This window comes from Manacus vitellinus, unplaced genomic scaffold (genome assembly GCF_001715985.3).
Source record: "Manacus vitellinus isolate BGI_N305 unplaced genomic scaffold, ASM171598v3 scaffold_3_pilon, whole genome shotgun sequence".
Classification (NCBI taxonomy): domain Eukaryota; kingdom Metazoa; phylum Chordata; class Aves; order Passeriformes; family Pipridae; genus Manacus; species Manacus vitellinus.
This window is the reverse complement of record NW_021940535.1, coordinates 41,552,308-41,624,396: the sequence shown is the minus strand read 5'-3', so window position 1 is coordinate 41,624,396 and position 72,089 is coordinate 41,552,308. Positions and strand designations below refer to the sequence as shown.

The window sequence follows — 72,089 nt, the reverse complement described above, 5'->3', positions numbered from 1 at the left end:
GTGAAAACTCGATCTCAAGGAAAATGGAAACCCAGGAAGCTGTGGAATCCTTGAAAGATTCACCTTCAAGTCCCGATTCATCTTTCTCACCATCACTTCATAGTCTACCTGCCTGCTCCAGGCCTGTTATATCTCTTCAAATGAAATCCTGATGATGGACAAAGGCCACCAGCTGTCAGCTTGGCTGAGGTGCTCTCCTCACCAGATGGTTGTATATCCCTTCGCTATGTCCCAGCACAGCTTTTGCAGACCGTGAAGCAAGGTCTGTCATTTCATACTGGAGCTGCTATGATGGGGTCCTGCTCCAAGGTGGAGGCTGCTAAGCTCTACCATGAGCAAAATATGTAAATGAGACTCTGGGCAGTCTTTGTCTCACTTCACTTTACAGAGCTCAGAAGATCTTTATCATATGGTTTCTTAAACGTATGTTTGTCCAAGAGGAAGAGTTACTCATCACACAGATGTGACTGGCCACAATAACTAATCCTAAGAAGTGTAGTGTTCTTTTCCTTGGAAGTTCTACATTTTAATATGTTGCATTCTCTTCTGTGGAAGCATCTTCAGAGATGGACACAATAAAGTAGGAAATGAAGGATCATTGACATCAACCAATGTGGAAGGTCAGAGGAAAGAGTAAATAACCTCATAGACATTTACTCTTCCTGTCCTGTCCCAGGATGGAACAGTCCCTCTCTTCAGAGTGATGACAAAGCTCCTCCGCATAACAGTCTTGCCATTCCCCCTTCCACAGCTGCTAACTGTCCTATAGGCACTGCCTTAAAGAACGTGCTCATTTGAGCTAAACCCCTGTGTTTGTACTGGAACACAGAAGTAGCTCATTAAACTTTTCTTAGATAAATTGTTTAGACTAAGTAATTCTCTCCTTTCTTCCCCTTACATTTCCAGCCTATTGTTTATAGCCAGCATTCCAGGCTGCGTGTGATGAAAATGCTGATGTGTTTCCTGAGTAACAGACCCAAGCTTTATCTCATCTTTCATTTAGGAAACTGGCTGCTTTATCATTTTATGCTGCTGTGTGCAATGTTTATTTTTTCCCCATTATTAACATTGTATACGAGGAAGTGCCCTGCCCCATCAGCTGGTAGTTGCATTGTACATACCATGCACACAAACACTGACAAAAATTAAAAGGAATACATTGTGTAAAAGTTTGGATAAAGCTACATACACAGTTCACAAATTCCCTTTGATATTGGAGACAGCCTCTGGGTGACATTGTCAATGTATATTTATGTCCTTCACACACTATCTTGATGTGGAGTTTGCTGGTATCCTCTGCTGTCTTTAACTTCCATTTTTCAATCAAAGTCCACAGGATGTGACAAAAAACTCCTCCCTTTGCACAGACTTAATGATGATCACCTATACTGAGAAGTGACTCACCCGATGCATCTTGGAAGCAGCAAAGGGAATCTGGGTTGCACATAAATCTTTGACTAGATGTTCTGGTCAATAACAAACTAATTGGAAAAGTCAGAGACACCGTCCATGGTTTAGGGAAGCTATGTTTAAGAGAAAAATTTCCAATAGGATTTTGATTTAAATCCAAAGAATGCACAAGTGGTTAGTAAAAAGAGGTACATACTTATTCTTTTGTCTACAGGAGCTATCTCTTGGGCTACTTCAAATGCATTGATTTTTATTTTTTTTTAATCAGTTTTTGCAAAGCCTCTTTAACTTTTTACTTTAACTACTGAAAGTGGTAAGTACTGGGAGAAAGAAGGTATTTATTATGATATTAAAAAGAGGATAAGCAGAGGCTGTAGGGGCCAGAAGCAATTGAATTAAAAGATTTCATCACTGTGGAGGTGTAAAATTGCCTGTTTTGAGCTTTGTACTGCCTGTGAGGATAGTTTCTAAATCTGAAACAGTCTCATATGTGGTCATCACCACAAGTATTTTCAGTTACTGCTTTTATCAAGTGGATTCATTACATTCACACAGTGGATTGACATAGATTTCTGAAGGATCCCAAAACTAAGATTACCATACACTCTTAATGTCAGGCAGTTCAACTCTTCCTAGTGATTCTATCAATTGCTCTTCTTGAACCAGTTTTCTTCTCATAACAATAAGCATTTTAATAATAAACATTCTACTAATAAGCATTTTCCTTCTGAACTTTTCCTACAACCATAGAATACCCAGAAAATGAGTTACCAGTTCAGTCTTTCTTTTTTCATGGTTTATCTACATTTGCTTACGCTGACCTCCCTTTGGAAATTATCTCTCCAAAATAACTTAAATTTACCTAAACTGAAACAAAGGGGTCTGATAAAACTATGGCCAGTCAAAATCCAGCTTGAACTTAGACTTGCTGCTCAGGTCTGCTTCCTTCCCTCCCCACACCCAGTAGTATTTTTATTTCTCTAAGTCAAATGTTTTCAATTCCATTTAATGTTCCCTTTCTCAACACCTCGCTTCCTCATTAATGGACAGAACAATGTGTGGTTTCAAATGTTTGCCCTGTGGTCATCCACAAAACTCAAATAAACAATACCAGAGCTACATGACAAGCTCCAAGGCTTAGTTGTCAGAGCCTTGGGCCGTGTGGGTTCAATTTTCTGAATTTTCACAGACTTTTCTTTATAACCTTGGCAAAGTTCAAACCAACTTGATGTTGCTGCATTCCTTGCAAGTTTCTCAGCTCTCCAGCCATATTTTGTTTACACCATTTAAAATTAGTCTCTTACTATGACACCCATCCCAAGGTATTTGATTATTTTGGGATCAATAAAAACAGAAGTGCTGGAAGAGCAATAGACCAAACCAAAATAGTTCATAGAGATGAAGTGTGTAGACTGCTCTTCTCATGGTGAGGTTTGTATGTCCTGCAGGGACTCTGGACATGAGGCTGATACAGCACCAAAACAGGATCTGAGTCTATATTAGACTTACACTATATCCAGCTGCAGCACAGGGACATTCAGTTCATTTGCTTTAAGCCAAATTTCTGTTTCAGGGACTGTCACAGCATTGACGTGCTACATTCTAATGCATTCTGGCTGTGGTGTGATCTAGTGACTGTTATAATCTAGTGTGAACTGGAGGTGATATTTAAACTGTGGCATCTATCTATAGTCTGAAAGAGCTGTTTTAGTGCTCTCCCCTCCCACCGTTCCCTTTCTTCCTTCCCTTTTCCAGCCCTGGTGCCAGCAGCACGAAAGACACCGAGGCTTCCGACCGCCCGCCTCGCCAGCGCTGTGCACGGGAAGCAGGATTACAATGGTCCTACACGGGCAAGATGTGAGACATCCGTCCCGTGGAACCCAGGGAAGCCTGCTCGGGAAGACTGTTTCATATGGGGAACACTAGATGGCACACAACAACCGCTGTATTACTGCTTTCCTGGTTCAGAAGCCAAAAATTGGTTTCAAAGCATCAGCCTGGAATGTGACTAAAGGACCGAGCAAAAACACAAGCCTGAGTGCGCTATAAAACCCCACAGGGCAGATAACCTTTCCCATAAAACCTCACCCTGCTTCCTCCATCAGAATTATTTTTCTATTTATAACTCTGCCTAACTTGGCAGCTTCAAAAAGTAAACAGATATTTTATTTAGTGGCTTGTCAAGAAGCAAGGGAATACTGTCATTTTGGTGCAATGTGAAATAACAGAGTGGCACGCAAAGTAAAGCCCCCTTTGGCTCAGCAAAGACAATTGCTGGGACAAGGTTCAAGTGATACAACTACCTATCACAGGGATTCTGTTGAAGGACCTGTGCTTCACTTTGTAAGTAAAATCAAGTCCTCACTTTCACTGTTTATATAGATATAAATATTTTTTGCCTGTCCCAAGAGACCTAGAAGTCCAGAGAAACAGAAATTTTCCTACTACAACTTCTTATGCTGTATTGTATTTATGCTTACCATGCATCTGTTTTAATTTGGGGCTGGGGGAAAGGAACAAGGGAAAGCACTTACAGGAGAGCTCTTCAGACTTTATTTCTGAAATATTGAAGCAATCAGTTCCTGGTGCCACTTCACAGATTCATCACAACAGCATAAAGTGATGAAGAGTCTAGAGTATAAGTCATATGAGGAGCAGCTAAGGGAGCTGGGGTTGTTCAGTCTGGAGAAGAGGAGCCTCAGGATAGACCTTATCACCCTCTCCAACTACCCGAAAGGAGGTTGTAGCAAGATGGGGTTTGATCTCTTCTGCGAAGTAACAACCAATAGGAAAAGTCGCACCGGGGGGGTTCAAGCTGGATATTAGGAAAAATATTTTCACCAAAAGAATTGTCAAGCCTTGGAACAGGTTGCCTATGGAAGTGGCCGAGTCACCATCTCTGGAGGTATTTACAAAATGGTTAGGTGTGGCTTTTAGGGACATGATGTTGTGGTGGACTTGGCAGTGCTGGGTTAATGGTTGGTAGACTTGATGATCTTAGAGATATTTCCCAACCTAAATGATTCTATGGTACTATGACTCTAACTTCTATGCATGCATGAGGTTATGATTTAACTGAAAAGATGTTTCAATTTCCTGCCTCCTTCTAGTAACTGGCACACCTTCCTTGGAAAAGAGAATCATGTCCATGATTACCTAATGGAAGTTCAATCCCAAACCCGCCTAAGCAGGATGCCGTAAATGTCGGTTTACTGGCAGAAGGGTGAAAATCCTTCTTTGCCTGCATTACTAAAAACTAGCTGACATAGGGGTGTGAAAGGGAGGTTTGACTCTGAAGTGGGCTAGGAAGATACCTAGGGGTCCCCTAAGAGGTGACTTTTCTGAGAAAGCAACCTCAAGCTGTAGAATCGAGACCAGTGTAAAGCACCCACCAGGTCGAGAGATGACTCATCCAGGGAGAAAGGACATTCAGTGCTAACCAGACCCCTTGGCAGATATGAGTGTTGGGGTTTTTTTTTTTACTTTCATTTCCTTTCACATATTTTTACATGTTCTGCATTTCATGCTACCTTTTTCCAACTACATAAATAAGTAGTTTTATTTGTTTTTCATTTACTCCTGTTTGTATCAAGAATAGACTGAGTAATTGGCTGAATCTTATGGTATTCCAGTCCTCTGGGACGGCCATCCTAAAAAAACAGTCTTGGACATCTCTCCCGTTTCTCCTCTTTGCCTCGCTTAACAAGGTATGTTTCTACATAGTTGCAGGGGCCAGTCTGAGATGGAAAAGTAGATGCCTTGGGAGAAGAATTTATGCCTGCAATTATCATTAACCTAGAAAGTTCTTCAGCATTAAGTAAAAAATAGGGGAGGAAGCACAGATAAATTCACAGGCTTTTTAAGGGACATGTAATAGTAATTACTGATATCTTATTTTCAGTTTCAAATTAAATTCCTGTCCTACCAAACATTCCAGTCAATTTGAGTTATGTAATATCCGTTTCAAGGATGCCATGATAAGCAAACTGATGAAAAAATTTTAGCACTATGTAAATCCACAATTCTGGCTTACAGGATATACACTTCCAAAAACACTGCGACAAAGCTGTGTGTGTTTGTTTGCTGTAACAGCAAACAAATGTATATAATTAATGGAAGTACAGATAAACAATTCTCCCATCTTTTGTAAATAGTCATAATTTTTTATGTTCCTTGAAACTGTAGTTGCTAATTTTGTATTTGTTGCTTGAAATGGATTTTTAATGGCATCACAGGGGAACTTAACATCATCCAATTAATGAAGAGTGATAGTAAACTTCCCAACAGCATGGGAATGCTTGAACACACCTGTCTCATACACAAGGACAGACAGTGAGAATCAACTTCAGGTACCAGAATCCTTTGCTTGGGACCAGGTGAATGCTGATCCAGCTCTACCATTTATAGAGCTACACTTGTACCTCCACAGGATATTGACCTGCTCCAGTTGTACTGGACTGATGGGAAATGAGTGAAATGACAGACACATTTCTTTTCAAAGGCATTGAGGTCTCAAATTCCTACAAGTCCATCTGAAAATGCCGTTGGAGTTTACCTGTATTTGTAACCTGTATATGCACACCTAAATTCTCCTCACTAATATTCTGTGGTAAATCTTGAAAATTTATATTAAAAGCTTAGTAGCATGTATTTTCATAAAACTGTACAGAAATTAAATATTCATATTTTTACTAACATTTTCTCTAAACATATCATATTATTCTACTCTATATTTTGTTCTATCTACTGTACAAAAAAAAGTAAAAAATGTGAGTTGGTCCCAGTCCAGAGGAAACAAGAGCAGATTGGAAACACGAGCAGTGAGATCTAGGCTGTATGTTGGCAACAGACTTCAGGCTGTAAATTGCAAACACTAAAAGAACATGCAAAGGCTGGCTGTGGTGGATTCCCCATAAGTTGAGGCTTTCATGCAAAGAGTGAAAAGCTCTCTGAAATATATGCTTTATTCAAACAGGCATTTATGCGAGGCTTGTGTTATGTAGGAGATAAACTAGATGATCTCAAGGATCCCCTTATGGCTTTACACTCCATGAATAAAGAGCCTCTTTCACTGTAACAGACTCAGTATTTCAGCTGCTTTGGACCCAACGTGGTGTAAGCAGGACTGCTACAAAGCAGGAATTGTGTCAAATATTTCTAATGCTGTGAAGGCCCCTGCAGAACACAATGGGAGACAAGTGTGTGAAAGAAGTCCTTTCAGTGCCCCATCAGGTCAGTTGTTTGAGCACAAAGCCGTGCTGAGTAAAGAATTACAGTATCTTAGTTCTATTCTCACAGTATGAATCTCTTTCACTGACATAACCAAGACCCATTAAATGTGATATTATGGTTGCACAAACATGAAGTCCTCCAAGATTGGTGAGAGGTATATAGGTCTTCCATGGTGCCATTTCATGTGATCATTACTGTTTGGAGAGAAAAAGGAGAATTCAGAACAGAATTGAAGTTAGTTTTCAAGAGAATCTTTCAGACTCAAGAACCAATCTGAAAAGCGATTTTTTTTTTAAAGGGTAAAAGAGAAATACTGACAGGTTGTCCACTCTGAATTCCAAATTAGAGAAAGTTTGCTCCACTAATACAAGCTATCAGTAATAGTGTCTAGACAATGGAAGAGTTGGATTATAAAATGAGATCACAACTGACAAAAAAAGATGCTTTGTTTCTTATTATAAAAAATTAAAACTATTCCATAGATGTAATCTGCAACAGCTTGATTTTAGGAAGCATTTGAAACAGTGACTGTGATATCTTAGATGCAACTCTTTAATGGCTTGAAGAAAACCCACGTATGGCTTGGCTGTAGCTTCTGCAGTAATTTTGGCTGATGTGCAGATATGCATAAACTAGCTCTTCCCTATCTACTTCAGATATTACAAGGAACATAACCATGACACCAGAGAGCTCAGCTCCAGTTAACCACAGAGCCTTCCTAGGCGTGTACTGAAAACCTTTCTGTATATTTGGTCATTGCTGTAGAGGTATCAGTAACCAAGCTAATTTCAACTGGAAGCCAGTTCAGATCATTTTTCATTTAACACTAGTTACAGCAGTAAGCAAAAGACAGACATACTCAGAGTAGCTGGAAATGAAAAACAAATTAATTTTGAATAAAATAATTGTGATCTCGAAGAGAAAAATAGTACACGTCCAACAGGAAACTTGTTATAAGTCTTATTTAAAATATTTGTTAAAGATTTAGAAGAGGGATAAACACTACATATTTATAGGAAAAGTATAGTGATTTAGAATGGGTTGCATATGTACAGCTCATATAAATCACCAGTTATTTCTGGAATGCAAAAAATATTTCAAACAGAAATATTTACTCTCACAATCCACTCTCAAAACTCCAGTTCCTGTCATGTTTACTGGAGTAAACTTCAGTTCAAAGGTTACTTCTTGATGTCTTTCAAAAATAAGTATATTATATACTTCCTTTCTGGTGTAGGTTAGCTTCATGGGGGTTTATGATTCTCCTGTTCATTAATCGTGGGGATAAAGTCCTTAGTTCAGCAAGGCAAATGCTAGGAAGAAGCAGAAGAGGAATGGTTCCAGCGCAGGCTGGATTCTAAACATGCACATTCTTTCTCCCTTCACCATATTTTTTCCCATCTTGCTGATAGTGCCACACCATTTCATGAGTAAGAGCTTCCTCTTTGTTTCTGCACCCTCATTTCCTGTAAACGTCCTTCAGGATTTTTAAAATATTTTTCCACTCAGGCTGGTAGAATACACTGAACTGAACAGATGGTGGGGGAGATGATGTGGAAGAAAAATAGAAAAGGAAGTAAAAGAGAAAGAGATGAGAAGGTATGGAAACAGGGAAAAAGAACTGTCCCTCTGCACGCAGAGTTTCTAAGGTGGGTTTAAGGAGAAACAAAGGAGGACAGCTGTGAATGCAGGTCTTAAGAAAGCCTCATACTGTACAATTTCATGCCTTAAAACCAGATAACTTTATGGCATGGTTGCATCTCCAACACAGTGTGCATTTCTGATCCTTCAGTGAAAACATTGAAAGATTGCCTGTACTAAAATTCATGTAAGACTGTCTCAAGAAGCAATACTGAGATCATTACTGATCTCACATCTTCATCTCAACAGTGCAGCCTTCGTATAACTTCAAATATATTCCCTGAATAAGTTATGGGGTGGAGATATTCCGGTTACAATTTTTAAAAATAGAAAACTTCGACTTTCCATACATGGGAAAGTAAATGTCCAAAACTAAAATAATGTGCCCCCAAGTAGTTTTCTGTACAGCTTCTGTATGTTAGTCCCATAACAAGACAGCAAGCATAGGTTTGGGGTTTGTTTTGAGTTGTCCTGTAATCATCCGGTTTGCAAAGGCTTCTCATTTTCCTGGAAAGGGACTAGGAGGCCAAGCCACAAACACTTTCAACAGTCAACCGTTTTAAGACAAGTTACTCTAAAAAATTAAGGGGAAGGGCAGTTTCTCCTCTCCTCACAGATCAGGTTAGTCAGGCAGACAAGTCCATTCTAGTACCACGTAAGGATGTCTGAACACGCAACAGCACCCTGTGTACCTGATTCTGGGCCAGTGAGCACTCTTCAAAACTGCCAGGACTCTTTCTTTCACCAGTATTTCAGGAGAGTAGTATCTCTGCCACTTTTTAGAACAGGAAAAAGGCATTAAATGGGAGAGTTGAAGCAGATGGGTATTTTCCATCAGCAATTAAGTCTCCCAGAGCTCCACATAAAACACCTGAACACCCAGGACTGTGCTATCTGCACACTTACTCACTGGATACAAGCTGAAGCTGGGTCTCTTGACATGGGTCTTATTTTGCAGCCAGATAGTGCCATCCTGCAGAGCCCTCCAGGCACTAGAATTCCATCATGCCATGTCTCCAGGGTTCATCTCTACAGATACAGTTGCAGATCAGAGCTTTAGGCTTAAGTTCTATCAGGACATGGGTGGTGCCCCCAGAAAACAGTCTTGTTTTCTGTTTGTAGATTGCCATCACATAAATGACCCAAATAACAAATTTATTTCCAAAATCTTTTTTGGGGTTATCTTTTCCATCCTTCTACTGCATGCTTCCACCTGCAGAATTCCAGGAAACTCTGTAAATGATGAGGCATAAGGGTTTTATTTCTGAAGTGTCTTCCACAGAGCAGTAAACCTGGGAATCTTTTTCCTTGTACTTGTCCAAAAATACATTTTTGCTCTGTTTAGTTATTCTTGAGTCTAATATAAGCTCTTGGATACTCCTAGAGAATTCTTCTCCTTCCTTGATGTCAAAGCCCTTTGAATTCTTGTAGACATTAATCCTCCTTCCTCCATTTGCCAGTCAAATTCTGCATATTTAGATTGTATCATTTTCTTACATAGATTGTAACAAAAACTCAGCAGAGAGACAGAAATCTCTTTAGAAAATTAAGTGCCTACAAATTAAACAAAAACACGCAGAGGAGAGAAATTTGTCAACTCTCCTCACAGAGGCGAAGGCTGCAAAATCAGCCAATGTCCTGGTAAGCAGCAGAAAACATATTTGGAAGCAAATCAAGAGGAAATATTTTATTGCTCTTTATAGCAGAAGAGGCTTCAGGAAGGCTTGTAGACCTTGTACACCATGAAGGTAAGAATGATTATACCGCAGCTACTTAAACTATTTTATGTCTCCAGCAGTGATCAATAGTCTTGGGAAGAACCAGAGCAAGGAGGTACTGTCACTTCTCCCAAAGTCTTGCTCCAGAGCCATGTGGCACAGGGTCACAGTTCCTGTTCCTACTGATGGCAGGGAAAGGATGCTGGTAAGCTCCAGCAAGCTGATACCTGCATCACAAATTTTATGAAGAGACTGAAAAGCAAAACTCTGCTTACAAGCACTATTACAAATATTATTTAAGCTAGAATTAGTCCAAGGTCACACGAAAAGACAGTATCTTTTATCTCCATGTTTGGCGCCATAGCAAAAGCAAAGGAATTTAAGCTAGAGTTATTTGTAAGATTACTCCTGCAACCAAGTTTTGTCAAAAAAATTCTGCATTGTTGAATGTAAAATGATCTGTTTGGAATACCTCTTACTCGGCAGACCTTCACCAAAGCTGAAGTTTCTGAGGAAGCCCAGTGGATGTGGGCTGGACAACACGGGGGGCTATAGAGCTTTACAGTCCTGTGCTCAGGTACAGCTCTGACCTGAGAGACAGGCAGGTCCAGCAACTTCTGGCTCACCAAAATGTTTTCAGACTAAGCTGGAAAAAAAAAAAAACGGTTTGGGTTTTTTTTTTTTGTTTTTCTTTTTTTTTTTAATACAGATGCACTGCAAATGGAAAGTCTTCTTTTTAATAAGTTGCAGTAAACTCTGTTGACACTATGTCAGTCCTGATGTACATCTCTCCACTAAATTGGACTCAATTTAGTGCAGCAATGAAGAAGAATACTAGAGTTCCAGGTCTGCTGGCATTATTTCATTTTTCAGAAAACTGTGGGAGGATCATTTTCCATTTCTTCCTGCTCAAAAGACAGGAGGACAGCCCACTGTCAGCCATGCCCTTCCCCTGCTCTCCAGTGGAGGATTAGTGTCTCTGTATACTAAATGCAGGTATTTTTAATTCTCTTTAAAAAGTTGCTGCCTCTTTTTTTCTAATTATTTGTGTGTTAGAAATTCTGACCTGTTCTAATGAAATCCAGTTTAAAAAAGATTTTGGCAATATTTAGTGGGAAAAGAAATCATAGTGTAACCACTCATTTAGCAGTGTTAAAATGAGACGATCCCACACTGCCCTGCCTTGCAGAATTATTACCCAGAGGAAAGCACACCACACCTATTGTACAGTTTCTATCTTCAGAAGCCTCTGCCAGGACCTGCAGGGTGTTATTTTCTTTCACTGTCTTTACAAGTGAGTAACATAAAAAATAAGAAACTAGTTCTGTTTTATGAAAAACAGAAACTTAAAATATGACTCAAAATGGTGTATTTAAGGTATTAGAAAAAAATTCCATTTTTTCATGTGAAAGGTAATTTTACTATAGTCCCTACATTTTCTTTTTTTTCTTTATACTGCTATTATATTACATATATACTCTGGCTAAGATACCAAACCTTGCAGGGAACTCTACATTTAGGAGCTCAGAGGAAAACGAGCCCAGCATTTGCAAAAACAGCTGCACAGGATATCGTGCAAAAATCAAAAACATACTTGATTTTAACTAATTTCCCTTTTCAGTATTGCAATTTAAGTCAGCCTATGAGGCCAATTGACTTCAGACTAAACAGGTTTACCAAACTATTACAACCAAACTGGTAATTTCTGATAGTCATACCTTAAGTTCATGGACTTGTAAAGGACCTAATCAAAATTTTCTGCAAAGTAGAAATGTGAAGGGAAAGACTTGGAAGTCTGTCAGGGAGGAAAAAGCTGGACTTACACTTTAATAGATCGGGTGGTTACAATAGAGATGTGGATGAGGACAACAGCTGGAAACTGAGCTGACAACCCCTCAGTTTCCATGGAGTTTCCACCAAGTCCTATTATTTATTCAGAAGTTATTTTCCAGGAAAACAGCCAGCCAGCCTGCAAAAGTGTTTTCAATGACATAATTTTCAAAGGATGGTGGAACAACAGAATAAGCAGACCACAGAGAACAGGTGGCTAGGCTTTTCTTTTGTGTTACCCAATTTGCATGTTTGAATAATAATTTCAAGCTGACAGTAGTATATTAGAATGTAGTATACATGTAATATTTCAACTTCGTATGGCCAAATTTTATTTCTACGTTATTTGCTCATTTTTAGCCCAGTTTAATATGGAAACATGAGAGATCTTTCATCACATCACTAGAAACAGTTGCATTTAAGTGTGTCCCATGGTACTTGGACTCATTAGTGGATTTCCAGCAAATGCGGAAAGAGATGAGACATGAATATTTTTGGTTGTCTGAGGAATATTTTTAACAGAAGAATTTATTTTGAACTATTAATGGATTGGGTCTTTTCTTTTCAAGGGATGCCTTTCTTTCTTCTCTGCCCTCAGATCTACTCAGATAGAGCTCTAGTTCTGGCTGCTTCTCTCAGGAGCTCTGAAAGCCTTGTCTGAAGGCAGAGGTGGGACGGAGGCTGGGGAAGAATGAGAGAACATGTCAGGGAGATGCAAGAGTTGGCCAGCAGCATCAGTAACCAGAAGTACTGCAGCAGCTGAACAGCTGGGAAAGCTCTCATGCACAGGCACAATGCTCAGAGCAGCACCAAGGCTGAAGGCAGCAGCCTGGGACAAGGGTTTGTGGGGAGGCTGACCTGGAGTGGGGACACGGGGCACTAGCAGAAAAAGGGCTGTGAAACAAAAAGCTTTGGCAGTTATCATGGGACATTTCCTCACCAAGATAACTCAAACCACGGGGCTAATATGGGGAAAATGGCATAAGCACAGGACTGCTGTGCTATGCCAGCAGCACAGCATCCTTCCTGCTGTCAGAAACAGGGTGCAGCAACCATAAGTACTGCAGCCTGCACACTGCTGCCCAAACACCACACAGAAGAAGGGAAGAACAATTTATCTGCACAATAAATTTTGATATCAAACTGAAATATTACCATAGCTCATTTAAACAGCAATGTAACAATACAGGTACAAACACCTAGCAGAGGAGGCTTCACTAGTTTCTCATGACCTCACGTGCACACGAAGGTTCATGTTTTCCTTTGAAAAATCATGAGTAGCAGTGGCATCCAAGGGTCATCTGGTATCATCAGTTAGAGCAATTTAGAGCAATTATCTATCCAAAATCCAGTGTGACAAATCTTACTTATTTGTAGAACAAATAGGAACACCAGTGGTGTATGAAACATGGGAACTTAAATGCTGATATGAAACTTGTCGCTCTTCTCAAAGAATATTGTAACAACACTGCTAAAGAAATTAAAAGCAGAACTATTTTTGTCCTGAACTTATCCCATAGAGTTTAGCCTACAAAGTTTTAAGGAATTATTAAATAGCTACTACATTTAGAGTTGTTTAAATGTTCTGAAACGGTATTAAAACCATGTAATATAGACAGTTACCTCACTGATACAGTTCTAAAAAAGAAGGTTTTTAGCACAGAGGAGAAATTGATTGCTTCCTGGAAGAGGATGAGAGCAGAAAACTTGGAAGGCTTTATAAACCACACACATGAACACATACGTATGTGTACCTATGTGCATGTATGTATAAGTACAGACATAAACGGATCAAGATTCAGATTCCATTCATGTGATAATTAATCCACTTCTTTTCCCTCACTTAAAGAAATGTAATCATATAAAATTTCATCTTTTATTTACCAGTACTGGAAAGAAAGGAAGATGATGAGGGTGACATCTAAAATTTAAGGAGCAAGACACAGGAATTCCCATTCCTTCCTCAGCCAGGAAAGCACTCTGTGCCATTGAGGGGACACTCTATCACTGGATATAAGCTTAAAGATATTAAACTCTAAATACCATACGAGAATACCATGTGAGAAGTCAGTCAGTGGACTCCTACATGAAATTAATTGCATATTGTGTAGTTGGATGAGATCTCATCTGTCATATAGCAAGATATTTAATATAACCATCCTGGGATTTCCTTTTGGACATAAATGATCTCATAACTGAGCATTTCTTTTACTAGATGATTCAATACTTTCTGTGAAAAGATAAACTTATAAAAATGATCTAGTGAAAAAAAATCTTTTAAATTAGTTCACTTTTCTGTATTACAGGAAAAAATGTTTTTCCAGGAATACCACAGTGCTCTTAAGGTAGTAAGTCCAGTAAGAAGAAGAGAGTAAGGTGATACAAGCAGCTCGGTATATGGATTTATCAGTGCTGTGTCATTTGGTTTTACTTCAACAACTGAATCAGAGCAAAGGACAAACCTTCCATTGCAGGTAAAGTGTCACAAGCAAGTCTGCACCTTTTCCCACAAGTGACTCAAGTTCCTGTTTGAACTTGGAAGTTGAGGTTGAAAGTATGACTGAAACAAAAATGTCCACATAACAAGAATGACAACCTTCATTTTTACTTCAGTCCTATCCTTTCCCAACAAACAATAAAAAAGCCTCCACACAAACATTACACCACTCATATTCAGTTTACATCTGCTAAAAAAGACAAGGTGTATCACACTAAATAGTTACAGAATTATCCAAGATCTGCGAGGTATAAAATTAAATTTTAAATAAGGAAGAATAAACAGGTCACTTGAAAGCCTTAAACACATTGTATAAATAACCTGTGATGCTATCCAGAATCAGCTGAGCTGTACACATCATCTGCCCCAACCATGAGTCAGCTTGAGTCAGTTCACTGTACTTTTATGGTACTTTCAAAGTCAGAAAATAGATCTCCCGGCAGCATGAAAGAAACTCCTGAAACATGGAACAAGTATTTGGTAGAAAGGCATTATCTACTATAAAATGCTATGAAATTAGTGGAATAAATAAAATGGCAGGATATTTAACATTTCTGTCTCTTTATTTTTAGCCCAAACAGGGGACTGAAATCAAAGCATAAAACAAAAGGTAAATCACGTGCTCTTAAAGCCAAACAATTTGAAACTCTTAATTCCTTCTGCAAAGCAATTCTCTGACTGAGCAAAGCAGCACTGTGGCAATACGGATTCAGTAACCAGGGAATGCTTCCAGCTGTTTGTGTCCCTCCCACTCCCAGTATGCCTAACATCCTGGCTGGTAGAAGTTATATTTGTGTTTAAACATGATAAGACTGATTTATATTAGAGGAATGTTTCTGATCAATCATTCGTGCTGAATAGCCAGTGACTAAGTGGAAATGTTTAACAGAGAGCACTGCCAAAGAGAACTGAGTAAGAAGTTTATAAAACTTCAGGACAACAGTCTCTAGTCTACTTAGGAGAGAGCTCACAACCTCCTGTGACCGCTTACACTGGGCATGCACACACTTCTCCCAGCACTCAGAAGAGATCCAGTGTTCAGAACTGTGGGACATAAAGGTAGGGAAGGTTCTCCACAGTTCAATTTGCCAGTGAACAGGTAACTGCCAAGTACAAACTGGTTATTACAGTCACAGAGAGAGACACAAGACTTTTCAGGCACCTATCTTCAGGCAGCATAAATCACTCTTGTCCACTGACTAGTATCAGTCTAGAAACCAATTATCTGCCTCTGGTTGAGATAGATCTCAATGAAAGTTTGGTGCTGTCTGCTTGCAGGATCATCATCTGATGTTCTTTGTCAAACTATCAATAGCTACAGGCCCAGCAGAGGCAAAGATCTGTTCCTAGGTCTTTTGCCAAATTTACCACCCACCTGCCTGAGTACAGCAGATATGCTCCTGAGGACTTCTTGCAGAGTAGTCTTACAGTGCATAAACAAATATTTACACCAGTAAAACATTTCTCCTTTGATATTTGAAAAAAATAATAAAGGAAAGTGATTGAATCTAAAATAAAGTGTTAGCCTCTTACAATATTTTCATAAAGAAAAGATTAAAAGGAGGGAGGGGTGGCAAAAATGCTACTTTTTTTTTAAGAGCTGTGCTGTCAAAAGATGTTAAACTATCAAAATGGATATGTTTCAAAGCTAGTTTAATATTTACTTTTAATCATGGCTTTTATTCTGTCAGCTCTGCTTAGACAATAAAATGACACAGCAAAGACTAACTTTAATTTAGAATTTACATGTTATCTCAGTGCTATGGCACCTAAGAGAAATATTTAAATTGAACAGCATCTTCTTTTCATTTTACAGTGTTTTACAAATCTCAGTTCTAGGAAAATTATTATTACTTCAGTAACATCCTTATAAACCTACAAAACCAATGTGTAAGTATTATTGCATTTAGTCAAGCTAAATTTCTGTTTATAACACCTTTTTATCTATTATACAGCTTTGCTATATTTATACATCAGGCTGAATGCATCTAAGAAAATCATCTTCCTGCAGTTATATGTTTTCCCTTGGAAAGCAAAAACAGATTTACCATTTCCAACAGTGTAAAACTAAGATACAGAAATGAAGATAAAACATTTCCTGCAACCTTCCATCTTTGGGGCAAAGGTCTTAGAGCCACTAGAGGTATCCTTTCTTATGACAGCTTAGCAAATCAGGCCACTTTATGAGACTGGACACATGCATTTGATATAAACTAGCATTTGACATTTTCCAAAGCTTTGCAGACTCCAGTTTGGAAAGTAGCTTGGTAGAGTTTTCTTGGAACCTGCAGATCCATCTTCAGGGGACATTGTGTGATTCAGTAGCCCTTGAAGCTCATCCTTCTTGAAGGGGAATCGGGGACAGACCAGTGCAGGTAGAACGTGTAAGCACGAGGGTGTAGGTGCCACCAGTGAAAGGGAGAGCCCAGAGTCCACACTGCAGAGCAGAAAAAGAGGACTGTTCAAAGCAGATGAGGAAATCTGGAGGATCATAGATGAAAGTAGGGAGGACAAAAAAGGAAGGACAGGGTAAGATGAAGGATGGATCATATACAGTACAAGTTTTTTTGTGACACAGGTACTAGCCAAGCAAAGAGAATTAAGATTCATGTTTACAAGTTTGAAGTCAGTTTAATTTTAGCTAAACCTCAGCTACAGCAGGAAGGCAATGCCACGTATTCAAGTATGTGGTTACAGAAAGTACCACAGATGCTGAGTAAGTTGTGAGGCAGGAGGCTGAAAGCCAAATGCCTTTCCACTACCTGAGTGGCCAGGATGGCCTACATGTGCATTAGAATCATAGTAACTTTAAAATACTTTTTAAACATTAACTAGACTGATAAATTCACCTCCTTGCAATGTTCCACCTTGCTCTTTTTGAGCTTTTCTCAAAATTGCTTGTGAATCTCTCCATTATAGTCGTTCATCGACAACTATCTTTTCACTTTCATTTTGCTGGTTCATTACACCCAGCTAAAATCAGAACTTTATGTTTGTTATTTTAATGTGAGCTGTGGCCAGAATATCCTACTGCCAAGGATACTAGCAGACTACAGTACTTCCTACTTAATGATGAATTTCATTTAAGAGTCTGCAACTGCAGACTGAGAAACTGAACTCTTTGCTTGCTGAGTCCTCTGAATTACACAGTTTAATGTTGCAAAACAACGGCAACTGATGTCAGAGTCATAAAGAAGGGAAGAAAAGCTGGGTGAATAGACAACAGAAAGTCAGAATTGCTTTGTATTAGATGAAAAGGCAGTGGGATGAATCAATATTCACACAAAATTGCTATTAGCGTCCAGACATAACCTCTTACGAAAATTGATGACACTTGTGCTAGAAAGATGACAACATGCAGGGATCATTGAGAGTGTGCCAATGAGAGATTTTGGCTGTAAATCTCTGGCAATTTCAGCCAAACATCATTACTGCCAAAGCATTTTAGATACGAATCTAGGAAATAAATAAAATAAAATAAAAAAAAAAGAGTGAATGAAACAAATTATTTGAAGAAACACAATCATGAAAATAAGTTCAGGTGTGTAGTAAGGGGGAGGATATATGGGGGTCTCAAGACTATCAATATAGGACTCTTCTACTTGACAGAAGCAGTATTATAAAAATATTCTGTCCTGCCTTTTTTGCCATTGTTTTCTAGTAGAACAGCCAATCACCTTATACACAGTGATTCTATTTGCCCAAATCTCCTTTCACAGTGGTATCATTACTGTTTATTTCCTTCACACTGTATTTGTCCTGTTTCTTGCCTATTAGTCTTGCTTAAAATATGCTGTTTTCCACATAACTCCTCTTTCCTCTATATACCAATGAACATGAAATTTCTCATTAGTCCTGCTCTCATGACACAGACTCTCCCTGCTAGAAGGCTGTTCCCATCTCCTACATTTTCTGCAGCAGATGATATCAAAATACTCCTTTTTCATTCCTTCCTTCCTCTCCTCTACAAAAGCATAAATTTCAGTAACTTTATGCACGAATAACTACTGCATTAAGCTTAAAATGTTGCAGGATGTCCCTCAGGGCAAAACCAAAGCAGAAGAATTCTGCAACGAAAGCTCTAACAACCCTCCTTGCCCACTTCTTTGGGGACAGTGGAATTCATTTTGCCCCAGAATGAGGATGGGCTGCTTGTCTAAGCAGTGGGAATCCCCTGAGAAGGAGGGAACGGAATATGTAGGCACGTGATCTCAGAGACTCACAGAGTAAAAGCAGCACATGGTAAGAATTAACTAAGTGCTGAACCTCAGAAAGTTATTGTGCATTCAGAATTACCATCCTTAGGGATATTTCTAATCTCCCCTAGGCATCTTTTTGTGGGTAATTAAACACTAAAATATCTTCCAGCCTGAAGTTTTTAAATCTAGTTCTCTAGAAAACATGCATCATTTCAAGCAACATAATGAGCTGGAGCTGAAGTTCTCTGCCTTGCATTACCATTATCATAAGCGTTTGAACATAAATCTCAAAGACTTTATTCTCTTCACTTAACTCTTGCTCACTTCCTTACTTTGGAACACAGAGGGAACCTGTGCTCCATGCCTAAGGATGAAACAAGATTCCTGCCTTGCTTACTGAGAGTCAAAATATCTAATAGACTATCTGTATAAAACAAATGATCTTCACAATGGCATAGGAGTAGCACCAAACTCCTTTGGAAGATATAAATCCATGTGACAAACAAGAAGGAATGTGCATGCTAATGGCAGCAGGAACTGTAACAGCACCAGCTCAGCCTATTCAATCATATGCACAAATAGAGGAGAGAGCAGCTTTTTAGGTGAAGTGCAGAAAAAGAATCAGAGGAAGACAGAAGTACCACAAGGCAGAGTGCAGCTCTAACAAAAGCTGCCCTTCAGCCTCTCTACCCTAACAGCCTGCTCTGTGCCCATGCAGTCCCACCAGAATGTGCTCTGGCTGAACTCTCCTTTCTCCTGTCCTGACAGCTAAAAGAGAACAAGTTGCTTTTTAAACACTAGTGAGCTGAAGTAAGGGCTTGGTGGACTCTGACCTTTTTAGGCTCATGTCAGATGCAGGACTGTGGATTGAACTAAGGAGAGATCTAAGTGTTGATTATAAACCAGGTGTTAATATATGAGGTTTATTGCAGCTAAGTGCTGAACGTTGCTCCTGTGAACAGAAGGCAACTCTAGCAGGTAGACAATCGTGCAGAGCAAACCTTTGCCCACAGGATACAATCTACTGCAACCTCCCAGATGAACATTTCTGTGACTCACTTCACTCCAGCCCTTGTGTGGCGCAGGAGATCCTGGATCCAGTGTAAACATACCACTCTATATCTTGGGCACATTGTACATGGCTGACAAGCTGCTGGGTTTGCTCACTGCCTGCCTTCAGAGAAGTGGTCCTCATTGCTCATGAGAAAAGGAGACAAGTAGAGGCAAAAGCAATTACCACAACCATTTTGCACCATCACTTCCTGTACTAAGTGACCCTGTCTTCTAATAATGCCTTATGGATGAATCTTGTGTCCATGCCTAACATTTCCTTCATCCTCTAGTCTGGAAGGCAGAGCCCAGTGCAGGCCAGGGAGGCCTCAGTGCTCACTTGCCCATTGGCAACTGCACAGCTACTGCTGGAATAAAACAGTGGCTGCAGCTGCTGCTGCTCTGCTCCAAGGTCAGGCCAGAAAAGCTCGGTGCTCCTGCAGCCAGCACAACCCAGGTGGCTGCAGCCTGGTCTGGTCCCAGGAGACCGGCCTTCTTTTCCTGGCTCCATTGCTGTCCTTGGGAAAATTACTCTGACTTTCTGTTTTCTCTCCCACCCTTTATCTGTCTTTTTTGTTTAGACTATGATTTTTCACCTCAGGTTTATAATTTGGTTTTCTTTAGTTTGGAAAGAAAAAACAGGTAGGGTAGGAGCATTTTGAAGAGGCGGGGAAGGAAAAGAGGAGGAGTTGAAAGAGAAAGTACTCTGCTCTAAGTTGAACAAAGTTTGTTGGGAAAGTGAAGCAGTGAAGATAAAAATTAACACTCCCCAGGGCAGAGGTGGGTGAGATATCGAGTAAGTATGAAGAAGTAAAGGTGGAAAAAGCTTGTGCTAGTGGCTGGTGAGATTATGAAGTTGCCTAGGGGTGCCGTGATGGGAGGCATTTGCATTTGGGGGCTAATTTGCAAACCATGCTACTCCTCATTCTGTTTGATATCACCATGGCTCCAGCTGCAATGTATCTTCCTTTAAAAGTTAAAATAACATCTATATCTGCAAAACAAGCTAACAGTGACCCAAAAACTTCCTAGCTATCTGCTCAATCCCTGAAAACCTGTCTTTTCTTGAGCCCTTCCATGCAAAACTGTTCACTCGCTCTCTCAGTGTCATGTACACTGCAGTGTGGAGATGCTACGTTAAACATTTTGACATCATTTGCAATTGTGTCTGCTGGCTCAGATACCTCCAGCACTTTTTTTCTGACATCTGTAGTACTTCAGAAGTGTTGGAAAATAACAAATGGTTTCCATACCCATCTGTGCTCTCCAAAGGAGTCCAGAAAGCAGCCAAACAATTCAGTGATATTTTTTAGCCATTTGGGAGATTTTTTTCCTGCCAATTTCCTATTGCATAGCACAGCCAGCCACTGGTTACTTGACACACAAATGTCTGAGCAGAGCATTGGGTAGTACTTGAAGCTCCAGGGTGTTGAGCAGTTTCATTTACTCCTCATAGCCCCAGCAACCTCAGGCACATTTTTGCCATTGCTCCTTTGCAGTACACTATAGTGGACTGCTGCAGCTTACCATTTGCATATTCTGGCAAATTCACAGAATATTCTGAGTTGAAAGACCCACAAGAATCATTGAGTCCAATTCTTAATTGAATGGCCTGTACAGTGATCAAACCTGCAACCTTGGCATTATTACCAGCAAATGTGTTTTTTTCCCACTGCAATAAAGAAGCAGAGAAGAACACCTCATTTTTCTCTTCCAATAATTACATTTCTTATATTTTTGGCAGATCACTACACCCCTCCAGCATTTGCTTTTATTTTGCATGGCATTAATTCCTAGCATTTTAAAAGTGTTTGCTTTATGGCAGCTTTCTTTTTCCCTGGCAGTATTAATATTATATACTGATTTACCAGCTGAAACATATGGTCTCTGGTTTCCTTATCTCTGATTGTCAAAGTTATTTATTTACCATTTCATTTGTCCAGAGTGTACTTTTGATGAAGCTGCTTGGAACAGTAGTCTATCACTTCAGTCTCCTTTTCCAACACCACTAAAACAGTTCTTCAATTATAGCTGTACCACCTTAAAAGCTTCTGCTATCACAGCTATGTTACCAGACTGCACCCTAAACAACTGCACTGCACATGGGGTTGAATCACAAGCCATGCTTGGGTAAGGTAGAAACATCATTCATTTTTTTAATTTCAAAATGTAGCTAGAAAGAAAGCAGGGGAAAAGTGATTAAAATTATTAACAAGTTGCAGCTCTGCTTGTTTAGTTAACCATACTAAAACAAGAACTGACACCAGCTTCAGTGGCCACACATAATAGCACAGTGCTGTGAGCGCATAGCTTCTGTTTCCCAACACCTCACCTCCAAAAAAGTGTCGAATGGCACGTTTTAATTTTTTTTTAGTCAATATATTCTCCACGAACCTACTTTAAGAAGCACTTTAAAATGTCAAAAGCGTGCTCCGAGGGACTTTGGGAGAGCTACTTTTTAGCTTGGACCGCGTGTTAGCATCACAAGCTTCATCCATCGCCTATTGACCCCACATCCATCAATCACTTAGTGACCTCCATCGCTTTTGGAAACAGTTGCCAGCAAGAGGGGCTGGCGATTCCCCCCACCCTCCTCCCTCAGTGCCACCGCTGTCCCCACGCGTGTCCCGGTCCGTGGAACCAGGCAGGGAGCAGAAGACGCAGCCCTGAAAATGTCGAACATTCCTTCGACACCGGTGGGGAGCGGGGCGGGCGAAGCAAACACTGCCCGCCGCGGGACAGCCCCGTCCAGTCCGGGGGCCGCGGGCGGGGGGCGGGCCGGCCGGTAACCCCCAAACAAGGCGCTGGCGGGGGCACCGGGGGAAGCGGGGAACAAGCGGGCCGCCTCGGGGAGAGCTCTGCCTTCCCTGCCCGCCTTCCCTGCCAGAGACACCGCCCCGGCCCGCCTGACGGCAGCGGGGGAATGTGTTTCCGGGGCGGGCAGAGGGCGGAGGCCGGCCCTCCCTCCCCCCCCCGGGGCGGGCTCCCGCAGCAGCTTCGGAGCGAGCGGCGGGGCGGGCAGACAGCGAGCAGCGAGCCCGGGCGTCCCGCCGCGCCCAGCCCAGCCCAGCCCAGGACGCCGGGGCAGAGGGAGCCGCAGCGAGCCGGCGGCCGGAGCGCGCCCGCTGCCCGGAGCCATGGCCGAGGTAGCGGGAGGGACGGGCGGGGTCGGAGCCGGCCGGGAGCGGGGTGAGCGGTGCCCGTGTCCGCCCGGGCGGGTTCCGGCGGGGGGCGAGGGGAGGCGAGCGCCGCTTCCCACCAGCCGCGCCGGAGCCGTCCCCGTGCCGCTGGTCCCCGCGCCCGTCCGGCGGAGGAGGGGGCGCCGCTCCTCCTCCGTGCCGCCCGGCGCGGTGGCGGGAAGGTGCCGGGGCCCGGCCCGCGGCTTCCTGTGGCGGCGGGACGGCGGGCTCGGGCCTCCCGGGCAGGGGGGGCGGCCGGGCTTTGTCCGCTCGGGCGGCCCTGCCCGGGCAGCGCCCCGACCCTCCTCTCCGAAGGGACCGAGCCGGTGCCGGTGCCGAGAACGGGCAGCGCTCGGCTGGGAAAGTTTGGTGCGGCTTCCCCGGGAGTGCGGGTGAGGGAGGGCTCTGTCCCCTCCCTCCGCGCCCGGTCCGGCGGCGGCAGAGCCGAGGGGGACGGTGCCTGCCGCGGGAAGCGGGCGCTGGAGTTACAGGAATGGGAACGTAAGGAGTGAGGCAGTGAAGGAACTTGAACACCCAGGGGTTTGACCTGCACATGTCAGTGGAAAGTGACCGCTGAGAGCGGGGTATGTCCGGTTTGAATGACTGGATGATCGCAGTGCAGCGTTTTGACCGCTCAGTGCGGTCAAGCGTGTGTGTTTTCTTCTCGAGGATGGCTCTGAACCTCTATAGCTTGATGTAAGTTTGTGTCGGGCTGGAAGTGGGAACGTGAGGCCTCTGTATGCCATGTTTCACACTGAGATTTCTGAAATTACTGCAGTGGGAGTGCAGTGTTTTGTCTCCAGTTATTGGCTTCCTAAATCGATGGTTGGACGGAAACATGAAGTGATAGGAAATTTTTTCTCACTCACTGTTTAGCTCATGTCAGATGTCTTTATCTTATGGAATAAGTGTCTGACTGTCTGTTAGATTCATCAGGTAGTCTTTGTGACTATTTATGAAAAAAAGTTGAACTGCTTATGGTTCCTTCTGCATTTGTCCGTGACATAATACAGCAGTCCATTCATGCCAACACATGTGCACATACCTGTTGGGTGAAAATGTTGATTTTTCTGGTAGACTTGCCATTGGTGCTGCAGTCTTGTTCATGCCAAGATACACAAACCTTCAGGAGTAAGGATTGTCTCCATTCAGATTCGTAGAACCACTCATGGCTAGTGCTGCTTGTGTGCTGAAGTGTTGAAATGGAGCAGAACTTTACATATGTGAAAACAGATTTAGATAATGTCTACTCCTGGTACATTAATTGTTTGGTAGGTGATGCTGGCAGCATGAGGAAGAATTAGGAAGTATTGTGCTACTAGAAAGATGTAAATTAGACTAAATTAAACAAGACTTTAAAAGTAGCGAAGACATTCATTGTCCACATCCATGCCAGTGATGAAACTGATGATTCATTCTCCTGTCACAAAAAGTATAACTTGCCTCTGGCAAATGATTAAGTAGCATTTTGCAAGCCTGCCTAGGGCTATATTTATAAGGGTTGCAAAAACAGTGAGCCATTGGCAATAGGTTGACAAGATGAGACAAGTTTAGGATGTGAACACCTTCAACTTTTGTCCTTTTCAAAGATGTTTCATCTGAAAGATGCAGAGCTGACAGGCATGCAGAATTAAATCTTACCTTAATCAAAGTTGGAGCTGGTAAGTGCTGTATCTGTTTGCCACTCATATGATAAATGAACCAGATTTATTTAAAAATTTATTGTCAGCAGTTAAAACTCTGGTGTTCTTCATGTGTGCAGCCAGGGAGCTCTGTACGTTCGGTCATCTGATCTGTGCCATGCCATGTTCCCAGTGATGCCCACCCTTGTTAAGAAGTGAATAGGAGGAATGCTCATTTCTTTAGAATATGCATGAATTTCTGATTTAAGTGCAGAATTCTAGTGTTTTGTCTTGAGTTTTAAGTGACTCAAGTGGTTAGTCTTCTACCACTTCCTTTGGGAAGTGATTCCCAAAGCTGAAAACAAACTGTCCGGAAACTTTTCCTGCTGTTCTTTCTTCCTGATTCATTATTTCATTCCTCTGCTCTTAACCATCCTCTCTATACCTCTCTTAGGGATTTGAAAAAAGCTTGTTTGCTGTTGCAGCAGCTCAGGAAGTAGATAACTTGGGTAGCATAAAGGCAAACTTGGGGAGAGCCATGCACACATGGGGTGGACACGTGCTATGGTCTCCCTTGCCCTGAATATAATTCCCTCGCTGCCACTGGTATGAGTGCTCTTTAGTTTGTAAATAGTTGTCATGCCTACCTTTCCACCCAGTCTTGATTTAGTTGAGTGATGTGATGCACACTTAGCTTGTGGTTCTCCCAGCCTCTCATCAGCCTGCTACAGGCTCCCTGGCTGGCTGTGGCTCTTGGTAACGTGGCCTTCAGAGACAAGCTACTGCAGCAGGACTGCAGCTAAGCAGGCTGTTAAGTGCCTCCTCCTGATGAGACCCTTTTTGCAAGCCATCAGCAAAGGCTGTAGTTCTGGAACAGATTCCATCCCTGCTCTCTTTCTTTCTAGTGGGCAGACATGCCGAGTTCCTGCTGCTGCTCTCCCGCACGCGATCCAGGTGCCTGGGCTTCTTCAGTGCGGACCTGCCCGTGACCCTGGTGCAGCCTCTGCTCGTGCAGGGAGTGGGTGCTGAGCTGTGCTACCTTCTGTTCTCTGATAGTTGCACCCATTACATGGCACAGAGGAGTGGGTTTTGAGGGGGGGAGTCTGGATGGAGCTTTACTGGCCGTTGGTATACCTGACCTTACTCCTTTCCAAATGCATTTTGTACCCCTTCCATTTAAGAGAGGCTAGTATAATCAGTGAGACATAGCAAAAATGAATTTAAAGCAGGCAAGGATTTTCCTAATCGGTATTAATCACTAGCTTTAAGATTGCTCATGACACCTTATGTGGCACTTTTGAAGAGATACTGATTAAACAGATCCAGAAAAATCAGAATCCAGACTGCACAGTAGCAGAGCCTATTCTGCTTTACTTGCTCTTCTAGAACTTCAAGTGATTTATTTTTTCCATCTTTTTTTTTAGAATGGCCGATCCCCTTGGCATCCTTTTAATTCTTAGGAGCTTCAGTCAGCCCTCTGAGAAGCAATCCTTGTTGGAAGCGCCTTTTTTTCTTTTTTTCCTTTTCCTTTTAAGCTTCTCGGGATCTATTGGTAAAGCTCATAAAGCAATTACATAAATTAAATAAATCTTAAAAATGTAATTAAGGCAATATGTAGTTAGATTTATTTTGGAAGTGTCATTAAAAAGTACTTGCCAGTATGTGTACTATTCCCCTGTGACTAGATTTTTAAGTCATCTGCTATATTCTGTGCCCTGTAGAAAATTGCCTGTCTCCCAGCAGTAGAAAACTCAGAGTTAAGTCTGTGTTTTCCTACCTCTCATCTCCCGTCTGTTTTTGTATTGCTGATTCTACAAATTGTTCCCACTCGCTCTACTCGCCTTGCTTTGAAGTCACGTACCAGTAGTAGCATTTTCCCTGGCAGTTTTAACATTGCTGCTTAGAGGACTCAAGATTTTTCAGGCTACTGCTGTGCTATATGTGTGCGTGGATGTTTTTTAGACAAACACGTGCATCTCAAAGTTATACAAGAAAACAAGTTCTTTGTGTTGGGGAGAGTTAGCTGTTGTTTCTGAGGAGGATGTTTCTTAGCTTTTCAAGAGAGAGTGTCAGAGATTCATGAACAAATTCTGCAGCTCTCTCTCCTGGACAGATATTGGCAATATCTGCATCTGATTTAATGCTATTGTGTCAGAAAATTGAAATTTTTTGGTTAGCTGCAGAATATTGTCATTTATGATACCATCTCCTCTTTTCTGTATAGTTCCTCCTTGCTCCGTGTTGCTCTGCTCTGTGGTGTATTCTGTTGCCAACATTCTGAGAAAGATGATGTTACTTGTCATGGGGTAACCACAGTTAGACCACAATATTGACCAGTATTTGTCGGTTGTTGTGGTTATAGAGTTTCTGGGGTAGCTACAAAGCCATTTTTGTGTTTACCCACAAATGGGAAGAAAAATTTTAGTTCTTTTGTTTGTTTGTTTCTCTTTCCTAATTTGTCCTGCCTAGGTGTGGTCCAGTAACCTAAACATCTAAAACTGTAAATCAGAATAAATTTATGACTGTTCTCTAAACTTTTTTCTCTCCCACCACTTGGATTAGTGAAAGTACCAGTGAAAAGTATATACGTCTTCATTGTAAGAAATTGTCACGTGCTTTAGCTGTGTGAGTTTCTGGCCCAATTTAAGATGTATGTAGACTTGCTGAATAGCTTCTGCTGGGAATGCCACACAGAAAGCTCTGACTTCTGTGAATGAAAAATGAGACACGGGGCACCTCATTATACATCACTAAGGAGTTGGTTGTCTTTTTCAGTACTAAGGGTGCTCTCTTTAGCAGAATGTTGTTATTAAACATCCTGTATTTTTGTAATAACCACCACCTTCCCTTACTTTTCTATTCTTAGACAAATCAGAGTGGTTAGTGGGGTTCCTAGACCATTGTATTCTGCCATTAACAGATTGAAGATGTTCAGAGAGATGGTAAAGTCACTAATGTACTACAAAATTTGCACATAACCAAGCACATGGTAGGGATATTAGCCTGATTAGACTAAAATATTAATGTTTTCTTTTGGGAAAGGTGATAAAATTCCTACCTGACCTGTAATCCTCTTTGGGATGTCACTGAACAAAGGCTCTCTTTAATGTATTAGTGAATTTTTTTTTGCTGTATCTTTCTCATTTCTCTTTACAGTCTGCTGCAAAATGGGTTATGAAACATGCTTTCTGTCTTAAAAGCAGTTTCATGTGCTTTTTTTCCTTTTCCAACAGCAGCAGCAAAACACCATGAGTATTCTTGTGGTTTTTATTGGAGGGGAAGGTTTTGAGTAACAAAGTTGAGGCTGGAATCTTAAGTTTGTTATTGCTAGTAAGAGCTAAGAAGATACTGATGTTTTCTCACTATTCTTTTAATTCCTTTCTTTTTACCACAGAAAAACATTTTGTGTATCTGATAAATTAATGCAGTTCTCATGTTCTGCCAATAAATCATTAGTTTTCTGTTTATAGCTGGTTTCTCTAAAATTCTAATCTGTAAGACCATGTTTAAGCACACATTCTTCTTAAAATGCTCGTAAACTGTAACATATACAATATCTAATATCAGTCTTTTCTCCCTCAAATGATTGGCTTCATATTTGTAGTTCACTTATTTCTGATTTGTGTTTTGTATGAAATCACTTACTTATGCTTATCTTAGTCCTAGTTTTGACTCAGTTTTTTAAGTTCTGTTATTGGTACATCCTAGGGCATAAGCAGGAAGGAGGGCTGTTGTTTATATGAATTCTTGTTGGTTTAAACTATGATTTCTGTTTACTACTTAGAAGTACTTACATGCAGTTAATTTTCTACTGTAGCTATTAACAAATTTTTTACCTTTATAGATGTGCAAGTAAAAGCACTTTAGATGTGGAAGCTGAATGGAAAAAGAGAAAGCTTTCTTCTTTTCTCATCCTTTGCGGCAGAATGAAAAACAGTAATTATATATTGAGTTGAACTGAAACACTGAACTTAACCCTCATTCAAAGATGACTGATTTGTGGTTATCTAAAAGAGAAGAAAAATGATTGTATTAGATTAATTTAGAAGGAGTCAGTATTTCACTTAGGAAGTGGTGCTAATGTGATTCAGAGGTGGTATCTTGGATATTAATGTGTACTTCATCCCTGTTTGAAAAACACACCTGAGACTGGGACATTTAGTTTGGCATAATCTTGACATTGAAGTAAGTATTCAAATAAGGATGAGGAGGCCATTCTGCAAAGGAAAAAGGAGGGTAAGCTGTCATTCTAGGGTTTCTTAATTTTCTTTGGTGGAATTGTAGTTTACTGTGCCCTAATGTGGTGCTACCCTTGGGCGTTGGCACCGAGAGCCGTGTCTGTCTCTTGTGCAGCTGCTTTACGAAGCCCTGTGATCTGCCCTCACCTGCTCTGGGTCTTTGCAGGCTGGTAGGACCTGCTGGGAGTGATCTGCTCTAAAGCACAAGATCACAGGATGCTCTCCCAATGAGTAGTGGGATAACCAGTGTCAGGAGCCTATTGGGGACCATAGGAGGTCATCTGAAGGACCTGGCATTCTAGTAGCTTGGCCAGCATCCTCTGCAAATTCAGTTGCTTAAGTACCAGATTGGGCAACATCCAAGTTCTGCCTAGACCCTCAGCTGTCTGGTTTTCCAGGTCTTGGGTGAGAGGGGGTTTGTGTGAAGATGAGTACAGCTAAAAGGAAAGCCTGTTTTTGAAGTGGAGATAAATACAAAAGAACGTAATCTTTTTGATGTTAAAAAAAAAGCACTCTCCCAGGCATTAAAAGGTGATATGTTTTAGTAGTTGATTATCATTAAATTTGGATTAAATTTTGCATCAGGATGACTTCTTATACCACATCTTTGATAGTGGAGTGGCTGAAGACTTTGTGCTGTCCAGTTAGCAAGTGAAATGCTCCCTCTTCTGATAATGAAAAGGAGAAACGAGGAAATCTTTGCTAGCACCATCCACAAGGTTGGCTAGGGTAAGCAAGGTTGATGTGCTGCCAGTGTGTTCTGGCTGGGTGGTTTTTTCATGTTACACTGATATTTTATTTTCTTGTGCATTAGGAAATTGGTTTTAGTGGGCACAGGATAACATCAGAAATTGCCTTCTCATGGGTTCCTTTTGTGCTTTTGCAAGGTTGTATGCAGTGTATGTACTGTGCTCGCTTTCTGGTGCTAGCTAAAGATTGTCCCAGCGCTGGAAGGCACACTATAGCCCATCTGCACAAAATGCAAGTTTGCTGGTTTTGTGTCAGAATAGATGAAAGATCTGTCTTTCAGTTGGGTGTGAATATAACCTATGTGCACTTCCAAAACATCTGTCAGTGTAACATTTTAGAAGATAGCATTTGTTCTTTGCCTTTACTGTGCAGTTCAAAAGCAGGGAATATTTTTTTGTGTTGTTTTTGTCACTTGTATGCAAATACAAATCTGCATGGGAAATTAGTGTTCAAGAATTTCAGTGTAATTTTTCCTGGGTGTGGACTTGAGCATAAAAAAGGAAACAGCAAATTTCCTTTTTTGGAAGAATGTATTGTACATATCGGCTATAGGTTGTTTAAAATTAGTAAGAAAATCGATAAACAGCAATAAACATTTTTTTCTATGTGTGTGTTATCTCCCTCCACTACAGATGTTGTTCACATAACTTTTCATGTTACATAACCATGTTGCAGATATCTCCAGTTTCAGAGAAAAACTCAACTTCTAGATTAAGGGGTAATTATACTGTGTAAGATTCCTGTCAGCATTTTTACCACTGCCAGCTTACCAATCTGGAGAGTGTTTGGATAGTAATAAAAGAGCTTGCACAGATACTGCTTCTTTTTGGTGCATAATTCCCTCTGCAGTTTCACTTTCTAAATGAATAATGTCCATTTAATATGATTAAGATTTGCTTGTAGCTGGAAGCAATTTTGATACTATGTCTCTGCAGAGTTTGAAAAAAAAAAAAAGAGCTCATTCATTAGTGATAACTCAAAACTCTACCATAGACAAGTGGCTTGCAAATTTACCTGAATTTCATATTTCGTGAAATGTTCCAGTAGCCTTTGAACCATGAATTCTACTAAATATGTGTTTTGTTTTCATAGGAACATGGCTCTGTAGCAATTTATAGCAATATATGTCTTAACTGTCCCTCCTGCCTGTAACTGCGCAGTTTTGCCATCCTCCTTGCACCATCTGCACCAACAGTGGAAGTCATAAGAATGTTCATTGAGTCATGGAAGTAGCTGTTCTGGTTGAAAAATAGCTTGGCAAAAAATTAATTTTCATCTAGATCAGCTGTTTCATCAGTGACCATGTGCGTTACGAGGAACAGGAAAATGTGCAGCTCACAGCAAGAGAGTGTGGCACTGTGGCAGTCCAGAGATCAGTTGTCATAAACTGCTGTGAAACCTCACAGCATCTGTTCATGCCAGTTTTAGTGCTCTTCTGACTTGAGTAATCCATCTTAGCTTGCTAGATCAGGTGAGAAATAACTCAGCAAGGAGTTATTGCTCAGCTTGTTCCACTGCCTCAGTTTAGAGGTGAAAGTATCGACCACAGTTGGCACGAGATAGATGAAGTGTGCCAAGGGGAATTTTAGGGCCTGGAGAAGCTGAACTGTCTCCTCTGTGCACACCTACTTGGCTACTTTGAGAAACCTTATCTTTTATTATCTTTTACAGAGCTCTTAGAAGCAGCCTGTGGACTCCAGGCTTAAAATCCTGCTCTGGAAAGCAGCAGAAGTATATGAATAGGCAGATTGTTCAGGCAAGGACTGTGTTTTATAAAGTACTTTGTGATATGTCTGGATCTTTTTTTTTTTTTTTTTTAAAAGTCTTTTAAGGTTGAATTTATTTTTTCCTGAGATTGGTGAGCTCAAGTGCTCAAAGTGCTCAAACTTCAGAATTAAAATCTGGATGAAGTCCACTGTTTGTTTCACTATGTGCTTCTACCTAGCCAATTATTACTGCCATTGAATTAATAGTCATCATTAGTTATATATATAAAAATATATAACATGCATATGGAAAATTAAATATAGAGAGAATTAAATGTATATTAAAAATCTCATAGATACGGATTTAGAAGGCTGTATGTAGTTCTGTGGGATGATCAGATTTTTATTATTTCTGCATGTTCATTTTTCTGGACATTTACCTGACATTAAAAGAACATTGAGGATAAGAGTTGTTTCGTGCAAGTGGCATTCTAAATTGTGTTTGAATAGTGAATATATTGCAAAGAGTGAATATACAGTGAATCTTTTTAAAAACCTGCAATTAAATATTTGGATCCCATCTGTAAACATTACTCTGTGTACTTGCCATTCAAATACTGAATTAAAATATGAACAAACAGCAACAAAATAAAAACCTTCAGTATTTTATTCTCTGCTTGTCCTAACTTTTTTTGCCAACTAATTTATTCTAATAATCTGTAAAAATAAAATCATCATAGTTCCCCAAACCGGCTGGCTGTGTTACAGAGCGTTCATAAGCAATTCATCCAAGGTCAGCAGGGAAGGAAGGTTGGCCTGTGACAGCCTGAATTTAGGCTGGTTTAGCAGCAAAGAGCCTGGTGTAATTTTGAAAAGTAGTCAGTCCGACAGCCACCTGTCCCTTCATAGGAGCTGTTTCCTCAGCACTCCTCTGTCCATGTGGAGGTCTGATTTTTGCAGACACTTACAGAAAGTGGCTTTTGACGTGGAGGGAGATGGGATGACTCAAGGTCCAAGCTGACCTGACTCGGGATAGTAGTGGGGAAGGTCTATGAGTGGGAGTGCAGGGTCAGAGGTTGCTTTTTTGGAGATGCTGTAGCACTGCTGTTCCTTTCAGCAGCAGTTAACTCATCTTGGTTTTGGTTGCTGAAACTATACCCTGAGTGTTAATGATAGCTCCTGGTGGGTGAGCACTGCCCTGCAACGACAGACGGTTGCTCTTTGTGGTGTGCCAACTTCTGGCTTCCTGCAGTACCTGCAGCAATAGCCAGTGAGACATTTGCAACTGTTTGCTCTTAAAGAAATAGATGAGCAAGACATTGTATTAACTGAAATTCTCTAGCTTTTTACTTAAGAACATACAAGCCTCTGTTCTTCTTTTCCTTTAAAAAAAAGCTTGGATTAAAGTAAGTTTAGCCAGATGTTGTGACAGTCATGGAGGCAGTACAGCCTCGGAAGCATCAGTTACAGTCAGCTGTGTAAGAGCTATATTTATATGCTTAACTAAACTTTTTGTTTCCCCCTGTGTGGATAAACGTGAGGTTTAAGTTGCACAAAATTAAATAATCTCTTTATGGGAGCAGTAAGTGGTGCAGAGTGTGCGGGAATTTAATACCATCACAAGGAACAGACACACGTGTTTTCTACTAGAATGGCTTAAATCATTATGTGGCATTCCTAATTGTAATCTGTTTGTGATGGAACTGCTAAACTTAGCCAAGAAGTCTTGTAGACTGGCAAGACCTATGTAAACAAGCTAAATATTCAAATCACACTTTTTCTCGCCCCAAAAAGGTGCCACATTTAAGCAAGAGAAGAAATTAAATTATTATAGCAAAAACGACTGATGGTTCTAAAAACTTTTGAAAAGTAGTGAAACAACAGAGATTTTTTTTTTCTCTGTTCTAATCACAGTTGGGTCAAGAGGTGCTTGTGATAATGAAAATTCTGAAATATTTGTTACGGAAAAATGCCTACTGATAACAGTGAGATTGGGTACAATGATAATTCTTACAAATTTGTGGAGACAATATGCTTGGAGTCTGTAAGGCTGTGAAGTACTCAAACTATTGGAAACTTCTGTTGGAAAGAGCATGAAAAGTGGATATATTCGACAGCAACAGCGTTAAGGGGAAAAAAATTACGTGTTTTTGTTAGTGACACATACTCATCATATATTTATCCTTAAAGAGGAAGCTGTTTAGTTCTGCATGTATAAAAGTGCTATAGATGTAGAAAACACTTTCAACCACAGTATCGGTTGGTACCCATGGGCTTGGCGTGTTAGTGGTTTAGTGTTGGAGAGGTACTGCCTTTGCAAGGTGCTTGCGCACCAGCACAAGCAGCATATGTACAGATTTGATTGGTTTGTCCTTGCTTAAAATTCATAGAGCTTCATAATGTCCTTGTAGGAATCCCAGCTTTCTGTGGGCAGGATGCACCCACATGGGATTTCATAAGCACAGTAGTTTGCGAAGTGTAGAGTAGCAAGTAGCTGCAAACTGGATTTTCAGGAAAAAAGATATAAATGTTTTAGTTTAAGCTAGTTATAAGTTATAGGTAACCAAGAGTTAAAGCACATTGCTGGTGTTTTAATTAGATGTAGCTGCAGGCTTCTGAGTGCTCTGCTGGAGAATATGGAGTTGTATTTCTCTCCTAATTTAATGTGGAACATTAAGCACAATACACCTGTTTGTTAATCTAGTTTTCCAAAATAGAGTTGTCGGAGTTTAAGCTATAAATTGCAGTCTGTGGATAACTGCCTGGGAAAAATAGTTACATAAGCTTTGGTGGAAAAAAGAATATTTTTCTCATGAGAAGGAGCACCTCACTTGTCTTCTAAACAGTTTCCTATATGTGGTGATCGTACACAGATTGTTCACATGAGCTGTGTCTAAGTACTACCTGCCTTTCAAGCATCAAGATGCTTTCCAAAGCAACTCCTAAACTGTAGAATCTAGGTTTCAAATTATGATTCAACAGACCAAGAGAACGTTATGCAAATAGTCTCTTTCCTTAACACCAAGCCTGGGACAAGGATGGATAATACAGCAAAGAGGAGCTCTTAAATTAATAATTATTTGGGGTATAGTAGTGCTACAGAGGTCTAGTCATGAATTACAAACCATCTGTGCAGGGTGGTGTGTAAATACACTTTTGAAATAAGGTCCCTCCTTCAAAAGTGGTGCTAACTAACCAATGTTAGTCCTACCTGCACCACAGTGCTCTCCAAAAGTCACGAGAACAAAGGGAAGAGATCAAGGTTGCACTTGGGGTTTGCTGACTAGACAGCTTTGTCAGTAGCAGTATCTTCATGTCACCCCTGTGCATCTTTTTCTCATTCTTTTACCTTCTGTCACCATTGTCAGCGTGTCTGGACATGTGTGGCTTCTGAAGTAGAAATATGTTACTAAAAGACAAATCACGGTGTTATATTTGGGGCTGTCCTGTGCAGGGCCGGGAGCTGGACTTTGATGATCCCTGTGGGTCCCTTCCAGCTGTGAATAAATGGAGTGGGCTTCAGCAGCACTAGTATTCTTTACAATTTGCTGTGGAACTTGTTTTTGCTTGTGATGAGTATTATTTAGGTTTGCAGGATTGCAGGAGTTTGTCATTAAGTAAAATTATCAATGGATTTTGCTAATGAAAACAGTTACAAAAATGCAGTGAAATGCAGATAAAAGTACACTGAAATAAAACATGGCATGTAATGTATCCTAAAAGTCTACATTCTGTCGGTTCCTCCTGATTTTCCAGAAGCTACCTGGCTGCCTTTAGTTCCTTGTTGGAGGATAGGTATTCACTTTAAGTCCCTAGAGAAGTCCGTATAGTTCAGATTGGTTGGGTCTGTGTTTAGAGAGGGATTTCAGCTCAGTGTGCACTAGTCAGGGTAGTCATCCATGATACAGGAGATCTGCAGTTCAGGCTCTCTTCTGTGTCTGAGTGTGAACATACATCTGTTTCCCTTCACTTTCCTACAGGCTTGGGCATTTGGTGAGAAAGAAATAAAATTCATGCTCCAAATCATGATCCCAAGACTCTCTTTGTTTGTATGCATGAACAATATGCTGTAAATCTGTATATATTGCAGGGAACAGGATCTGGGACCCCACTTATATCTTTCTTCCACCTCCCACCATATGAGTGCTTCAGTAGATAAACAAGGGACAAAGCTATCAGCTCATTTTCTGTCTCTGTGCCTTTCATTCTTTGTAGCAGCCTTGGTTTAATAAAAGAAGTGGAGATTGCTCTTTCTAGTAAATCCTGTAGAATGATAGAGCATTCCCAGGAAATATGAATGCAAACCCTTTGGGGCTGAGGAGGGACTTTAGCCCAGTTATCTTACTTCCTGTGTATGCCTCAGTACTGTAAAATATCTGGGATCCATTACCACCTTCTGTCGTGCAAATTGTGTCCTAACTGGATCTACCACTTTTTATCTTAAGGTGGAGAGATGTCAGATAGCAGAAAACTTTATCATCTGCAGTTGTTCTGAAATCAGTACCACTGTTTTTTCTGATTATAGAGGAAATTTATGCCTTCCATCAAGAAAAATCTCCTTCCTCACCCCCCTTCCCTGCAGCCAGGCACCTAACTTGGGCAGATTTGTTTCCACTCAGTAATTCAAATCAAGACCAAAAAATACTTTTCATGAAAATACCCAATTGCTTTTCATTCTGCTATTTAGAACTGTCAGTAAGTTGAGGGCTCCTGTGAAATCCAGGAAAAAATACCAGTAAATTCTCTATAAAAGCAATAATATGGTCAAATGGTGTGAGTGCTTGTGAAGTTAGTGGTTCTGTCTGGAAGCAGCTGTGTCCTATATAAACTAACAAACCCCCCATACTCTGGGGACACAAACTAATACCATGAACAGCCTTCCAGATCTGTTCTCATGAGCTGTGGCCTTGTACTTTACATGAGTATTTTCATGTATTCAGCTGAAGAGGCCGTGTGATGCAGGTGCCCATGCTGGGATGTCAGCAAGATCCACAAGTCTATTTTAGAACCTAACACTTACTGATTTTTCCCACTGAATCCAGTCTTTTTTGTGAAATTTAAGCTACTTGTTTTCTTGGCAAATTTTTTAGAGCTGTATGAATAAAGTATGGGTAATAATGTAGTATAACTGAGAATATTAGCAAACCAGTTGTGTTACTCTGTATGTTTGTCCACTTTACTAAGCATGGGAGCAAGGCACAGTAGTTTCCATGCCAAACTTGAAGAACTGTGAGATGTTTTCTCATGGATCAGGCATGCAGAAATGTGTATTCTCATCTTTTTTTGGACTCCCAGCCTGCAGGAGAATCTTCTGAACTAACCAGTGTGACATCCACTAATTACAGCAGATAACCTCAGATAACTGTACTGGAATGAAGGAGATGGTCTCCCTAACCTAAGCAGAAAGTCAGCTTTCCGTAGATTTTAACTCTCTTGTAATTAAAACTTCAGATCTTTATTATATATTATTTTGATATATGATGCCCCTCTAAAACAGAGTGGTTATGGAAGCACTTTTCATGAGTATTTGGAGACTATGCTTGTTTTATTCCATTAACTTAGAGATAATAACTGACAGAGAGAAATTAGGTCCAGTGTGAAATACTGTTGTTTCTTTTAGGCTGTAGCGTCACAGTAGCTGAAGCTTTCTCAGTAAACATTTTGAGTAAGCAGGTTTGATGTGCTGCATTTTTTGTGTAAAACCTGTTTCAGTGCTAAAGAATTTTTTATTTTGCTCTTTAATCTGGGTCAACATCCCATTCTTTCCATATTATTGCAAGCAGTTCAAAACCTGCTTTAACATCTGTGAAGTTGCCAGGACGAGAAAGAACATTGTGGTCTTGATGAGCCTTGCTGTCAGTAGGCTGGTAGGTAGGCTATTGAAGGAAGGCTTACTTGTAGCATTCCAGTTTGGATTGGAATGCTGCCAAGTCCTGCTCGAGACTGGACTTAAGTTGTCCATCTTGACTGTTCCCATGAAGTTCATTTCTCCTACATGGGGTTACACTGCTAGCTCATCTCTGATGATGCAGGGTAGAAGTTGGGCCTCTGTGAAGGGCAGCCATCACAGGGCTGGTCCACATCCAGGGAACAAATAGTTTCGCAGGCTGAGTTAAGGTTTTGGTTCTTTGATTAAAATTTCTGGCAATTCAGCCATCAGTGTTTATCCCAAATCTCCATTTGTGTAATGAAGAATGCATCACGTAGTTTCTTAATGGTGGTCCTGGAGTTTGCTGTGCAAACAGTGTATTCCAACTATAATTCAATGTTACAGTAGCACTGATTAATTAAGTAAGATAGCTGTGAAGGTCACCAATGAAGGATTACCATTTTAAAATTTGTTGGAAAGTCTGCACCACAAACTTGGAAGTTTTAAATGAAAGTAACTCCTTGGTGTAAAACACTTTCATTTTTTATACCATGCGTTTCTGAGCAATATACTTCTCTCAAGACAGAGCAGCAAGATACCATTTTACCACTTTCTTTTTCGACAAATTGCTTCTTTGCAGTGAATAGTTGTACAAGGAGATATGTTTGGAATTGTTGCATGTCCAGGCAAATTCAGGATTGTAATTAATGATGTCTGTTTGGGGAGTTCTGCTGTCAAGGGTACTTACAGGTCGTTGCTAGAGGTTTGTAGTATCTGTGTAATTGATGTCCAGTGTCACTAGGGTGGTTTGGTTTCTCCAGTCCGTTTTTTTTGCCCGTTTTTTTTTGAAATGTGAATGGGATTCATCTTGCCAGTCCATAAAATTCACACTGAAAAGCATGGCCCTCAGCCACCACCAGGAGTGAGGGAAGAGGGACCTTTTTTAGCAGGGTAGCCATCGAGTCCTGAAGCAGGCGTCTCCAGAGACTATTTAATTCTGCTTATTTTAGAAACATGTCTCTTCCTGCTCTTTTTTTAACCAGAGCCTTCATGCCTGGGGGTGGGGGCTTGGCTGTGTGACCAGTGTAGTCCAGCACACAACCACAGGCTGTGGCTGAGGAGCAGGATCTTTTGCTCCTACTTTTGCCCCCCACCCCCCCAAGTTCTCTTTTTCTCCATCCTCATCTCACCTCCTCGGCCATGCCAGGACAAGTGTTTTTGAACCCAGAGGGCAGAAGCAAGAAGCAATCCACTTTGTTGGATTAGTGTTTTGGCCAGATCTTTTCCTTGTTCCAGCACTCCTTGGTGGCCACACTAATGCTGGCATTGGTCAGAAAGGAAAGTAGTAAGAATAATCAACCAGGATGTTGATTCACGAGGTCGAATAATCAACAAGGAAGATAGGGCAGCTCTCTGAAGTGACTTTCTATCCATATACTACATGAAAGTGGCTGTAAATATAATCTCAGCTCTAAGAGGAATCAATTCCGTACAGCGTTTCTGAATCAAGATTTGATTCTGTGGAAACACAGCTGATGCAAAGAGGTGTCAGTCTGCAGGAAGCACGAATGCTAGTCCAAAAGTGTGAGTTGTATATTCATTTCTAGGTTTGTAAGTGTAATTAGAGTGGTGTGTGGGCATGTGAGTAAGCTGGCTGGCTGGTTATGGCCTCAGAAAGGTGGTGTCTGCTCAGCAGCTCAGCTCTTACTGCACACTTAGATGTCTCCCTCGTGGTCTGAAGCGTGGTTGTGTGTTTCAGTAGAAAACTTTGCAGTAAGGCACGATTCAGTATGCAACAGGGGCAGATTGTGGTGTTTTCCTTTGCTTCCATTGGCTTGGTGGATGCTGGATTACAGCGTCACATGAGGAGTGGCTCGGCTGAGGGGAATAATGCTGCAGCAACCCAAGGTGTTGTTCTTAACATGGCCTTAATTATCAGTATAAACTGTGGCCTGTGTCAGGTGGAGTGAAGTGCCAAGGTGGAGGGTGATGAGAGGAGGGCAGCATAGCCATCAGTATTTAATTTCAAAGGAATAAATGTGTCTCTAACTCTTATCTTTTTTTCTTCATCCTGTTTGCCCAGTTAATTTTCAATAGCAGAGATGCTATTGGAGTTCTAATAAATAAATTTAAAAAGCTGCAAAAAGCTTTCGTGCTGTGGAGTAGTAAACTTAATATCTAAATATCTTGATGATTAGCAGAATACAAAGATTCTAAATGTTCGATTTGCAAATTCAAAATTCCATGGAGGAATAATCCTTCCTTTTTCCTGTTATCACTTAATGAGTCTTTCATTTCAAATTAAAAGCTCCAGAGATTTCCATCAAAGCTGGTTTTATAAATAAAAAATTTTCTTCAAGCATTGCTGTTTGTCAAGACAGTAAAAAACAAAACAACGTGGAAAGCAAGGAATCCAAGCATTCAAGGTTATGTCCATATTTGTTTTTCTAAAATATTTAACAAATACAAAGTATGGTTCACAAATGTGCAAAAATAATTTGAAGATCAGTTTTTCAACAGCACACCATTTGCAGCCTTTTAAAAAGAATCCAACTGGTGATATAGTTGTTAAAGAGATTTCAGTTCTTGGCAAGCTTACTTTCTGTAAGCTTTGAGCTGCTTTTTTCAGGGAGGAAAAAAATTACTTTTCCAAGGATTCTGGAATATTTTTCAATGACTTAAAAAAGGGGAGAACAAGTATAATAGAAAGTAGTTAAATGTTGCACAAAAACATTAATTTATTTCTTGTAACATTGAGGTTATTTTTCTGTGCCTGTCATCTGTGGCTGAATACTGACACAGAGTTGAGTTCCAAGGGTTTCCAAAGGCTTCCTCTAGCCGTCTGGTGTAGTTAGGAGTTATTTGTTTGGGTTTCTTCCCTTAATGGAAAAATCTCCAACAGAGCAGTTCGTGGTGCTGTCTGGTGACTTGCAGGGAATGCGTTTGACACCTCTGGGACCGGGCTGCTGCAGAGGCCAGGAGGAGGTTTGCATCTCTTTGCTTGCATTAAAGAACAATCAGAACTGAATCCGAATGAGCAAATCTCAACTCGAGTTTTTCCAAAACTCAGCAGCTGGATAAGCTGTTAAGCCACGGCGGCGAAGGAAGCGAGAGAGCTCGCGTGTGTCGGAGGGCAGGCGCTCGCTCTGGGAGAGGCATTGGCTTAGCCATATATGGAAAAGGACATTTTCCTTGTTAACTTTACAGGGAATCTGTGCCCAGAACTACATTCATCATGCGGATGCATTTCCACTGGAACGTTTCTCTTCCAAATGGTCTTAATCATAGTTTTAGCACTGTGTCACATCTTTGCTGACTTATTTATATAGTCTGTGTGGACTTGCTGTGCTTCCGCTGTTAGTCTGCCCTAAAAAGGTGAACTGTTTATAATTTTCTCGTTTTGGCTAACAGAAAGGATGGTACTAAACTGATGCCAGCAGCTTTGGGTTTCTTTTTCTCTGAAAAACCCACGCCGTCCTGGGCTGTACTTAAAGCAAAACTGCTTCTCAAGTAACAAAATATCCTTTCACTTGAGGGAAGTAAGGTTTGCTGAACAGAGAACATACCTACCATAAAACCAGGAAAGAAGGAACCTAAAGGTTGATCAGCCTGGTAAGGCCTTGCCCTCCAGACTCCTGGTCCAGTAGGTGAGCTCCCACACCGTGTAACCACTGTCTTTCCTAAGCTTTGGTTCAGTCCCTTGTTCTGTGTTCCACCTACTCTCGTTTGTTTGGTATTGGTTACCCTCTGATTGACATTCGTAGTTGCACAAGTTGAATTTAGGTGATCACTTAGAGAGGAGGCTTAATGAAAAAGTGTTCCTGCAACAGAGTTTTTGCAAATGAGTGATCACCTCTGCAGCAACGGGCGGAGGGAAAAACTGGAGTTACATATGTGCCATAGGTAATGTTCAAAAGTTAAGTAAGATATAATATATTAACAGTTCAAACATTGGGGGTTTTATTATCAGTAATTTCTTATATGCATATGCATAACATCCAGCAGAGCCATTCCACAGCATATTCTCTTAATTCTTCTGAGTCTAAACACCACTGCCTGCCCTCTCACTGCAGCATCCACTGAAGAGCGGGCCAAAATGATTTATCAGAAAAACATGTACTGTTGTTGGATACAATTTGTTAGCAAAGGGTTGGCTTCTGTTCGAAACTTCCTCCATCAGCAGCCATCCCTTCTCAGTTAGGTCTGGCTGGATGTGCAAAATAACAGCTATGTTACAACCCTAGATCCGTGTGGGAAAACCAAAGCTCAACTGCTGTACTAATTTAAGCATTGCTCACTTTGTTGCTAAGTTATATGAAAAATAGTACATCTTCTAGAAAAATGACGTTAGTTTTTGAAGGGTCTGCCAAATTCACTTTTCCTTGGCTATATTGCAAGATATTTTTTAGAACAAAAAGTTATTAAGAATATTGTTTGCAGGATGACTGGAAAGGCTTTAATTAGCAATAACATTTTAGGATGACCAAGGAAACTGGCAGCTACTGTCCAAGTTCTCAGAATTTACAATGAGTAAAAAAGAAATAGAATTTAAAATAGTACCAAAATTTAAAAGATGTGATAACTGACTCTGGCTGACTACCCACTATTAGAGTAGAAGAAAATTTCAAAAAAATGGCCTACTTGAAACCTATTTTAGACCTTAATCCTCTGCAGTACTAAGTGAAGTCTCTCAACTAGTTAGGGAAAATGACAAGTCAATAGTTTTTAAGTATTCAAATCTTGTCTCATAAAGCATGTAAATTATATAGTTTTGATGTAGGTATTTTTTCTGCCAGGCTTTCATTAATATTTATAGCACTGAACAAAGGGTAGAGTGTTTTTTCTTTGGTATGGATGGTATCCATTAATTTTCTGTTGTCTAAAGAAAAAAAGGGGGGCAGATTTTATATCAAGGATGCTTTATAGTGCATATTGTGAGAGAAAATTTCTGGTTTGGAGTATAAAGTGCAAAGTTAAGCTGTAAAATGCCCTTTGAATTCTGAGGAAAATGTTTTGGAAAGGGCCTTGGTATTTATCTTAGAGATTGGAATATCAAAGCTCTGTTTCCATCTTGTATTTCTGTGGTGTCTTTATTTAGAAGTATTTCTCTGATAATGTTCAGAGCATAAACATTTTTTTATAAGATGTTAAAAGACTGGTCTGGATTCTTCCCCCCTAACTGAATAGAATTTCCTAATTTCTCATAGCTTGCTGATTTACCTAGCATAAGAATATATCAAAGTATTTCAAAGTAATTTAAGAAGCTCCCCTGTTTCATATCTTCTGAATACAGTGTAGCCCACAAACATGTCAAGCTGGTACATCTAAGATAATTTGATTTGCATCTGCTCCGTGTTCCTTGTCTCCTGTGAAACACAGTTACATGTCTGCAGTTTCACCCAATTTTTTATTTTCCTTTTTGGTACTTAGTCATTACAATAAATCATACAATTTGGTTTTCTGGTTTTGTGTTTCAGACTACTTTAAAATTGTTCACATATGCTGGGGTCCTCTGTTGCTTGATATGGAATGGATTTGCTCAGCAAGGTGAGTCACTTGATTACAGTGCAGTAGTTTAATGCTGCTTTAAAGCTGCATCTGATTAGCAGTTATTTATGTAGATAGATGTATCCTCATTAGACAAATGCTAATGGCAGTAGGTCAGTCATATCTCATGTTAATAACCTGTTCATAGTTAGAACTTAATTTACAAAGCCAGAATGAAACAAAGTAAAATTCTGTTGTTAACACCTTTTTATAAATGAAAAGGCCGATTTGTGTTCCTTGCCAGGTGGAAGCGACTGCATAAAAGCTAATGCAAAATCGTGTGGTGAATGTATACAAGCAGGACCAAACTGTGGCTGGTGTAAAAAAACAGTAAGTGTTGCAAAATTTCTTTTATGGTTTGGGGTTTCAAATTTTAGTAACTAGTTTAACTGCATAGAAATGTCTGTTTTCTTTACTAATAGTTCCCCCTAGCTACTCAATTTGATAGTTATTTGTACTTGAAAAATCAGATACTGTGATTTTCCCAATGTCCTGATTTGAGTCTAAATGCTTTTCACAATGTGTTTACTTCTCGTTTTCCGAATCTTCAGGGTACACAGACCCTACAGGCCATCTTCATGGTTACTTAAAATGTTCCTACATGGAATATGTCTGGGTATGCTTAATTATATTCTTCCAGTAACATTAGAGTAAGAGCTAATTTTAGACAGATGTAGGTGGAGTAGGGGAAGAGATTGAAGGGGGTTTTTTTATAAAAGAAAGATGTTCAAATTTTAGTTTTCTATTATTGGTAGACTTGAGGGGTAGGAGATTGGTTTGTGTGGGTGGGTGGTTTGTTTCAGTATGAAACAAAAAGAGTACTTTCTTATGTTAGTAAAAATTAAGTTCAGGAAATTACAAAATATAAGGTGATCTGAATTTGTGTGACTTAACCAGTATATGCTGAAGTATCTTCTTCAGGTTAGAAACAGAAGAAAATGCTTTCTGTAGTTTTTCTTTGGTTTGTTATTGAAAACTGAGAAATCTTCCTGTTTCTTGATAGGAGATAATAATGTATATTTCCTTATAGTACCTACTTACTATCCCTACTTACTACTTCAAACCAGCTTGTAAACTTTCAATGATTAATTAAACTGACTGGCTTTAAAATTTGGTCTTGAGCTGTCAGATTCCTTGTAGGTCTTTGTCATCAAGAACTAACAAGCATTAAGATACATTTATTTATATGCATATTTGGGAGGGGGCAGAATCAGAATTGCCAAGTATGTCAGTTAGAGGCCTTATGTATTTATCTTTGAGGTTAAGAGGTTTTTTTATGTTTGAGGTAATTTGTTGTTCAGAACAAAGTTACCAGTTGGTTTTGCTTATGGATCTTACTTTCGGATTGAACTTCCCCAAAATAAGAGTTGTCTGTCTTTGCCCTGCTCTGTCAGCATATGGCCATTATTTTGTTGTAGAATACCAAACTACGCTTACATAATCTTTAATTAAAAAAGAAAAAGAGTTAAAAGGGAGGGTAGTTGCCAAGCAGGCTGTACAAGTGGGTTCACGTTATTGATGACTATGTGAAGATGAAAGCTTTTTCCATCTGCTGTCACTTTTAGAGCAGCCAATTTAAATGGATGTCCTGCATGTGATGGAGGTGACATTGCATTTTATTTTTTTCTTTCATCTTATTTACATCTTACACACAGATAAGTATAAGTAGAATCAAATTCCTGGACTAAACAGTAATCACTGATGCATCATTTAATACATTTCAGGACTGTGTGTTTTATTACTAAACTTCAGGGAAAAAAAACACAGAGTCATTGTGGAAGGAGTTACTGTGGATAGAGTGCAACAAATTGCACATAGCTGTAAACTTGATACTCTTTTGCCTGTGTTTTCTAGGACTTTTTGCAAGAAGGAGAGCCAACATCGGCCCGCTGCGATGACTTGGCAGCACTAAAGAGTAAAGGCTGTCCTCTGGAAGATATAGAAAATCCCAGAGGAAGCAAACAGGTGCTCGAAAACAGAGAAGTAACGAATCGTAAGAAAGGTGCTGCAGAGAAGCTGAGACCAGAAGCCATTACACAGATCCAGCCACAAAAATTAGTACTGCAACTAAGAGTCGGTAAGGACAGTTTCGTTCTAGTCTCAGGATGATCTTTCTGCCACCACCACATCTGCATTTTTTGATTTGAGTGTGTAACCATTTTGTTACAGAAATTACTATTGCTCAGATAACCTGAATTGATAGCAGAGCTATTCAGGTCAGCCCCGGGTGTTTAGATACTTCAAGTACTGTTTGATTTTTATGAAAGATATTATTACTTGTTCCCAATAGTACTTAGGAGAAAATTGATACAGCATGGACTGATACATGGATGATAAAGGTAAAATTGTTTTGCTTTTAGTATTCTGTAGTTGTTTTTCTTCAGTGTGGTTTCTTAGAATGAAAGTAGAGCAGTGAGCAAAAACTTAGAGAAGTTATGAGAGCATTTCCTTTTGCTTGAAGTACTGCTACTGCCTAAAGTCTGTGTGTCTGAATGGAATGGTTGTGTGGTTATGCAGCAAGATTTTTGGATTGCTGTGTAAAATACTTTCCAGAGGCTAAAGATGTGGACACAGGACTACAGTAATGAAAATAAAGTAGATGTGTACCATTTCTATCCCCTAAAGAGAACTTTCATGCAAATGGTGGGGGTCGGGAGGAACAGGACTGGTGGATCACAGTTCTTAAAACAATGGAGATTGTCCTTAAGGAGATCTCTCAGGTACTGTAGACACATTGAATAGCTGCCTTGTATTTCCCTGGAGTAAGAGCCTGTGCTTGGGGTCAGCTGCTTAGTGGTGGTTGCATGAGTAAGTGGAAGGTGATTGTGAAGCAGCTCAGCATGATGTGGAGAGGACAGAAATGAAAGTTATTTTGCAGTTTTGATATTGCCCCTGTTTATTTCTAATGTGAACTTTTTCACTTCAAACTAAATTATTGTTTCTCTGTTGACACAGAATTTTCTTCATCAGAACATACCAGGGACCTGGGCAACCAGAGTATAATTACCCAAAAGATTATTACTCTATAAGCACTTCTCTTGGTATAAGTTCTCTGATGAGGGACTGTGTACTGGCAGAGGGGGATACTTGCTTTTTGTGCAGGCTCTTTTAAATGATAACCTAAATAGGTTTTGGTGGTTGTTTTTTTGTTAAGCAAATGTTTCCTAATTATTAAGTGAACTAAAGCAGCAGCAATATCACCATTTAAGTTCAGTGACTGAAAGGAGCAGGGGGGAAAAACTTGGAATTCTATTCCTTACTTCATATAGAATACTTTTCCGTTTTCCAGGGAAGAGGGTGTGTGGTATGTGTGTGCAATTCTTCTGCACTGTCTTTCAACATCAGAATGAGACTATGTGCTTCTGTTGGTAAAATGCAGGGTCTGGGCTTACAATCACAACAAAGAGTAATTTACCATTCTCTCAGTCACATTTCTGACCTCTCAGCCTGGTGGTGCAAAGTAACTTGCAGTGTTCCATCCAGAACTGATTTTTCTTGTGTAAACCTATTTAAACAATGTGGGTTTTTAACTGAGAACTTTTGGAGTCATCGCGGATGAAAATAGGTGTTGAAAATTTGTGCTATTAGATCTCACAGGAACCTTGTTAAAATGATTTCAAGTGTGAAGATTTGAAATTGCAGCAACTACCTGAGGCTTGATTTTTGGCAGGCTAGTATTTTGTATGGGGAGATAAAGTATCTTGGAAATATGAAGTTGAACATGGGAAAGAAACACTTCTTGACATTTTCTTCATCATAATTTGATGTTAAGCATTTTAATTAATCAGAGAAAATTAAACCTTCATAAGTGCTTCTAAGCCTTTTCTTAGAAAGGATTTTTTTTTGTCAGTGCAGTTGTGGAATTATTAATGGTTTCTATTTGTTGTTTAATCTCTGAAACAGGGGAACCCCAGACATTTTCATTAAAATTTAAGAGAGCTGAAGACTACCCCATTGACCTTTATTATTTGATGGATCTCTCTTATTCTATGAAGGATGATTTAGAGAATGTGAAAAGTCTTGGAACAGCTCTGATGTTCGAAATGGAAAAAATAACTTCAGATTTTCGAATTGGTAAGAAAGATTTGCCTATTCTAAAAAAATAATAATTAAAAACCCCAAGTTTCCTTCCTGATGTTTTTCACATGATTGTATACGAAGAGTAAATTTTTTTTCCAACTTAGCACTATTACATGAGATGTTCTATTACATAGAACCTGTTGAACAACTTAAAGAGTACTTAGTTTTGGTGGAGAGAGTGGAACATAAACAAGTATGAGAGCTATTTCTAATGCTAGCTCAGCTATAATGTATTTGAATTCTGTTGTGTCATAATGTAAATGAGACTTCCATTCTTCAACTTACAGAGATTTTATTGTTCTTTCTTAGGATTTGGCTCTTTCGTGGAGAAAACTGTGATGCCTTATATCAGTACAACACCAGCCAAACTCAGAAATCCTTGTACAGGTGACCAGAACTGTACAAGTCCATTTAGCTATAAAAATGTGCTCAGCCTTACCAGTGAAGGAAACAAATTCAATGAACTTGTAAGCAAACAGCACATTTCTGGAAATTTAGATTCTCCTGAAGGTGGATTTGATGCAATAATGCAGGTTGCAGTTTGTGGGGTAAGTGTGTGTTACTTTTTTTTACTACTCTGTTAGATGAAATTATTTGAATACAGCCTTAGTGTTTTGTGGTGGCTGATGTTGGAACATGTTATCTCACGTGAACAAGACAGGATAGATGAGACAAGCTGCATGGATACCTGTGTTTGGCTTTTGTGGAGAGCTCTAGTGAATGAATGAAACTGGGAAATTTGAAAGTGCCGAACAGAAGTCGTGTTGACAGCAAATAGATATGTTCCCAAGACAAATTTTTTTAAAGTTTGCTGTAGAAGAAAAGTCAAGTTCTGCTTAAAAGTGTGTGAAATCCTGAGTATGCAGCTATTCTCAGATTATTTCAAAGGTCTCTAAGCTTCTTGTAATTGTGGTTGCAGAAATTTGGTTTATTATAACTTCTACTGATTTCTCAGAAGTAGATGGAAACCTTTATTATTTATTTTTGAAGACCTGAAGATTCTTTGATGTTTGTGTAGCCTTGACAGACTATTCTATGCTCCTGTACAAAATGGACTCCCAAAAAATCAATATCCAAGTTTATTGCTTTGTTAACATATTATTTTTGCTGTTGAGCAATGGAGTGGGGACCTCCTGAAACAATCTGGAGTCTTGTTTTAAAAGTACAGTGTAAGCCTTCTAGATTTTTTTGGTGGTAACTGGTATTATATGACACTTTTACATGGTCTTCTCTCCTTCAGTTAGTTAGGGCTTCAGCTCCATGGAATAATTTAAAAAAAATAGGGAAGGACAGGTTACAGAATTAGGCCCTGCAGCTGTGGGACAGGATGCTCATGGGACAGTCCTATGGCAAGCACTGTGCTGGGTACAAATCTGCATTAGACTGGCAAAGCCTGGTGATGTGGGGCAGTCCAGACTGCTGCTCACCAGCATTCCCTGTGCTCGGGCTGCGTGGCTGTGGCTCAGGAGTGGACTTGGCATTAAAGAACTGGACTGATGTGCCTGATTTCTAAAACCCTGTCGCTCTTCAGATACTCTAGTGAGAACTGAACAGATCAAAGTCTGTCACAAAAAGCGTTTCTTGCCTTTGATGCAGAAGCTGTGGCAGATGTTTTGGAGCAGACATTTAATTAAATGCAAGTGCTCTCAAGGTTAGTGTGAATTAATGTTTTCCAGGGTGATACTTGTGCAGTGGGGCTTCTCTTAAATCTGTCTACTTTTACATGCATTTATCTCTCAAGTGTTGGTCCCCAGTGCTATAAAATAAATTGGTACAAAATACCAAAAATCCATTTGTGCTTTTTCCCAAGGAACAAATTGGCTGGAGGAATGTTACAAGGCTACTAGTGTTTTCCACGGATGCTGGATTTCACTTTGCAGGAGATGGTAAACTTGGTGGAATTGTTTTACCAAATGATGGGAAGTGTCATCTGGAAAATAACGTGTACACAATGAGCCACTATTATGTAAGTCTTAACCTCATCTTCTAGGGAAATTAATATTTTGTGATGCTTAAGCTCAAAAACCTCATTAGGTCATCTGATACAGTTTCAAACCACTACATCTTATGAACTTTACCTGTTTACCTCTATATTACATAAAGTGATATTAGCTTAACTAAAGCAAATGTGCAGGAATTAATCCAGTCTTAATTGGAAAATTTCAAGAGATGGCAACTTTCACACTATGATTTGTGCTGTTGGATTTTAACCTTTTTGATAACTAATAATCCTAGGTGTCCACTGTAGGATAATTGCAACGGCTATGTCCCATTATTTTACCATTTCACTAGTCTTTGTGTTTAGAATATTTTACTACTGTAAACCAGCATTTTGGACAGTTTTTTTAAGACTACTTGAAATTTTATGATGCAAAGTTTATGGTAAAAGTATTGTTAGCATTGCCTTTGTTTATTGATAAGTAGATCAGACAAAAGGTGGAAAAAATATTTACTGGATGAAGCTTTACAAAGTTTGTGTGTTCATATATTCTTAACTTTAAGTGAATATTGTTCAATAAAACCCTAAAATTAATTCAGTTTTATTTCATCTTTTCTTTATGAAGCAGTGCAAAAGGTAGTGGTTTTCAGGGAGATAAGTCATATGGAAAACTACTGAAGGTAATTTTCTGAGAACATTGAGATTAAGGATTTAACTTGGAGACTTTGTATGGCAGGAAATAGGATAATGTCACTGTCAAGAAACACCTGTCTTCATGGGGCATATATGGAATCAGTGCCTGTTTGTTTTCAGAGGTTGTTTTGCTTTAGGACTGTGACATGAGCTGGCTAGTTAGGAGTATATTTCTAAAGATTATTTGTATCTATGATGTCAGAGTATTTCTGATTGTTTTCTGGCAGTGTGTCCCAAATTTGAATTATATTTTATGCTTGATTTTTATAGGATTATCCCTCTATTGCTCATCTGGTACAGAAACTTAGTGAGAACAATATTCAGACAATCTTTGCTGTTACTGAAGAGTTTCAGGCAGTCTATAAGGTAAAGAAATTGCTCTGAAGTCATTGAAATTTCTTTATTTAAATTAAAATAGTTGTGGAAGTAAGTGATATGTAAGAAATATTTTACTACTCATGTTTTTATTATTAAGCCATTTTTATTTGTTCACATCAAAAGTGACTGTGTGTGTAATATCCAGGGAAAGAGTGCCCTTTCTCCTTGCCATTTTTCAGACTTTACAGGTAGGAGGGAGTGGAGAGCACATTTGCAGTGCTAATTTTTGTGAACGTTTTTACAGCAAAATAGCTGAGAGGGGCGTGGACACTGAATCAAGAGACACTCTTATGAAAGAACATATTTTGTCCCTTGTGGTCTATTTATATTCCTGATGTTTAAAATTAACTAAACGGCTGGATGTGATTGTGCAATAGGAAATAACTGTGTAAAGGACATGCATATTTTTCCTTGTTTTTACCTAACAAGGTGGTTTTTTGGTTTTGGGGGCTTTGTTTAAAGTGTATTCATATTGTAAGTTTTTTCTGTTGGAAAGAGATACCTTCCTATCTTTAATGTACTCCAAGTGTGGTTGGGAGACATGTTGTATGTGGTAAACTTGTGCAAGAAAAGGTCTTAGTATTCTGTTACCAAATTTAGCATGAAAATTCAAAGGAGAAGAAAGGGCTGGGTATTTGTTTATGCAGGTAGTGCTGTGTATAACCTGAAAAATCTTGATGATCTCTGGCAACACTTCAACTTTTGAAGTACTTGATCTTGACTAGTTAATCCACTAACACATTATATCACCATTTATACTACAAATTATACTTTGTTTGCTAGTAAGACTGTAATTTTGCTTCTGCTTTTGCAAATATTGAAAGGAACTGAAAAATCTGATACCAAAATCAGCAGTGGGAACATTGTCTTCAAACTCCAGCAATGTGATTCAGCTGATCATTGATGCATACAATGTAAGTTCAGATTTTATTTGGGATGTATTAATTTTTCTTGCTCCTAAATTGTTATGAGTTTTTCAAGCAGACTCCAGAGTGGATTAGTTGATATACTACACTGTAAATATGCCCCGTTGCTGTAAAACCACATTAGATATTCAGACACTATGACAACAAGAGCTTAGATGACTAGAAAGATACACTCTTAAAGTCATTTAAAATGACATTAGAAACAGTTATCATCCACGTTTTCACTTTCAAAACATAAAAACCCACAAAACAACCAAAACCCACATTGCTCCTTCAACATCTCCACATCTTGCCTTGCTTCCAAGTGGAAGCAAAAAAAGCCGTTTTGCAACTTCTTCAATCCCAAAGGAGGTGTCTGTATCAGCCTCAGGGACTCTTGGGTCCTGTTCCAAAGTATTGTCTTCATTGCTGTGTTGTGTAAATGAGCCCCATTTCTCCTTTGGAGTACACAGGGCAAACAAGTGCCTCCAATGTCTGTGGAAACCTGCCCTGACCCTGTATAACAGGGTTCAGACATGAGAAGGAGTCACCACAGAGTGGCTTTGGGTAGCCTTGGGCTGGTGTTTCTTGGCACATTTCTTGGAACTTACATAATTCCAGTGTGCCCATGGGATTGGTGCATGACCATGCCTAGTTGTATAATGTCTTTTCTTCAGCAGAATGCATATGCAACTCAATCTGAAATTAGCTAATAACTGTTGTTTTAGTCCCTTTCTTCAGAGGTTATCCTGGAAAACACTAAGCTACCAAAAGGAGTGACAATCAGTTATAAGTCTTTCTGCAAAAATGGAGTGAATGATACACAAGAAGATGGAAGGAAATGTTCTAACATTTCAATTGGAGATGAGGTAACTTACAGTATATGTGCTGCTACTCAAATACAAAATTCATTTAGTGTTCAACACAGCATTTCTTTTTAACAGTACAGACAAAACTCCTTTTAGTAATATGGCTCTCCATTTATTTTTCTTTGCAGGTTAGATTTGAGATTAATGTGACAGCTAACGAATGTCCAAAGAAAGAACAAAATGAAACAATTAAAATTAAACCACTAGGATTCACTGAAGAAGTGGAAATTAATCTCCAGTTCATCTGTGAGTGTCAGTGTCAAAGTGAAGGAGAACCTAATAGTCCAGCCTGCCACGAAGGAAATGGAACATTTGAATGTGGTGCATGCAGGTAAATAAAGAGACATTTTGTTTATTTTTGCAAAAGAGAACTATGAGCAAAATCTTTGTTTCCTTAATTAGGGTTTACTAATTTTTTTAATGAAAGGACAAGAATTACTGTTACAGGCCTATTTCTTTTAGGGTGTATTGAAATACTGCTGTATCTCTGCAAATAATCCTTATGCTGAAATTCATAGTATTGATCATTAGATCACCAGTACTGTACAAGTCACAATTCAAATTTGACCTTGAGTCAGTACTTTAAAGAGTATAGGTCTTATTGCTTTTTCCGTTCTTTTAGTTTTGAGGTCTGTGCAATAGGGCAACATTATGGATTTATGGAAAAAAAATGTGATGTTTGTGCAAGTATTCATACTGATCTAATTATATGCTTCCAATATGACATTTCTTAATTTTGAGAAATTCAAAGACTTTCTAGTTTTTTGGTATGAGCTCCTACCAAGATTAACATCAGTTGTTTCATAGCAGGAAAGAGCAACACCTCATAAAAAAACACCTTTTGTTTTGTCCCTTCTCCCTGCTTTATTTTTAACCTCTTGGAGTCTTGTTTTAATGTTTCCTCTAATTGCATATATGTATAAAACTTTCAGAATATAAATAATTTTTTATGTACTTATGCCTCTGAAAGCTCTATTATTGCTCATCGTGAGAATTAGATTACAAATGTATTCCTTATTACGTATTTGAAAATTAAGTAAACTTCTATTCAATTTTCTGGAGTTAACACACAAATGAAAGCAGTGCAACATCTTAGAGTTTCAGTGGAGACTGGTTAAAGATCAACCTAGGAAGTCAAAAAGGTTTGATCCTTATTTTCTTCCCCAAGAAATCTACAACAAAAATGAAAACTGTTTCTTGGAAACCCTTGAGATGAGAATGGTAAGAGACAAATGGAATTAAGATCTTCTCTAGCAGAACAAGATCTAGGGCTTTGGAAGACTCCAAGTTTTTGGTTCCTGCTCAGTGAACTGTAATTGAAATAAAAGAATCCTCAGTCCTCGTGGTTTAATATATGACTTAATAAAAACAAAGCAGAAGGTACTGACTTCACTCTTACAGGACTTTTGATGTGAGATGGACTCACATCTGCCTGGTGAAGTATTGGTAGTTAACAAGATTCTGGAAAGACCAAGGTGTGGCCCCCTAACTGCTTGCTTAGTGTTCTGTAAGTTGAAGAATAAGCCATTTTGTATCCAGTATTATGGTCCATTGCCTCATTCTGCAGTCAATTTTTGATATTCCTTTTAAAGAAGGAGAACAGATTTTCCCATCTTTCTGTAGAAAGACTTCTTATACTTGGTGTCACTGTCTCTGGTGTCCCCGTGGTTTCACGTGGGCGAGAACAGGCCTGTGGGTAAGCACAGCCTTTTGTTTTTGTAACAGTAGCAGTTTCCCAATGAGCTGTTGACTCTGATGGACACCATATAACAATCTGACAACCACTGATGGGAAGGAAAGCAACTTCCATTTGTTCATCAACATTTTAACCTTGATAATGAGAAGTGCTGATCCCCAAGGATCTTGGTTCAGCAGCTCTGAAGATCATCTGTTTAATTGCTGTTCATAGGAATCTTTTCACTGAAATATGACAGCAGCTACAGTGAACAGTCACTGTCACCTTAAAAATAATTACTGTTCTGTCACATGAGAAGCATTAGGAGTGATTATGTGACAATTTAGTTAGAGGTACTTTCTCACCTGGAATATCAGGTAGGATAATCAGCATAAGAGCAACTTAGTCCAGTTTGCTCCTTCAAGAATGGGTACATAGATATCAGTTGGAAATCTCATTTGAAATTTAATTTGGAACATCCCTTGAGAGAGGATTCACTTTTACTCCTGTTCTCTGTGCATTTTTTGAGGACTTTTTATTGTGTGACTTTTAATTGAGGTTAAAATCTCAGTCATGTTTTTACCTTGCAGATGTAATGAAGGACGTATTGGAAGACTCTGTGAATGTAGTACAGATGAAGTAAATAGTGAGGATATGGATGCTTACTGCAGGAGAGAGAACAGTACAGAAATATGCAGTAATAATGGGGAATGCATCTGTGGACAATGTGTATGCAAGAAAAGAGAAAACACCAATGAAGTGTATTCTGGCAAATACTGTGAATGTGACAACTTCAACTGTGATCGATCGAATGGTTTGATTTGTGGAGGTGAGAAACTGCTTTGGTTTTCTGCGGGCAGAGCTGGTCAGCAGCATACAAGTCTGTCATCTCTACCTAAGAGAGTAGCTTAATCATAGCCACTTGGTAACAGAGATGAGAGTATCCACAGGTTTAGTGATTGCAAAGATCTATTAATGAAACAGCCCTCTTACCAAACAGCATTTTAATACACATTTCACCTTTCTTGAATCACAGCTCCAGGAAGGATGTGAAGTGAACTTCACTTCTGCTGTTTTTTACAGAATTACCTTCAGATATTTTAGTAAAGAAAAAGTAGTAAAGAAAGCTGGCTCAGTATAACCACTGTGTCAATAGAAAGAGAGAATGACCTCAGCTTACTTGTAATCCAGAAAAACACCTTAAGCACTTGAAGCAAGACCTTGATGCCAGGTAATTCCTGAAATCAAAAGCAATTTAAAAAAATCATTCAGCAGCCAGTATCTAAGTTATTTTGCTGCATATATCTTTGTCCTATAACTTCCTTAGGTTGCTTTGCACATGGAAGTGTCTGGTAGGACTATAACTACTACCTCAGTTTTGTCTGTGATACAAAAATAGAACAGTGAAGCCACTAAGTTTTAACTGCGTAATGAGATGCCTCATTCTGCTCAGAATACACTATTGCTTACCAGCTCCACAAAGGATGGGAGCAGTGGTGGTGGTGTTCCAAAATATATGGTGGCAGGTAAGTATTGACTGAAATACTTCATTCTCAGTGGAGAAGGAGGAGTGTGACCAAAAAGCTTTTCATGTCATCTAGATCACCTTTCTGGAGATACAGGCATCTTGGTTCCTGCACAGGGAGTGTGAGGAGCATGAAGTTGGGTTGGGTGCATGAGGTCAGAAGTACAGCAGCTGAATGGTGGTGTCCTGTGGAGCCAAAGGTGGTTCATTTTTCTGTGTTCTGAAGTCTCAGTGCATTCCTCATCTTTTTAGGTCTTGCTTTATACATTTGCTTAGTGATAGACACGAAGACAGAAGCGATCAATTTATCTTTATGCACACAAAGTTGTGAACTGAAGCAGTGCTGCAATGCTCTCCATCCACGTGATATGGTCATCACACTATACTGTTGTTGATCAGATTTCCCTAGTCTTGCTCATGAAAGGAAATCCGAATGTAGGAGAATGGGAAAAGGGGAGAAATGCCTGCAAGTGGTTTTTCAAGGAGCTAAAATTTGTTTTGTACCTCTTAATTCGTTAGAGTCTTCATTATCTCTCTATCAGGGTTTCTTTTCCTTTTATCTGCCCTGAGATGGCGAACATTTATTTCTTACTGTCACAAATTTTATGTTTTATGTTATACTTGATTTCACTGAAATATCTTTCCAATGCACAGGAAATGGTATCTGCAAATGCAGAGTGTGCGAGTGTTTCCCCAACTTCACTGGCAGTGCCTGCGATTGTTCCTTGGATACTACACCATGTATGGCTTCTAATGGGCAGATTTGCAATGGAAGAGGAACCTGTGAATGTGGCACCTGCAATTGTACAGATCCCAAATTCCAAGGCCCCACATGTGAAATGTGTCAGACTTGCCTCGGTGTCTGTGCAGAGCACAAGTACGTACCTAGAACACCAAGCCCCAGCTTCTGTGCATTTGAGTTTGTGATACTTATATGTGAGGATTTTTAAAACAAAGCCTTTGATAGTTAAAACTTCAGCTAAGGTTTTTGCTTGAAACTTTTATTCTGAAATACTGTTGAAATGGACTAACCTGACTGTCAAAAACTGAACCTAGACCTGTGTGGGCCAGCGAAATTTGCATCCCTCCCTTTGGAAATCCAGATTTTTGGAAACGAAACGTTTTCTGCACGAAAACTTTGAAGTAAATTTGGGATTAGCAGCTGAGCTGATTCCTGTGCAGCTAACTTTGTGCTGAGAAAAAAAACTTAGTCTTTTTAGTATAAAAATCCTGTTCAGTCTGCTTTTTTCAATGAGTTATTCAGAGTGATACCCCACTGTAAAGCTTGTCACTCAGTTTGTTCTTTTTAATCTGTGTCTCAGATACTGTTTCACTGTCAATATCCTGTTCCTACACTGCCTTCTCTGAGAGTATTCATTTTCCAGGTAGAGGTGTTGAAAAAGTCTGGGTTTTTTTTCTGCCTTTGAAGTTTGTGGGTCATCTAGGGAAAGAGGAATTTATTAAAGGGCTTTTGTTAATCCCAAGGTGCATAAGTGTTCTGACTGCTAAAAAGCAGTGTCTTCCTTTATTTTTTCCTGACCTTTATGGCAAAAGGATTGTTTTTTCATGGTTTCTTTTTTTTCCCCATGTTTTCTTCTTTGCATTTCTTTAAATTAAATGCCAGAAATCTGTCATGAACATATTAAAAAGCATTGCTTCTGGTTTGTACCTCCACAGGGACTGTGTTCAGTGCAGAGCTTTTGAAAAGGGGGAAAAGAAGGACACCTGTTCCCAGGAATGTATGCATTTCAATATGACCCTGGTAGAAAGCCGGGACAAGTTGCCGCAGCCCGGACAGCCCGATCCGTTGTCTCACTGCAAAGAGAAGGATGTTGATGACTGCTGGTTCTACTTCACATATTCTGTCAACTCGAATGGTGAAGCCAATGTCCATGTGGTGGAGACCCCAGGTATGAACAGGATGTTGCCTGTTCTCCCTTTGTTGTTAATTGTCCTAGTTAGATAAATTTTCATGATTTTTTTACCAAGTTTGTGCTACAGGTTATAAACAATTGTGTCTTTGAGGTTTTGTTGCTTTTTTTCTTTTCCTTTTCTTAATAATTCGGGACCAGTGTACATAAAATTGTGTACTATGCTGCAAACTGCTTGAATTATTTCATGCTGGCAACCTTTGCTTTTATTTAACTGAGGTACCTTCAATAATAGGTTCCAAAAGCCTTTTACTTAGTTAATCCTTAATAGTTCAATCTTCTGATACAAAAAAGCGAGAACAATTTTATAGCTCAGTCAGTAATTTACCATTTATTTACCAAGACCATTGTTAGTCTGAATTACTGAATGTTGCATCTAATAGTGCAAAATTTCTGATTTTGTGCATTAGCAGTGTGTGGTCTCCTGATTTTTATAAGCCTGATATAAAATGCACACCTTAAAGGTTTAGTGCTGTATTCCACTCAAGGAATTTTCAGAATTGATCGTTTGGGTGACCATCATTTAATACAGACCAGTGGCTCTTAGACATAAATACTGCTTCAATTCAAAATGTTTAAAATTCTCTACAAATGTAGTCCACAGTGTAGAGGAGAATCTTGAGCCCTGTCTCCTAGGGCAAGTCAAACACCTCTTGCACTTCTGGGGCCTGACCTTTTCTTCATGTATAAACTTCTGTTTCCTGAGCTCAGAGGTGAATCAAGCCCATCATGCACAAGGAGGCACCTTAATTCTGTGCCATACAAGTGCTGAAGGAACCAGCTCTGGTCAGTAGAGCTGTATTCAGCGGAGCAGACACTTGTTCCTTACTGGTTCCCAAGGAATTCCTCTCAGGACCCTTCCTTCACCCTTGCAGCTACAAAGATAAGGAGTCTGCAGTGGGGGAGGAAGCTTTGGTCTATTGACTGCACAGGAGTTGCATTTATTTGCTTCTGACTCCTTCACTTTGTGCATTGACCTCTGCAAAAGCCTTTCTTTGGTTTGTGATTATTGAGAATTTTACATTAATAGTAGAATTGGGTTTTAATCTGGAGGATTGTTATTTCTGTGTCAGTCACCATAAATCACTTTGCATCTGTATGACTCTTTTCAAGCACATAATTCACTTTTTTTGAGAGTGTATGATATTTTTATCCAAAGAAGATGTACCTTTTTGTAAACTTGATTTCAGCAGATATCAGTTCCCTAGATGAGGAAATACCCTTAAAAAATAAAAATCTGTCTCGGAAGCAAAGTTATTGCTTATCTCTATATATTAACCACTAACAGCCATTTGAGGTAAAATGGGAAGCACCCTCTTTCTGTAATGCTGTGACAGAGTACATGGGGCCTTTTTTGCCAGTCTGTGTTTGTACTCCAGCTGGTTTATCCCTCCTGCACTACCTTTGACTTGTATGTTTAAAATACCATTGCCAGTTACTTTGCTCTAAATACTCTAGATCAATAGCTTAACGGGTTAGCAGTATATTGACTTTATCATCAGAACAGGATTTGTTCTATTGCTAAACTCAAACACAAATTAGAAGGATAAAAATAAGCTGGAATGTTACTGGATGTACATATTCAAAAAATTCTGTTATTTGAAACAAAAGTAGTATTGGCATACCTGATATTCAAAATACTGGCTTCAGTACAAAATCAAATGTTAAAAGCATCTGGATATGCATTACCTTTACCATTTTGTAAAATCAAGTTTCTCTTGCCTTGTTCCCTAGAGTGCCCCAGCGGTCCTGACATCATTCCCATCGTAGCTGGTGTAGTTGCTGGAATTGTTCTTATTGGACTTGCATTATTATTGATTTGGAAGCTACTAATGATCATTCATGACAGAAGAGAATTTGCTAAATTCGAAAAGGAGAAGATGAATGCCAAGTGGGATACGGTAAGTCAAGAGGCTTCTCTGTGTATAAAAGCTGCAGTAGCAGAGAAGAATAGAAGGTTTTTGTTTATGTGGCTTAAGTGTTTCAGATTGTAACCAACCCCCTTAGAGAAGAACTACTTGAGTTAGAAAGGGGAGTAGTAACTTGGGTTTAAATAACATTTCAGAGAGAAAATGTGACAGCATAGTTCAGCTTTACAGTTCTACCACACATAACAATGTATTATTGAAATATTTGTTAGAAAGATGAGTAACTTCTGTATAAACAGAGAAGAAACTTTTGTGCTCATTGAGGAGATCTTGTAAATACTCACACAGAGTTGAATGAGTAAATACTCATTGGGAGGCTTGAATAAAAGTCACAAAATCATGGCTGGTACTGGTGTGTTGAAATCTTCCCAACTCTTTGTCAGCAGAGAAGTGTGCAAGAAAAGCAAGCCCATGGTCTATAGGTTTTCATAGGCTACTGGTTGCTGCCTCTGGGAAATGTTAGGAACTTTCTAATCAAGAACCCCTTCAATACAGTTCTGTAGAAGGCAAATCCCACGTGTGCTTGATAAGAAAATACTTAAAAAAATGTCCAAGGAGGCCTTTTGGTTTTATTTAAGAAAATTAATTAATTCTGTTTTGGGTAAAAACAAAATTACTAACACTTTTCTGTATATATATAGCATGATTTTTTTCAGTGATAGTTGAGAATGTTACTTTTTTTTTTCTCTTGTTGAATTATTCGATATTGACCATTTCTTTTACTTCAGCAAGAAAATCCAATATACAAGAGCCCTATTAACAATTTCAAGAATCCAAACTATGGACGTAAAGCTGGTCTCTAAGTCTCAGTTTGTATCTCCTTTCATTTTCTTTCTTTTTTTCCCCTTTGCATGTCATTTCAAACTCACTGTGTGTCACAGTCAGTTAATCACAGTTTATGTCTTACTCAGTTTATCTACTGCTGCTTTGAGTGTGGGGTTTTCAAGAATGCAGCTTGAAAATTTTTAACTGGTTTTGACAACTAGATTACTTACTTACTAATATTACCAATACTGGCTTAAACTATTCTACAAGTGATTATTTTTATTTTATTTTTTCGCTGAGTGTGTGAACAGCTCTTATATTGTGGAGAGACAGAGGGGGAGGCTTTGTCTTCTATTTCCTCAAATCAGCAGTCAGTTTGCTTTAATTTGATATATTTGCTAAGATAGATTAGATACTTGTAAGATGTCCCAGCCTATAAATATCACTGTTTTTATTAGAATAACTCTGGCAACATTCAGAGTAGCCTTACAGATTTTTCCTATTTTGTAAACTTCTTCATCTTATTAATCATAAAATGCATATACTCTACTAATTTTAAATTAAATATGCATCTTACTTTTTTTGTCCTTATTTCTATTGACACAGAAATATTGACACAGTGTTTCCACTTGTTTTCTTAAGTCCCTCCTAAACTCTACCTGAGCACCTCACTTCTGTTTGGAAATGCTGAGTTCAGTTTTCTATACACCCAACACAGCAGGAGAAACAGGAGAGCAAGTCAGTAAAGCAGAAGTAATGAGTAGTTACCTTTTGTAGACTTCAAGGTTTCACTTCCTTGGGTGCTCTAGGTGTTCTCCTCCTTCCCTGGGATCCCCAGCTGCTCAGGAAGGAATGAGAAAGGGAGGATGAGATAGGGAAGGGATGTCAGAAGAATACTGAGTGATAAGTAGTACAGAGATCAGATTAGAGGAAGGGGAATGAAGAAACTGGGAAGGCAGCACATCCCTTAAATATCCATAGATTTTCTTCAGAAGCCAGTGGAAGGGATGATCTCTATCTCTAATTTTGTACTGTCTGCTGTCTCCCTTTTTCAGTGTTGCACTCAAAAGATTTTGTAAAGAAAAAAATGAGGGGAGAAAGCAGGAATTGAGAGAATTTAGGTTTTTACTTGTTCTCACTGTGACAAAAATTCCAAAAAGTACTTTGTCTAGCATTCTGAGCCCTTCCTGATGGAATACACTTTCCTTTTCTCTTTGCATTCGTTTCACTTTTCAGTGTGTCCAAAATGGATTGTAGAAACATTCATTTTACTTGCTACATTGACCACATTCACTCCTTTTCATTTTTCTTCTCAGAGTCCATTATTCTGGGGAGGAAATTGAGTTCTTGGTCCTTTCTAACACTTCACATACTCCATCTGGTTAAGTCTCTGTTACCTGCCCTTTTGCTGTTCTCTTAGCTGTATACTTTCTGTTGCATGCAGGACAAGCATCTAACAAACCATATGTTGTGTAATTTCCATGCTCTCATTCTCTACTCTGTGCCTCTTCAGGATATAATGTCTTTAATGCTACCAGTTCTCCTGAAAACGTATTTCCTGCAGAAAGCTTTCCTCTTGTGTAAATGGAGAGGTGGACTTCTGCCTTTTTGTTTCACTCAGATATGAGGATGAAAAGTATGAAAGAGTGTGAGGTTTTTTAAACATGACTTTATCATTTTTGGATAGAAATATCAGAACTCTGGGGAAAAAGGGAGATGTGTTTAGATTTATTGACCCTAGAAAGGAGGAAGTCAATATTGGCAGAACAGGTGACCCACAGGACATAAAAGAAAGTCGTCCTTTTCCCCATAGCTAAGATTTTCTGGTGGTTTTAGATTATTGCCAAAGCTTTTCATTTAAGTGAAGAGTTGCCTTGTATCACTGAGGCAAAAAAGTCATCTGAAATTCCATTACAAGAAAATTACATCGCAGTAGGTTCCCTGCTGTGCACATGTGTATGAAATTAAATTAGCTTTGTGCAGGTTGTGTGACCATTCCCTGGTCCCACAGCCATCATACACACACGGGCTGGGGCTCTGTGGTGAGGGAGCTGCAGCACCTTGTCACGATCCAGGTGCCCAAGTACTTCCCTGGTGCTGGTCTCTGATGTTGCGAAGGACGTCACCGCGGCATCCTTGCGGCTGATGCTCGAGGCAGCTGGGTCAAACCATGTTTGCCCGTGTTCTACCCCAGTCAGCCATGAAGGGTTTGGTGCAATCATGCTTGGAACAAGTCTAAGAAAGGATGAATTCCTTCTGGACTGAAAAGCTACATCACAAATTTAAAACCCAAACCTGCTATTTGTAGTGAATGCCATTTACCACTCCTGCTTGGGGATAGCTTGTGCATTGCTAAGCATCCTCAAACAGACTCCACATACAGTCATCTTGCATTTCACAAGTGATAAATTCATTTATATGAGATACTAAATCTGTAGTAATTTGGCTAGCCTAATTAGCAGCTACTGATAAGAATAAAAACCCACAAACAATTCAAGGCACTGAAAATCAGAGGGATGTGTTCTCCTAACTTAGGTTTTTATGTCTGTAACTTACCTTGCTGATCAATGATGAACATATGCTGAGTGTGGCAACAGAGATGCCATGTTTTCAGTTGCTTTCATATCAATTATTATATTCAATTAATCTTGATTTGTGGCACCAAAGATAGATAGAAACTATATTAAACCACTTATTTTTGCCTTTATTTATTTTTTCTTTACTTTACAACTCAGTACCACTAGAGATGTAGCTGTAATCACAGCTGGTGGCCTATTTAGTAATGCAGCGCAAAGAGGGGATGTAGATGGAGTAACAGCGGCGGTGCCCGAGGGGCTTTCCCCGCTGTTCCCGCCGGGCTCCATCCCGGGAAAGGGCTGGAGCGGGGCGTGGCGCCCTCTGGCGGCCTCCCGGCCCCTGACCTGGGCCTCGCCTCTTTCCCTGGAGCCGCCGCGTGTCCGGGCGGAGCGGCCCTGTATTCCTGCCGGATAGCGCTGGGGGTTGGTGGCAGCTGGAAATGGTCAGAACCAGCTCTTGAACAATGCATGTGGATGAGTTTAAATACTCCGGAGTCCAGCTTCTTACAGTGGCCTAGCTCTTAAACCCACTGTGAAGGTGACTTAAGTGACTATTGAAACAATAAGTCCCTGGAGAAAAAGGGAAAAGAAGGTGACTCAAACATCCTGTATAATAGGTTCATCTTTATGCAGCACTGGACTGAACTGCTGTCCTCTGAACAGCCCATTCTAGTTGAAAGTGAATACTGTTGCAAAAACATAGCTCTTTATTCGTGGCTGAAAGTACTTTTTAAAAGTACCTCCATCTTTATTTTAACATATGTCAGTCAATCTTATATATAGTTATTGGTTTTAATTTTGGTTTAAGTGTGCATGGAGTTCTTAGTTATAGGGGCATGTGGTAAATGTGTTTTCCCTAACTTTGCATGCTTCAACCAGTGTGTTCTCTGCAGTGGCATAAAGAAAAAGGGTTTATTTAAAACCAGTAGTGTTTGTCTAAGACAGCAAGTTTGTTTTAGTGGCCAGTTAAAAAACTGGGATGCTGCTAATCTTGGGAAAGTTTATACCCTATGCCAGCTGTGAGGGGCCCTAAGCGAGATGAGCGTCATGCTGGATTAGTGGATATTTATTTTAATGATGAACTGTCTGCAGAAAACCCTGCCAAACCAGGCCCAAGACAGGGTGATGGAGTATGGCTGGAACAGCCAGGGCTGCTGCTGTCTAACAGAAGAGAGCAGGGAAGAAATTGCAGATCCATCAGGTGCCTGTGTTGTGGTTATAGGCAGTAGAGCCTTAAGAGCCATTTAGCTGATCAAGTGTCAGGCTGAACAGTTGTGAATATTGACTAAATCTCCATTATTTGTAATGGGAACCAAGACACTCACCTGACATATGGAGACACTTAGTCATGTGCTTTATTCAGTGACCTAAATCCTACTGTGTGCTTCTGAGAAGCACAAGTACAAGGGAAGGCAGGACAGTGTTTCAATATTCTTGTAAATAGGGCTTATGCTAAATAAAGAGCATGTAAATTTCAAATTCTAACTTCAATTCAAAAGTATTGTAGTAAAAAATTTACAACCTTATTATGCAAATTGTATTTTAAGCCTGATTCCAGGTTCAAATTAGTTGTATGAATTCCACCTAGTAAATTTCTAAACTTTAGTCCTAACCTTTAGACCCATTCCTGCACTATCTGATAGAAGTTATCTCTCTTTTACAAACTAGAAAGTGTAAGCATATACCTTCCTTTTTGTGCTGGGGATAGTCTGTTTTGTAAACTGTTGAAGGTTAAAAGCACCATATAGCAAGTATTACATAATGCCTTGCCATGGAAGAGCTGTACAATAACTTCTAGTCTGCATATGACACAGCCTATTAAGCTCAAAGACTTTCTCTGCATCATAAACTTTACTGATTTATATTTATATTTTTAAGAATTTTCCATTAAAACTTGTCAAGGAAATAAACAATGTACATTGCCAAGAACTTTGAGACATAATGAGATACTTCAGTTGCAGATTAAATCCCTCATCCCTGCATGTTTTTCCAGTTTTGTTTACATCTTACTATTGCAAAGCTTTTTACTGAAAATATTTGGTTAGGTCATAATTTTGCATTGATTAATTAGTCTGGCTGAGAACTAATCACATCACACTATTTCTGTGATTTACAATAAAGAAAAGAACAACCAAACATAATTCCCCATCCATTTCCAGACCAGTAGCTGATATACTTTTAACTAAGACAGCATTTGCCTGGGAACTGCTAGAAGGAAGAAGGGTCTTTTACTGTTACACTGTATTTGTGAAGGACAGCCAGCACTGGACACCCAGTTCCTCCTTCATCTCTGTCCAGATGGCATTGACTCAGATCTTGAGAAGAGTGAACAGAGAACCTTGACTTCCATTGTCCAGCAATCCAGGTGCTGGTTAGACAAGTCTCTGAGGTCTAAGCAGGATTGGATACACCTCCTTGGTGTTTGCATGTTAAAGAAGCTGGCTTTGAGGAGAAATACCCTTTTCCTGTGAAAGGAACACAGCACCAGCTACATGGTCCTCCTCAGCAGCAGCTATGGTTGTTGGGGTAGCCCAGTTAACTTGACCAGGTCGTGCAAATAGAAGGCAACAAACTTTCCAGGAACTGTGATATGAAAATTTCACACCAAGTTAGTTACTTGCTTGCCTTGTCATTTCTGGCACGTTCTGTGGTATTCCTAGTTGATTTTCCAGGTTTATGACCCTGAAAAGTAGACACCTGGTGTTTGTGTGTCCTTTGATTGACTGTAGGAAAAATTGGGTTAACCTGAAATATTTTAAATGGTGTGTAACTTAATAGAGTTGAATTAATATGGTAATATAGGCCATCTCAGACCGGGGGGGAACCTTAAAGGGAGAGAGATTCCCTTACTGCTGAAGAAGGCCAGATACAGCCGTGGCCACAACAGCACTCCAGCTGACAACTGCACTGTGCTGAATTTTCTCAGGAATTATTTGTGTATGCACAGAAGAGCTTCATGCTGGCAAACAACATTCATTTAGGTTGACGTTCAGGCTGTGATAAGAGCTCAGCACTGCAGCTCCAGGCTGTACCTCACAGTAGCCCTTTCTCCTGCAAAGATTTATCTGTTCATTTTCTGTTCAGTCTGTTCGTCTGAGGTGTACAAGGATGTCATAAACGGAGTAAGATTTACTGAGATAGAAGGAAACCTGGGAACAAAGGAAGCTTAAAATAAGCTTAATTTAGAGGTTTTTAAATCTCAGCAACAGCGATGTAAGCAGTTGTTCTGTAGGCTTGTCTCGTGTCAGTAGAAGTAATGTTTTTATTACAGTGTCTGCACCAATACAGAAGTTTCTTTGTTTTATCTGTGCATTTTGCCCATATGGGGGGTGGGGGGACCTGCAGAAATAAAATGAGAATGACAAGTACTGAATGTTCAGTATAAATAGTGACTGTGTATTAGCAAAACACTAGAAGTCTCTCCGCTTTGTTTCTAGAATTAAATTGTAATGTGAGATAAGCTATTTAAATGCTTATTATAGCAGAGTGTGGTCTGTGGTCAGTCTCGGTGTCAAACAATGTTGTTTACAATTCTACGCTTCCTTAAAAACACTGCCCTGGACTGCAGAGCCCTGGGTGATGGCTCAGCCCTGAGATGAGCAGAGAGGTTCAGCTGCCTCCAAGGAAGTGTGTGGTGCAAACAAAACAGGATCGTTCTAACCCTTTGCTTTATTGATCAGCTGCGCATGCCCTGGCTCAAGTTGTTAGAGGGAAAACTAGTTTGACTTGAGCTGTTTGTGTGTACAAATGAAACATTAATGGGGAATTTCTTAAGCTAATTGTTACACCTCTTGCAAACACGTTGGTTTTTTCATCTCTTTAAATGTTAATATGAGTTTTTTTTTTTCTTTTTCTAGGGTGAAAATCCTATTTACAAGAGTGCAGTGACAACTGTGGTCAATCCTAAGTATGAGGGAAAATGAACACTGCTTGTATGACTTCACAACACTGTATGCAGCATAGCAATTTTTGTAGTCACAGTAAGATAGATTTAGGGCAAACTGCGGTGATTTTACTAATTCATTACATATAGGTTTGTTTTCCTGTGTGAAAATGTACCATATGTAATTTTTTACTTTTAATTTTATTTTATTTTTATTGCAAGTAAAAGTAATTGGTGCCAGAGGTTGGACAAAAAAAAAACTTGAGACTGTGTAGCCTAGACAGCCCAGGTCACGTGGTGCCTTTCTGACCTTTCCCATTCCCGTGCTGTGAATCCAGATCTTCTGCAGGGCACGATACTATATGGAATGACAGGGAGGGAAGGGATTAAAGCAATCAGCATGAGGGCTCTGCCTAGCCATTTAGTATTAAATTTTTTAGCTTTACAGGGAAATCAGGGCTTGAGTTTGCAGATGTAATTAAACTTATGTAGCATGGAGCTGGTGGGTAATTGGTCTTCGAATTGCTAGATGTGTGATTAAGTACATGTTAAGTTGAGAAAGCTGGAAGTGGGCAGTGTAAAAGACTGAAAAGTGTGTGCATACTTATCTTTGTTTTTGAAGTTGCTTATTGCCAGGTTATGGTCAAAATGAAAGTGTTTGAGAAGAATGTTAAGAGGGAAAAAATAGCTTTAAAACACGTGCCATTACTGAAAAAGTTGCTGACTGGTAACTTGCTTAGTTTTATTTTGTAAATTCAAGCCCTGGGTGGCAGTATCATGAAGTACCTTACCAAGACATCCTCAGATCACCTAAGGGCCTTACGTGATGCTGTGTCTTTATTCTGTAATGTTTTCTTTGAAAGCCTGGTGCTTTGTCACCCTTCTAACATTTTTAATGTATTTGGTTGCAATTCTTTTTGTAATATTTTTGTATCGACACAAGCTTTTTTTCCTTTTTTTTTTTAGCAGTCTTAGCTGTAAATTTGCCTTTACCCTGTAGCTAAGATTGCATAGTTTGTCATGTGATGAGTCACACATCATTCTTGACATGTGCCATGTACATTTGCCTCTGACCATTCAAACTGCATCATAGTCATATTCTTGTTTTAAGTGCCTTTTTCTGTTAACAGATGTTCACTTTTTACAGTGCTATTACTGAAGTTATTTATTAAATAAAAGTACCTTAAAAGACTTGGATCTCGTCTCTTTATCTTGTAGAAGTTGATACTACTCAAAAAACCTGAGAATTTTGTCTGCACAAGAGGTAATAGACATTGTAATAATGCCAAATATGTCCTGAGAAGATTTAAGTTGAAATGATCTTGGGTAACAAACAGGAGCTGTTGTATAAATGCCCAAAGGCCGGGTCAGCACTGTGTTACGTGCAGGGGCTGTGGATGTAAAGCCCCCAGCATTCATTTGCATGTGTGCTAAAGAAGTTTTGTAGTTTATTGACTACTCCAGCAAATGGGCTCTTTGGTTAATACTCTTTCACAACACATGAAAAACGAGAAAAAACACTGCATTTTGTAGGAAAATAAGGTCTTCTGGATTTTTTTTAAGAGTATAATGTTCTAGGTAGATTATCAAAGCCCCTTTGTAATTAAATACATTCCTAAAGTATATTCCTGGAATCTGTATGATTCCTTGGGGGTTTTTTAACTTTTGGTACTTCAGGTTATCCTGAGACACTATGGGGATCTGTTCTGAACGGCCCTGTTAACACCCATCTGAGGGCAGGAGGAGTCTGCTTTCCATGAAGTGGGGGATGAGGGAGAGGTTGGACTCGGTGTGTGTGTCTGTCTGTCTGTCTCCATGTCTCTATGAGGGAAGCAACTGGAGATAAGAGGATTCAAGGGCTTGATACAAGGTAGACCCCACACAGGCAGAGACTCAGGGGCAGGTGCTGGACAGACTGGGTGTGCCAACCCAGCCACGGGAGGGATGGGCACTGCAGGGATGTCTGCACTGCCCACTAACGGGCCTTCCTCCTGGGCAGTGGGAAAGGCGACGGGGAGGAGGCCCTTGGTCCTGTCCCTGTTTCCCCGAGTGCTGTGCTCTGTCTGTGGTGCTCTGTGTGTGTTCCTGGATGTTCTGTGTACGTGAGGGTGCACCTGCCTGCACAGGCTCACTGGGAATACACCCTTCAGCTCACTACATGATGGACCTGGGGACATGGAGCTGCTGCAGTTCTTGCTTCCTTTGGCCTACTGCGTTTGGCAAGAGGTACGTTTTCTGATGGTTGGTGCAAATGAGAGCAAACTCACTGATGGGAAGAAGCTGTGCCATGTAGTGCTCTGGGCTGGTTCTTACATCATAAAATGCTCTTTCTGTATTGCCTTTCCACCTCAGGGAACCAAACCAGCCTGAGATACCATCTAACCTGGCACAAGATTAGATACCAGTGGGAGCTGCATCTGTATGTACAGCTCATGTTGTCTGTTCCTCTTCATGCTGACTTTACAGAACTGCAACTTGACTGTCTCCACAATAGATGAGATTTGGCCATATGAATATTAAACTCCCTTCCTGGTGTTTTGGTCATTTCTCCAACAATACTGAGGATTTTCAATAGCTCCATAAGAAAAAATGCAGAAATTTCTTCTAAACACATTCTGTATTATTTGGCCATGAAAACTGAGACAAAGCAGCTTGAACAGAAAAGATAATCTCTGACCTTTATGGCTGTAGCTTTGTCAACATTCTACAAATATTAATCCCAAATTTCTGGTTTGGACTGTATCAAAGTCCCCTTCAGATCTGTCTTTTTAACTCTCCATCTTTCCCAGACTGCAGAGAACACTGGAATCCTGAACTATCCAGAATTCATGTCCCACAAGAAGTTGACCTTTAGGAACATTGACCCCTATACAGCATTACCAGTCCTCTTAAATTAAGCAAATATTTAATTATGTGTGCATTAACCTGGTTGTGTCCACTCATTATGTTACATGTTCTGCAGTTTTCTTAACTAGTCTGGTTTCAAAATGCTTGTGTGGATTGGTAGATGGCTTTTTCACAAAGGTGCTGAAGGCTTTGAATTTACGGTGCCCATTAGAGAGCTTTTTTAACCCTTGTTTGAACTGGGTTTCCAGTAGCCACTTCCAGCCAGATGGAAGCTGCTTAATATCTCCAAGTGAACAGTTGATTAAATGAGAGAGAACAGCTGCCATCCTACAGGATCAGATTCAAGATACTGTGTCACAGATTGTAGGATTTGCTTTAAAGTGAGATTAAATGTTCCAGCTAAGAGAGAAGGTGTAGTTCAAATATGATAAATTTTAAGTGCTGGAAACCAGGAGTAGTTGTGAATCCTTCTTGGCTTGTAAATACTGACCTCAGCTACTTACCCTGAATTCTGCCAGTTGGTGAAGCAGTGAACCCTTACAGTAAATATCAACAGTGCATCAACTCAAGAGGCTCTGATCCCAGCCAAGGCAGATATAAGATCCCAGCAGTGTATCTGTTTGAAAAGAATTACAGTTAATGTAACCATAGTCTCACTATCCTCAATCTATCCATTTCCCCAGCTCCTGTCTAGTAACTGGAGAGCTAAGCTAGAATTGCTTTATGACAGCTATTAATAAACAAGGTTTCTTATCCTGGGTTGAAACTACAATGACAAAAATACAAGTCAGCTAAAGAAAATAATTCTCTGTAATCATGTAATTTATTAAGTAACATCCATGAACTGACTTTACCACAATGTGTTGAGCCTCCTGCTTAAACTATCTCTTGGCTGCTTGAAAACTCATCTTAGCAGTCTCGTGAGCACCTACATATGAGGAAGTCTCAACTGATAAATATATGATCCCCTTGGGATGATGATTTTTTTCCTTTCCTGCATAATTGCACTGGTCTACAATATGACCATGTTTTCTTTTCCATAACAAATACAAATTCATTCTCAGACAAGCACAGAATGTGAATAGGAAATAAAGGAGAAGCTTTTCTCTGAGTAAAATATTGATCAAGTAGAAATCGTAAAAGAGTATGTTCTAGCTACAAAATTCTACTATTTAGAGGATGTTTTTCAAGCACTTCTGGTTTTCTTCCTGAAAAATCAGAATTGCTGCCAAAGCATTTATCTAGCAGAATGAAAATATTTATAAGCAAGTGTGAATACAGATTGCTGTAAAATAATTCCAATGAATGTTCATTAATGATAATAAATGCATTAAACCCATCTCAATAAAATGGATAAATTGCAGCTAGAAAAAAAACACCATAGGGCATAATTTTAAATAACTTGAGAATATTTGGGTTGAACATTAATTTTAGACAAATTTTTAAGGTAATTTTTTAAAAAGAACATATTAGAAGTAAACTGATGAGTTTCATACAGATCAACATGGGAAATAGCTTCTAAAATACAGAAAAATAAGTCAAATATGCTGTCAGTGGAAAATTATCAGAAATATTGTGTTTTTCTATTCTTCATAGTATAGCAGTATGAACTGTCTCACCTTGCTTTAATAGTTCATTACACAAAATATAAGTATTTTTATCCATGAGAGGTTTAAAAGTACTGTATTGTAGATTCTTTGCTTTGTGGATTTTCCAGCTCTTGGTTCTGTGCCACGGTTTGGATTGCTGAAGCAGATGTCAAAATACACTTAAAATATGATCTCACCTTTAAATTATTTAAAGAGCAAGACTTCTGCTGTCAATGTCTTACACTGCAAACTACTGAATATTCCTTTACATATGTGATACTTTTTCTTGCTATTTAAAAGTTCCAAGCTGCATCTTCTCAAGATATTAATTGACACCAGCTAAAGGTGTCACTTGGTGAAGAGTGAGCCTGCAAATGAAAGTGTAGGTTGTCCCCCACATACACAAGGTGTTGTGGGTCAGCCTCTAATTCATGTTGACCACAGCCTGCTTTTTTCCTTTGCTCTCTGCTCCCTAAGGACGTGGCACACCGAAGGAGAGGCTGGAGCTGAGTGCGTTGGCCAGTGTTGGTCACGGGGTGAATGTCGAGAAGCAAAACTTCAGAGCACAGAATGAACTGGAGGGATCAGGGGAATTCCTTTGGGGCGGGGGGAAGCAGAGCACAGGGTAGGCGGGGAGGGAGGAGCCAGAGCACAGGAGAAAGAAAGGGAAATCCGGCTGTTTTTCTTAGGTCCCCCACACTCCTCCAGCTACATGGTGGTGTTCATGTCCTTTTACAAAGTTACTTACTTTGCAATTACCAATGAATATGTGATTAAATGGCTTGTTGTCACATTCTCAACTTTTTGCAAGCTCTTCAAATTTCCTTGTCTTTCAGCAATCAAAATTTCTCCTTTCCTGATGAGTTCATCATGAGTTCTCCTATAAAAAGCAGAAGATTTTGCTGTATATCTCAGAAAAAAATTAACAGAACAGCTCTATAAAGTGAAAACTGAGGTACATGGCAAAGAAATGTTTGTATTCCCTCAACAACACTATTACAACAATGCAGAACAGTAAATATAGATTAATCAAACCATTGCATTTCATTAAATAAAGTAAATAATGTAAAAAATAAAATTAATTAACTGGTTTTTTCCTTATCTATGATTTTATTTACCTTTTATTTTAGCATGGGGCAGAGACAAGTTAAATAAAATTAAACATAAGTCTGTACCTGAAGTGTCATAGTTTTTATTCTAGAAATATTTCCTAACCAAAGCACAGCCCTGAGAATAATCAGTCGCACAGTCATGGTTTTTAATGGATATGGAGCTCAGGCTCAGAATCAAGGCCTACTTCAGAGTGCCATGTAAAAAAGAGGCATCAAAAACCAATAATTCAGATCAAATGCATTCATTCTTCTAAACAAGTGGTAGTCTGAGAAGTAAGATGGGGTAAGGGGTAGAATGAGGATGCTGACATAGCATATCAGAAGAATAATAAGAAAATCAGAAGAATATGAGAAACTCTAAAAAGATGACGATAGGATATTATCATTGCAATACTGATAAAAGTCAAACCATCTTCTACAGTAAGGCCAAATTGCAAAATGGGAAAATATAAATAAATTAACTCAAGGGGGTAGCTACAACTATGTTTGGATGGAGCCTCCAAGTTATTCTTGGGCACCAGAGAACCTGTTCAAAGATGACTTTAGAAAGATCACACAAACAGAAGAAGGATGGATTAAGCAGACAGTAAAACCATCTGATCAAAGTAAGAAGATGTCCTTGAAAAAGCTGAATTGCATTTAAATGAAGAATATAAAAAAGAACAGAAATTTAAACATTAAAAGTATGCTAAAGAGGATTTAGTGCCTCGTGAAAGGCACGAAAACTGATAAATACACTGGAAGAAGAAGCCTGACGCTGAGATTAGGAAGGACAGTTGGAATAAGAAATAACAGAATATGTGAACTCATTCTTTGCTTATACATTCCCCATCAGAGGGCAAATACCAGAGAAATTATTCAAAATAAAGTGTCAACAAAATATTCTAGAGAGGAATCAATGAAGGA

The 72,089-nt window shown here is 39.5% G+C and overlaps 1 protein-coding gene across 2 annotated transcripts; it reads left to right on the top strand.

Moving 5' to 3' along the window:
• The first annotated feature begins 22,659 nt into the window (after window positions 1–22,659).
• ITGB1 (integrin subunit beta 1) lies at window positions 22,660–66,828 on the top strand. Of its 2 annotated transcripts, XM_029961713.1 has the most exons (17): window positions 22,660–22,723; window positions 42,419–42,488; window positions 42,733–42,818; window positions 44,343–44,565; window positions 46,392–46,562; window positions 46,878–47,116; window positions 48,379–48,534; window positions 49,471–49,566; window positions 50,403–50,492; window positions 51,212–51,352; window positions 51,481–51,683; window positions 53,618–53,856; window positions 55,207–55,429; window positions 56,230–56,462; window positions 58,218–58,384; window positions 59,140–59,220; window positions 65,610–66,828. In XM_029961713.1, exons 1-16 carry the CDS (start codon window positions 22,715–22,717, stop codon window positions 59,212–59,214), a joined length of 2,421 nt encoding a protein of 806 aa, XP_029817573.1. In that variant the 5' UTR covers window positions 22,660–22,714; the 3' UTR covers window positions 59,215–59,220; window positions 65,610–66,828. The 2 variants fall into 2 exon arrangements, with proteins under 2 accessions (XP_029817573.1, XP_029817574.1); XM_029961714.1 differs by lacking the exon at window positions 59,140–59,220 and having other exon boundaries at window positions 22,661–22,723; window positions 65,610–66,827.
• The last annotated feature ends 5,261 nt before the right edge of the window (window positions 66,829–72,089 follow it).

Coding starts and splice junctions, on each gene's coding strand:
- ITGB1 (XM_029961713.1), top strand. Junction 51,684..53,617: donor TTTGAATGTGGTGCATGCAG/GTAAATAAAGAG, acceptor TTTACCTTGCAG/ATGTAATGAAGGACGTATTG. Junction 55,430..56,229: donor GGTGTCTGTGCAGAGCACAA/GTACGTACCTAG, acceptor GTACCTCCACAG/GGACTGTGTTCAGTGCAGAG.